Below are 72089 nucleotides of genomic sequence, written 5' to 3'. Positions count from 1 at the left end.
CCTGTGCTCTCAGAGGTTTATATCCTCTGTCAGGTCACCCCTCAGTCTCCTTTGCTCCAGGGAGAACAAGCCCAGACTATCCAATCTCTCCCATAATGAAAGTCTTCCAATCCTGGCCAACCTCCTCCACACTCTCTCCAGCGCAATCACATCCTTCCTGTGCATAGTGACCAGAACTTCACACAGTATTCCGTGCAGTCTCACCAGTGTTTTGTAAAGTTGCAACCTAACCTCCCAACTTTTATATTCTATGCTCTGACCTATGAAGGCAAACATGCCATATACTTATTCAACACCCTATCCATCTGTGTTGCCATTTACAGGGTATTATGGACTTGGACTGCAAGGCCCCTCTGTTCATCAGTGTTGCCTAGTGCTCTACTATTTATCACATTATGTCCTACCCCTTTTGAATTACCAAAATGCATCAGCTCACACTTGTGTGTGTGCTCTGTGTGTGTGTGTGTGCTATGTATGTGTGTGTGTGCTCTGTGTGTGTGTGTGTTTAGGTGTGTGTGTTGTGTGTGTGTGTTTATGTGTGCTGTGTGTGTGCACATGCGCATGAACTGTGTATGTGATAGAGTGTGTGTATTCCTTGTGTGTACTCTGTAAGCACTGTGTGCATGTACTCTGTGTTTGTGTACACCATATGTTTGTGTGTTCTGATGCAGGATCCATGACCTGAAATCTAAGTGTTTCTCTTTCCACAGATGCTGCCTGACCTACTGTTTCCAGCATTTTGTGCTTCATATTTCCAGCATCTGCAGTTATTTTGATTTTCATGTGTTTGTATGCGTGCCCTCTATGTATACACTGTGTGTGTGCGTGCGTGTGTGTGTGCGTGCATGTGCATGTGTACGTACGTGTGTGCATGTGTGTGTGCGCGTGTGTGTGCGTGCATGTATGTACGTGTGTGCATGTGTGTGTATGCGTGTGCGAGCATTGTGTGCACATGTGTGCGTGTGTGTGTGTGCATGTGCATGTGTACGTACGTGTGTGCATGTGTGTGCATGCGTGTGCATGTATGTACGTGTGTGTGTATGTGCATGCATGCGTGTGCGAGCGTTGTGTGCACATGTGTGTGTGTGCGTATGTGTATGTGCAGTGTGTGTGTGTGCATGCGTATGTGCATGCGTGTGTGTGCGTGTGTGTGTGTGTGCGTGTGTGCGTGCGTGTGTGTGTGTGTGTGTGTGTGTATCCTTTGCCTCTTCTCCTTAGACAATACTGTGTGATGAAGGAGAACGTGCTTCCACCCAGCTCTGTGGGTTCTGCGGTGACTGATGAGACCAGGAGAGCAACCACAGACTCTGTCACAGGTGGGGCAGGAGGTGACTCGCCCGGTGGACACATGGATGGTTTATGAGGTGGTGTTCTCCCGCCACCGCTTACACAGGGCTTCTGTATGCTTCTGATTCACAAACTCAAGGCCTTCATACCACCCTGAATGCCCCTTTCCCTCTTTAAGCTGTTATGGGTTGGGGGTTCCCAGAAAATTCTGGACATTGAAGGGAAGATAAGTTTCATGACTGAATTCTGCGTTTGCTGAGAGGTGGCTCCCGAGATATGGGACATGACCCACACTGTGAGAGTGTGAGAACGTAGACCGCCAGCATTCTCTGTCATCGATGGTGTCTTGGTTCCCCCTGCTGGACACATCTGCTCAACAAGGGAATCGTGCTCCGAGAGGAGAGGCACTTCAGCCCAGTCCCCCTGCTCCCGGCCTTGTTCCTGCATCTGGGAGGACCTGGAAACTCTGCTACCAGCCAGTTTGTTCAGTGGTGACTGGGAAGTTCACTGTTATCGGGCTGGATGAGGGTCTGCAGCAGCCCAAAGCACGAGGCAGAGTTCTCTTTAAACACTCATCCCTCTTATACTTTTCATGTTTTTTCCCTAATTAATCACAGCCCCCACATAGAGAAAATTCACAATACAAGGCAGACAATTATTAGGTCTATTTAAGGTACAGGCTTCTCCAGGACTGTACACTGAGCAGGGCAAGGGTTATCCTGTAACCAACAGCAAGGAATAGTGTTTTAATCAGTGAACAGGTAGAGCAGAGACGAACAATCTATTTTGTACATTGCTGAATTCACAGCACTGTCAGATTCCAATCTAATATTTTAACGTTAACGTACTCTACGATTCACAGAGTGAGGCACTGGCTCGCTCCCACAGTCACTTGACACACTGCAGTAAACAGCCCATCTGGTGTTTTGCTGGGACCAGCTCCTCGTGTGAATGGGACTGGATGTTATTTTGCTGGCGAAGGAGTTTTTAAAGATGTGAGGCTCACCGTCATCTGCACCCCCCAGGGGAAGGTTACCCAGCGTGCTTCCTATTAATCACTCACTTGTCCTATCTGACATCTGCGGCTGTGACCAGGGTAGGAACAGAACTGCTGGAAACTCCAGCCTCTCCCTCTGCTGAACATCTCTAACTCAGCGCTGCTGAACATCTCTACCCAAACCTCTGCTGAACATCTCTAACCCAGAACTGTGAACATCTCTAACCCACCACTGTGAACATCTCTAACCCACCACTGTGAACATCTCTAACCCAACACTGTGAACATCTCTAACCCAGCACTACTGAACATCTCTAACCCAGCACTGTGAACATCTCTAACCCATCATTGTGAACATCTCTAACCCAACACTGTGAACATCTCTAACCCAGCACTACTGAACATCTCTAACCCAGCACTGTGAACATCTCTAACCCATCATTGTGAACATCTCTAACCCATCATTGTAAACATCTCTAACCTAACACTGTGAACATCTCTAACCCAGCACTGTGAACATCTCTAACCCATCATTGTAAACATCTCTAACCTAACACTGTGAACATCTCTAACCCAGCACTGTGAACATCTCTAACCCAGCACTGTGAACATCTCTACCCAAACCTCTGCTGAACATCTCTAACCCGTCACTGTGAACATCTCTAACCCGTCACTGTGAACATCTCTAACCCGTCACTGTGAACATCTCTAACCCAGCACTGTGAACATCTCTAACCCACCACTGTGAACATCTCTAACCCACCACTGTGAACATCTCTAACCCAACACTGTGAACATCTCTAACCCGTCACTGTGAACATCTCTAACCCAGCACTGTGAACATCTCTAACCCGTCACTGTGAACATCTCTAACCCAGCACTGTGACAGGTGTTTGACCCCTCTGCTGTTGCGGTGAGTCTGTCCCCCTTCAGCTGTGTCCTGTTGTCTCTCCACACTCCTTCCCGTGTGTGGTTCTCGCAGCCGTGCCACTGGCCCGGAGTCCCAGCCTGTCTGCACATGCCTGCTTCTCAACCCCAGTGCTGAGTGTGGCGGGACGTGAGGATTCTCCACAGGGGACTGAATGTGATTGCACCTTCAGCAGTTCCTTGGCCTCCTCCCAGCAGAACCTCAGGATCACAGAACAGTTACAGCAGAGAGGGAGGCCATTTGGCCTGTCTGGCCTGTACTGGCTCCATACAATAACAATCTGTTCAGTCCCAATCCACCACGTTCTCCACAGAACCCCGTACATTCTTTCCTTCAACTCAACTACCGTTAGACCGCTAGTCTCCACACCTCCCCTGACCGTGCACTGCAGACCCCAACCACTCACTGTGCCACAGCAGTCTCCCCATTGGCATTCCCCCTCATTGGGTTCCTCTGTGGGAGGTGAGTAGATGATGTCCGGTGATCAGACTGTCATCCTTGAGAACCTCACAATGTCGTCCACTGTGAACTCCTGCCATTACCCATGGTCAGCACCTCAGGGATGTCCCGTCTGTGAAGCTGTCCTTTGAGGTCTGAATGACCATCTATACTTTCTAATTCAATCTCCCAAAAAGTTGAAAATTAGTCTCCAGTCACCAGACTCATTTTTTCCCCAGGTGAAACAGATCCAACCCAACCTCAGGATATGAAGAGGGTGAAGCAATCCTTTGGTTCCTTTTCAGAGATCTCCAGACCTCACAGGATCCCTGATCTCCCCATTCACCCCTGGCCAGCAGATCCTTTCACTGGGGAGGCAGTCCCCCTTCGCAGCTTGGGAACACTGACCCGCCTTCATATCAGGTCACCTTGAGAACCTACTACCCTGCCCACAGTCTGAGTACAGGTTCACCCTCATGCACAGCATCCTTCCATCTGGTCTGAATCACTCACTCTCAGTGCTGCATCTCACTTGGCACCTCTGCCCTCTCCTGCATTATTGCTGAGAGACTCCAATGCATCTCACTGTGTTACTTGCCTCAAGCTCATTGTCCTCAGCACTCCACCAGAGAAGCTCGGCTACATATGCTGGCCACCTGGATGTCCGTGCCCAGTCTTAGTGCCGTTTGCCCGCGGCCTCACAAACACTTTCCATAACCTCTTTGATACTCTGCGGAGGGGCTTAACAAGCAGTGATTTTGAGAGCTGTAAGGGGTGGGTTCTAGTAGTAGGGGATTTCAACTTCTCCCATATTGTCTCTGATCGCCTTAGTGTGAAAGGATTGGACAGGGTGGAATTTTTAAAGTGTATCCAGAAGAGTGTTTTGTGCTAGTGTGTAGATAGTCCTGTTGGGGATGGGGCAATGTTAGATCCAATCCTCGGGAGTGAGGTTGGGCAAGTAGATCAAGTGTCAGTGGGAAAGTACTCTGGGAATAGTGACCATAACTCAGTGAGTTTCAAAATAGTTAAGGACAGGGATAAGGGTGTTTCAGAAATTAAGTGTCTGAACTGGCAGAGGGCCAATCTCAGTTTCATTGGACAGGATCTGGAAATGTGGATCGGGAGCAGATACTTGGAAATAAATCAACATTTGGGAAGAGGGAGTCTCTTAAAAGGGAAATCATGAGAGTTCAGGGCCGACGTGTTCCCATGAGGGTGAGGGGTAAGGACGGCAAATCCATGGGATGCTAGTTGTCAAGGGATATCAAAGGTTTAATGAAAAAAAGACAAAGGGAGCCTCAGGAAGGTATTGAGCATTGAAAACGGGGAAGGCTCTGCAGGAGTTCGGAGAGGGTAGGGAGATGCTTAAACAAACCAGAAGGGCAAAGATGGGCCCCCGCATATCACTGGCAGATTGGACTGAGAAAATCCCAAGGCATTTTATACCCATATTAAGAGCAAGAGGGTAATCAGGGAAAGAGTGGGGCCCTTTGGGGACCAAAACAACTATCTGCATGGGACCAGAGGATGTGAGCAAGGTCTTACATGGATACGTTTCATCTGTATTCACCGAGGACAAAAACATTGTCATTGGCGACGGTGAAATTCCAGTGCACGTCAATGAAGTCACAGCGTCATTGATTTGTGCAGCACAGAAACGGGCCCTTCGGCCCACCACATCCATGCTGACCTTTTGGCCCATCCGGACTATTCCCATTTGCCTGCAGCATGGCTTTGTGCAGGGGAATCCTGTGTCAATGATTTAATTGAGTTTTTTGAGGAGGTGGTGAAAGAGTCTGATGAGGGCAGAGTGATAGATGTTGTCTGTATGGACTCCAGTGAGGCTTTTAACAATGTCCCACATGGTAGGCTGCCCCTTCTGTGCATTGCTTATTCAAGTGCCTGTCTAAAATGTCTCTTAAACATCGTGATTGTGTGACCTCAATGCACTGTGTAATGAATTGATCTGTGCGAACAGTATGCAAGACAATTTTTTCACTGTACCTCTGTACAAGTGACAATAATAAACCAATACCAATTGTGATTCTACCTCCTCTGGCAGTGAGTTCTAGGTATCAACCAGCCTCTGTGTAAGAAACTTTCCCCTCAAATCCCCCAATCTTTCCTTTCACCTTAAACCTATGTCCTCTTGAGAAAAAGAGGGCAGGCACGTTAGTGTAGCGGTTAGCGTAACACTTCACAGCGCCAGCAACCCGGGTTCAATTCCAGCCGCTGTCTATAAGGAGTTTGTAAGTTCTCCCCGTCTGTCTGCGTGGGTTTCCTCCAGATGCTCTGATTTCCTCCCACAGGTTAGGAAGTTGTGGGCATGCTATGTTGGCACCTGAAGCGTGGCGACACTTGCGGGCTGTCCCCAGAACACTCTGAGCATAAGATGCATTTCACTGCGTGTTTTGATATACATGTGACTAATAAAGATATCTTATTTTATCTCTTGGCTTTGAATCCCCTACGATGGGAAAGGGATTCTGACTCCCTACCCTACCTATGCCTGTTATAATTTTATATATCTCTGTCAGGTCACCACTCAGCCTCCTTCGCTCTCAGACAAACCCAGCCTATCCAATCTCTCTCTGTGACTAAAGTCCTCCAATCTAGGCAACATCCTGGTGAACCTGAGTATTTTGGTAAGATTTATAGAAACCTCTGTAACTAATTAGTTAATTACATAATTTCCTGTTTGTAATCAGTTAAGTAATGGTATAATTTTGTACAAGGCATGGTTAGGAGGTTTGCAGATGACACTAAAATAGTTGGAGTCATTGACAGTAGAGAGGATTATCAGGATTTACAGGGGGATCTTGATCAGCTGGGTCAATGGGCCAAGGAATGGCAAATGAAGTTTAATTCAGATAAGTGCGATGTGATGCATTTTGGGAAGTCAAACCAGCGTAGGACTTTTACAATGAACAGTAGGGCCCTGGGGAGCTGTAGAACAGAGGGACCTTGGAGTACAAGTACATGGTTCCCTGAAAGTGCCATCACAGGTAGACAGGGTGTTGAAGAAGGTGTTTGGCACGCTGGCCTTCATCAATCAGGGCATTATGTATTGGTATTTGGGACATGATGTTGCAGTTGCACAAGATGATTTTGAGACAGCACCTGGAGTATTGCATACAGTTTTGGTCACCCTGCTATAGGACAGACCTCATTAAGCTGGAAAGACCGCAAAGAAGATTTATGAGGATGTTGTCAGGACTCAAAGGCCTGAGTTATAGGGAGAGGTTGGGCAGGCTAGGACTCTATTCCTGGGAGGTAGGAGACTGAGGGTGACCATATAGAGGTTTATAAAATCATGACGGGCATTGATAGGTGAATGCGCACAGTTCTTTTCCCAAGGAAAAGCAATCAAAACTGGAGAGCATAAGTTAGGATGAGAGGTGAAAGATTTAAAAGGTACTGAAGGGAAACTTTTTCACCCAGAGCGTGGTACGTAAATAGAACAAGCTGCCGAGGAAGTGGCTGAGGCAGGTACATTAACAACACTTAAAGGACATTTGTATGGGTACATGGATAGGAAAGGTTTAGGGGGATGTGGGCCAAACTTAGGCAAACGGGATTGGCTTAGATGGGCATCTTGGTCGGCATGGACCAGTTGGACCGAAGGGCCTGTTTCCGTGCTGTATGACTCTATGGCTCTCTGTGTCTATGACATGTAAATAGTTCTACTGTTTATAAGGCAAATATTGCAATACATCTGAAGAGTAGTGTATCTTTAAGAAATGAGTGCACTGCATGCTGTGACTTTCAATGCATTACCGTACCAGTTACGTCTGCTGTTGGGCTTTTGCTGCTTCCAGAAAAGGACGTTTGGTTGGTTCTCCTACCTGATACTTTCAGCACCAGGATGCCCACAGGCATGAATTCAGACTTCCACAGCATTCTTAGCACAGTGGATGGACCTCAGTGAGTTCACTGTGGGGCACAGGATGTGACAGTATGGAGACTTTACTCTTTATCTAACACATGCAGCGTCTACCCAGGATGGGACAGTGTAGAGGGAGCTTCACTCTGTACTCAACTTAGGAGTTCTGGGACCTAAAGAGGGAGTGAGCTTCATGTTGAAGCCCTCACCATTGCCATGGAGAATAGAAAAGAAATGACTGGCATTTCTGGTGTTTTGTTCAGACTTCACCAGCATTGTGTCATAAAGATGGTGACATGACACTGTCAGGGGTGCATCAGGCAGACAAGAGTTGGGGAGATGTTGGGCACTGTGAGCTGGGGACCACGTGACCGAAGACCAAATGAAGATAAACAGGACCCCCGCAGCCCGAGTTGAAAACCTTTCAGGTTCGAGGCCGGAAATTGCATGTGATCATTGAAGGCACTGATCTCCTAAATGTCTCTGGTCACTCAGTTCTACCGCAGAACCTGCCTCTCTGTCTTCCTAACGATCAGAATGTGGAAGCAACTGAAAGGAGTGGGTCACTGCGCACAGTCAGAGCTCTGACTTTTCTACAAACGGTTCACAACTTACTGTTCACTGACCTTTCCATTCCTCGCTCAGGGAATACAGTGCAGGACTGAGCTGTATTGATTGTTTGGTCAACACAGAGAGACTAAATGTCCTCTTAAAGGCACAAGCAATATTTTATGGCCAGCTTGGATGGTGACTGTTTAAAGTATATCCCATCCCAGCACCATGCTGTGCTCTGCATCATGAGTATCGCACCAGTGAGGTTTCTGTGCACCAGACAGAGCTTCGGAAATGAGTGAACACAAAGATGTTGTGTGGCTAATTCTGGTCAAGAAAGGAGAGCATAGGTCCAGTGACCCAGGTTCGATCTTGACCTCGGTGTTTTGTGTGGAGTTTACATGTTCTTCCTTTGACCATGTGGGTTTTCCCCGAGTGTCCTTCCACATCCCAAAGACGTGTGAATTGGTTGGTTACTCAGCAAATTGCCCCGAGTGCAGGTGGGTGAGAGGACAACTGAGGTGGAGTTGATGGGTGTGTGAGACAGAGCAGCTTACGGAGAAATAAGTGTGGGGGACGAGACTGATGGGAATCAGACTTGATGGGTTGACTGGCCTCTTTCTGTGTTGGAAGGAAATATGTGAGAATAGAAAGCTTCTCAGCCCTGTGTGGAGCAATGGGAGCCACAGCCAGACTGACTGAGTTTCAGGACTCACCTCAATGTGACTCAGCACTACAGCTTTGATGCTGCAATGTATGCCCATCCCACCAAGCTCCGTTACTGTCTCTCCGAGTGTCCCAGAGTGCCCAGTCTGACCGGCACTGCGCTGATCTCAGCCACCATAGTGAAATGGGAGCAACTAACTGACGTCAGTGCTCCAAGGGATGGAGACGGGTAGTAATTAATGACCTGTTACCCCACTTTCAGCGACTTCTGTGGCAACCATGGTTCAATCCCTATGGTTCAATGGCCCACTGCCACTATTCTGCACATCGACATAATCAAAGACCCCACCCACCCAGGACATTCTCTCTTGTCTCCTCTTCCATCAGGTAGAAGATACAGGAGCCTGAGGGCACGTACCACCAGACTTAAGGACAGCTTCTACCCCACTGTGATAAGACTATTGAACGTTTCCCTCATATGATGAGATGGAGTCTGACCTCACGATCTACCTTGTTGTGACCTTGCACCTTATTGCACTGCACTTTCTCTGTAGCTGTGACACTTTACTCTGTACTGTTATTGTTTTTACCTGTACTACCTGAATGCACTCTGTACTAACTTGATGTAACTGCACTGTGTAATGAATTGACCTGTACGATCGGTATGCAAGACAAGTTCTTCACTGTACCTCGGTACAAGTGACAGTAATAAACCAATACTGATACGAACACCAATACCATTCTGAAATGAACCCCTTGAGAAAGACATTGGGGACTAGGTGTAAGTTTGGAATAAGAATAGTGAATGCAGGAAACACTCAGCAGGTTAGGCAGCATCTGTGCAGGGAGAAACAGCGTTAACATTTCTGGTCAGACCTTGCATCAGTTATTGGATTTGTGAACTTTTAGCATTAGTTTAGAATTGGTTATGAAACGCATTTAATCACATCCTTCCACCACTGTGGTATCTGAGAGCCATGGTGATTCGCACCAGGGAAGGGAGACCCTCGGACCTGTCAGCCCTCAGTTCCGACAGTGCCAATGCTGACACACCTCACTTTGTGTTGTATTTCTGTAACCACTGAGCTCAGGACTGAAGGTTACTGGATTACTGGAAAGACAATTTGCAGACTGGAGGTCATTCGGCCCATTGTGCTGTGCCAGCTTTCCAACGTACCCCCTCTCCTTGTTCTCACAGACCTGCAAGAGTTCCCCTTTGAATGCCCATCTCAACTTTCCATTAACACAGGGGCTTCCAGAACTGAACCACTCACGGCCACTCACTGATCTACACCTCCCCAAGTCCTTCGACTTCTCTGTCACCTTCAGTTCGTGTGGTCTAGTTAGTGTCACAGAGTCACAGAGTTGAACAACACAGAAACAGGCCCTTTGGCCCATTATGTCTATGCTGACCTTTTACCTTACTTGACCATATTAGGACTGCATCCTTCTATGCCTTGCCTACTGAAATACCTGGAATTTATCAGATTCCAGCATCTGTCACCTCTTGTGTCTCCACTTAATGCCTCCCAACCTCTGTCTCTACCTCTACCCACCCCTTCCCATACCTGGCTCCGTCTGCCCACCATCCCCCTCCTCACCGGGCTCCACCTATCACCTACCAGCCCCTGCCTCAGCCCTTCCCTTCCCTCCTTACACTGGCTTTCTCCCCTCCACGTTCTCAGTCCAGATGAAGGGTCTTGACCCGAAATGTCGACCATCCTTCTACCTCCACAGATGCTACCTGACCTGCTGAGTTCTTCCAAAAATTTTTTTGGTCCCTTTGCATAGTCAGCTTTCATGGTGGGCAGTTCTAACCATTGGCCATTATATGTGACCTGGGATCTTCAGTGTGAACCGGGTTATGACAGGACTGGCTGCACTTATTGTCGAGAATGGATGGTTGAATTTCCTACAGGAGGTATCTCCACCTGCAGTTGAACATGCCACTGCTGTTTATGTTGATCCCAGCTGACAAGTTCTTTATCTGTAAATCTCGCTGCTTCCCATCAGTTGTTCCTGCAGCAGAGATGTTGGACAAGCCAAGTTCTGCTGAGGCCAAATCAACTCCAACCTCATGCAGGCTCAAGTGAGATCATGCAGGACAAATCCCTTCCCTGTGCAGGGACACATGGCTGGAACAGCCTTGGGGTCTGTACTTACAGACTGTCACCGCCTGGTACTTCTTCAGAAGCACAGAATGCTCTTCCACGTTAAAGGACTGAGGTACAGCCACCGGAATTGTAGCAAGACTGGCACCCAGACAGCACTACCCAGTCCAGGAGTGAGCTCTCACTGCTGCCTTCTGACTCGAAGCTGCATTCTCATTTCTGGTAAAACTCCACCAGGTTCCCTGACGTCCATCAGAGGAGGATATCAGCTGTCCTTTCCCCTCTGGCCTGAATGTAACTCCAGGCTCACAGTAACATTGTGGACCTCGGAATTGGTCTGGCAATCCCTCGCAAGGCATCAGGCCCCAACTAGGTACCTGGTTGGGTACTGAAAACCTGTGCCGACCATCTGACTGGAGTGTTCAAGGACATCTTCAACCTCTCACTGCTGCAGTCCGAGGGTCCCACCTGCTTCAAGAGGGCAGGAATCATTCCAGAGCCCAAGGAGAGTAGGATGAGCTGCCTCAACAATTATCGCCCAGTGGCACTCACATCTACCATAATGAAGTGCTTTGAGAGGTTGGTCATGGCTAGAATTAACTCTTGCCTGAGCAAGGACCTGGCCCCGCCGCAATTTTCCTACTACCACAACAGGTCTACAGCAGATGCAATCTCACTGGCTCTCGCCTCTGCTTTGGATTACAACCGTAAGACATACTTCAGGCTACTGTTTATCAGTTGTAGCTTGGCATTGAACACCATTCCTTCAATGTCAACAAAACTAAAGAGCTGGTCATTGACTTCAGGAAAGGGGGCAGTGTACATACACCTGTCTACATCAATGGTGCTGAGGTCGAGAGGGTTGACAGCTTCAAGTTCCTGGGAGTGAACATCACCAACAACCTGTCCTGGACAAACCACGTGGATGCTACTGCCAAGAAAGCTCACCAGCGCCTCTACTTCCTCAGGAGGCTAAAGAAATTTGGTTTGTCCCCTTTGACTCTCACCAACTTTTACCAATGCACCATAGAAAGCATCCTATCAGGATATATCACAGCTTGGTACGGCAACTGCTCTGCCCAAGACCGGAAGAAGCTGCAAAGAGTTGTGGGCACAGCCCAGCACATCATGGACACCAGCCTCCCCTCCTTGGACTCTGTCTTTACCTCTCGTTGTCTTGGTGTAGCAGCCAGGACATTCTCTCTTCCCTACTCTTCCATCAGGTAGAAGATACAGGAGCCTGAAGGCACGTACCACCAGACTTAAGGACAGCTTCTACCCCACTGTGATAAGACTATTGAACAGTTCCCTTATACAGTGAGATGGACTATGACCTATGACTTCATGATCTCACGATCAACCTTGTTGTGACCTTGCACCTTATTGCACTGCACTTTCTCTGTAGCTGTGACACTTTACTCTGTACTGTTATTGTTTTTACCTGTACTACCTCAATGCACTCTGTACTAACTTGATGTAACTGCACTGTGTAATGAATTGACCTGTAAGATCGGTTTGTAAGACAAGTTTTTCACTGTACCTCAGTACAAGTGACAATAATAAACCAATACCAATACCAATACCATCATTCCCTCAGTACTAATAACCAAGCTTCAAAACGTGGGCCTCTGTACCTCCCTCTGCAACTGGATCCTCGACTTCCTTATTGGGAGACCACAGTCAGTGCGGATCGGTAGTAACATCTCCTCCTCGCTGACAATCAGCACAGGAGCACCTCAAGGTTGTGTGCTTAGCCCACTGCTCTACTCTCTCTACACACGTGTGGCTAGGCACAGCTGAAATGCTATCTATAATTTTGTCAATGACACCACTGTTGTTGGCAGAATCTCAGATGGAGATGAGGAGGCGTACAGGAGTGAGATAGATCGGCTGGCTGAGTGGTGTCACAACAACGTCAGCAAGACCAAGGAACTGATTATGGACTTCAGAAAGGGAAAGTCAGGAGAGGTCAGCAGTGGAAAGGGTGAGCAGCTTCAAGTTCCTGGGAGTCAACACATTGATGCAATCACGAAGAAGGCACGCCAGTAGCTCTACTTCATTAGGAGCTTGAGGAGATTTGTTATGTCACCAAACACTCTTGCAAATTTTTACAGATGTACGGTGGAGAGAATTCTGACTGGTTGCATCACCGCCTGGTATGGAGGCTCCAACACACAGGATCGAAAGAGGTGCCTCACCATCCGGGACATGCCCTCTTCGCGTTACTACCATCAGGCAGGAGGTACAGGAGCCTGAAGACCCACACTCAATGATTGAGGAACAGCTTCTTCCCCTCTGCCATCAGATTTTTGAATGGTCGATCAACCCATGAACACTACCTCATTATTCTTTTTTTCTGCACTACTTATTTATTTTTGTAATTTATAGATTTTTTATCTTTGCACTGTACTGCTGCTGCAAAACAACAAAGTTCACCTCATATGTCAGTGATAGTAAATCTGATTCTGATTCTGATTCTGAATCCCGCTGGCCTGGGGCTGTGCAGGGCGGTGATTAAGCATTGGGGTTGCTGCTGATGTCCACACCCTGAAGCATGAATAATTATGGAAAAGCCCACGACCTTACAGTCCACTGACAGTGACCGAGCGTCCAGTGGCCGGAGAAAGCCACAGGCAGCCGTGACCATCGCTCAGCTCCATCACTCAGCAGACCAGTCGACATCAGCAGCACAACACCCCCACCCACTGGGCATCCTCAGAATACTCAGTCTGCCCTTCTTCAGGGTAAATCGTGATTTTAGAAACTTGCTGTCAACTTGAAGTGTTAGAACCACCTCACAAATATTTTACCATATTTTTCAGCGTTTTAATTAGTTTTGAAATAGTCCTCATAAACGGTTCATTGAAAACTACTGGAGGGATGTCCCAGACTTTGCCATTGCAACTCCCTGGCCTGATTTAACTCTGAGGCAGTTTTCAGCTGGGGGTACAGAGTGAGGCAGAAACCCACCCAAAGAAATTCAGAGAAGTCATCCCCCGGGTTGTAGTTGGACAGCTTTGTCCTTGTTCAAGCTGGAAAGTGATTGTGTGTCTCAAACAAATGGATGGACACAGGTATGTGGTCGGAATGGATGTGGGTCTGAGCATTGTATGGAGGCCACCTGACTGGGAGGGTATGATCATTGGAACCAGAGGTCGAAGAATCATAGAATCATAGAACCCTACAGGACAGAAACGGGTCCTTCCGGCCCACTTTGTCATGATACCTCTCCACACTCATCCCATTTGCCTGCATTAAGCCCGCACTCCTCTACACCTTTCTTATGCAAGCACCTGTCCAAATGCCTTTTAAACATTGCAGTTGTACCTGCTTCTATCACATCGTCTTGCAGCTCGTTCGAGGTAACCACCACCCTCTGTGTGAAAAACTGACCCCTCAGATATCCCTTAAATTTCTCCCCTCTCACCTTAAACCTGTGCCCTCCAGTTCTGGACTCCCCTGTCCTGGGAAAAATACTCTGATGATCTACCCTATCTATACCCCTCATAATTTTATAAACTTCCATCAGGTCACCCATCTGCCTCCGACATTCCAGTGAATCAGAATCAGAATCAGGTTTATGATCACTGACATATGTCGTGAAACGTGTTGTTTGCGGCAGCAGCACAGCGCAGGACATAAAAATGATAATAAGTCACAAAAATAAATAAATAGTGCAAAAGAGGAACAATGAGGTAGTGTTCATGGGTTCATGGACCGTTCAAAAATCTGATGGCGGAGGGGAAGAAGCTGTTCCTGAGGCCGTTTTCAGGCTCCTGTACCTCCTCCCTGAAGGTAGTAACCCAAAGAGGGCATGTCCCGGATGGTGAGGCACCTCTTTCGATCCTGCACATTGAAGCCTCCATACCAAGTGGTGATGCAACCAGTCAGAATGCTCTCCATTGTACATTGGTGACGTACCAAATCTCTTCAAACTCCTAATGAAATAGAGCTGCTGGCGTGCCTTCTTCATGACTGCATTAATGTGTTGGGCCCAAGATAGATCCTCTGAGATGTTGAAGAAAAACATTATGATGCTGGAGGAACTCAGCAGGCCAGGCAGCATCCATGGAGAAAAGCAGGCGGTCAACATTTTGGGTCAGGACCCTTCTTCAGGACTGAAGATAGGAAAAGGGGAAGCCCAATATATAGGAGGGAAAAGCAGAGCAGTGATAGGTGGACAAAAGAGGGGAGGCGGTGTGGGCAGAGGGAGGTTATAGGTAGATACAGGTAAGGGATAGTGATGGCAGGTGCGAGGGTGGAGGGAGAGCAGATCCACCGGGATGGGTCAAAGGTTAGGAGAGAAGGAAGAAAAAAGGGGGGGTAAGAAAAAAGAGAAGGCTGGGGAAAGGGAGAAGAGAAGAAGCGTGGTGGGGGGGTGGCCCGTGGGGAGAGGGGGATGTGGGGGGAGTGGGGTGGGGGTTTAGTTAAAGTGGAGAATACAATGTTCATGCCATTAGGCTGCAAGGTTCCAAGATGGAAAAGAGGATTGCTGTTCCTCCAGCTTACACTTGGAATTCTGCCGCAGTGGCGGAGGCCGAGGGCTGATAGTGTGGGAGGTGGGAGTTGAGTGACTGGCAAACAGGGGAGATGCAGGTCGCCGTTATGGAGAGAGCGCGGGTGTTTGCGAAACAGTCACCTGACCCGAAATGTTGACTGCCTGCTTTTTCTCCACGGATGCTGCATGGTCTGCTGAGTTCGTCCAACATCATTTTGTTTCTCATCCAGATTCCAGCATCTGCAGCCCTTTGTTTCTCCTCTGAGATGTTGACGCCCAGGAACCTGAAGCTGTTCACCCTTTCCACCACTGACTCCTCAGTGAGGACTGGTGTGTGTTCTCCCGACTTCCCCTTCCTGAAGTCCACCATCGGTTCCTTGGTCTTGCTGACGTTGAGTGCGAGGTTGTTGTTGCGACACCACTCAACCAGCCGATCTATCTCACTCCTGTACGCCTCCTCGTCGCCATGTGAGATTCTGCCAACTACAGTGAAAATAAACCCACCCTATCCAATCTCTCATAACTACAGCCCTCCATTTCAGGCAACTTCCTGGTGAAACTTTTCTGCACTCCCTCTCACGCTACCACATCGTTCCTGCCGTGCAGCAACCAGAACCGTACACAACAGTGTGGTCTCATCAATGTTTTGTACAGCTGCAAAATGGCTTCCTAATCCTCGTCATCAATGCCTCAGTTATGAAGGCAAGCATACCAAATGGCTTCTTCACTACTTCATCCACCTGTGTCACCACTTTCAAGAAGCCATGGAGTTACACTCTATGGTCTCTGTACAACGTCACTCCTGAGGTCCCTGCCATTTTCTCGACATCTCTTACCAGAATCTGACTTCCCAATGTGTATTATCTCACACTGTCTGGGTTAAATTCCATCTGCCACTGTTCCACCCCTCTTCACCGGCTGTGTCCTTAGACAACCTTCTTCGCTGTCTACAACTCCACCAATTCTCACCAGTCAGATCACCTACATTCTCATCCAAGTCAAATATCGCAGTCCCAGCACCGATCCCTGCGGTACACCACTTGTTACACACCTCCAGTCAGATAACCTCCCCTCCACCACAACCCTCTGCCTCCTATCACCCAGCCAGTTTGCCAACACACCTCGGATCCCTTGTGCCTAAAAGAGGAACAGATTACTTCAAGCTGTGGCCCCTGGAGGCAGCTTCATCCTGTCCTGGTCCCTCAAGCAGCTGAGGTCTCTTCAGGCTCCCATTTTCCTCTTTCAGACCAATCAGTTAAAATTGGTATTGGGTCCTGATGAAGTTGCTACAAAGGACTCATAGACAGGGTCTGTGCTGCCCGGATTACAAATGGTCAGCTAGTGCCAGTGTCAATGGGGCTGCTGTCACAGATGAGTTTAACTGCCCATTATTGTTCTTCAGTGTGGCCAGAATTAAAGTCACCCTGTGTTGTGGCTGCTTCAACCAATTTGAGTGGAAATAACACCAGGCAAACACTGGTGCAGATCAACAGCCAGTGACACGGGCTCTCAGCAACGTGCTGACAGCTCCAGTGCTCCAGTGTGTTTCTGTGAGCCTGCTCCAAGCTCACACCCTGGTCACTACAACATCACCCTCTGCCTGCTGTATTATTTAACCAGTGCTCCAGGATAGAAGGTGCAGACTTCACCCTCTGTCTAGCCTGCTACAAGCCTGGAGTCTGAACTGGTTTCATGCAGCCGGAAAGGACAATCGACCCCAGACAGGACAGGAAGGGCAGCTTCATACACTCACCGTTACCCAGAGGAAGTGATGACACTGAACAAGCAAAATATGTTGGTGTTGTGGGGTTTTGCAATCCCCATCCTGATCCCAATCCCAAACCCAATCCCAATACTAATCCTGACCTGATCTCAATACCAGACCCAGTCCCAGTCCCAAATTCCCAGCTTTAATCCCAAACCTTCAGCCCAGGCATCTTCCAACACTGACAACACCACAAAGGGATTTCATTGATTGAGAGCTTTGGGAGATTCAGAAAAGGCCATTGGTTCTCCTGAAGATCAACTTGTTTCAAAAGTGAAGATTGAAGGTCGCTCAGCGGAGATGGTGAGGATCTTTTGTGGGAAAGGGGAGATTCTTTGATGGGTTGGAGAAATCTTCTTGGTGGGGAGGGGTTCTCCAGTGGAGAGGGGGAGGGCCTTACAATGGAGACGAGTACGGTCCTTGGAAGGGTGGGGGGGTGATATATTGGGGTTTAGTTCAAAGTCCCTTCATTAAGACCCATCTTTCATCCTTGACCTGAAACACTAATGGATTCTCTCTCCACAGGCGCTGCCTGGCCTACTGAGTATTTCCGGCATTTACTGTGTTTACTTCAGATGTCCAGCCCTTACAGTTATTTTTATTCTGAATTGACTGTCTGTGGACAGGTTGGGTTTGTGAAGAGAGGAGGCAGAGGATTTGTCACTGGGAATTAGATGGGAGATTGATGGGAGACCGCTGCTGTTGTTCACCAACACCTCTTCAGGGTCCCACAGGGCTACAGCACAGGCAGATCCCATGGAGGCTGGTCACTGAGAAGGGACAAATAAGGGGGCAGATCCATAGTGCTGAGTGGCCTGCAAGGTTCCCAAAAGTTATCCCAAAACCTCCTCCAATTCCACAACCTTTTCTGTCAAAGAAAGTCTTTCACAAAGCCCCATGAAGGCACAGTGAGGCTGCAGGAGGTGATCGTCGGCTGGAGATGAGGAAGGTCTGTTTTACCCAGGGGCAGCTAGTGCACTCAGAAGGAAATTAAACAGGAGCCCGAGAGAGAATAACTTGCAGGGACGTGGAGAAGTCATGGGGGATGGGACAGATGGGATTGCTCCGCTTGGAGCTGGGACACACTCAATGGGCCGAAGGAGCTCCTTTCTGTGGCATAACAATTCTCTGATTCAGATATCTTTATCTATATTAGTCACATGTACTTCGAAACACACAGTGAAATGCATCTTTTTTTGCGTAGAGTGTTCTGGGGACAGCCTGCAAGTGTCGCTACGCTTCCGGCGCCAACATAGCATGCCCACAACTTCCTAACCCATACGTCTTTGGAATGTGGGAGGAAACCGGAGCACCCGGAGGAAACCCATGCAGACACGGGGAGAACGTACAAACTCCTTACAGACAGTGGCGGAATTGAACCCGGGTCACTGGTGCTGTAATAGCGTTACGCTAACCGCTATGCTACCTGATTCATGATATCCTCATCAATTCCTTCAACAGCAGTGCACAGTGGCTGCAGTGTGTAGCTACTACAAACAGCAGTTACTAACCCAGGCTACTCCAACAGCAACCTCCCAACACTCCACTACCAAAAAAAGACAAGGACAGGAGGCACGGGGGAACACCACCACCTGCAGGTTCCCCTCCAAGCCGCAACCATCCTGACTTGGAAATGTATAGGCTGGTCAATCCTTGTCACCGGGTCTAAATCCTGGAACTCCCTCCCGAACAGCACCTCAGGAGTATCTTCACCAGTTCTACATCAGCTCAAGAAGGGAGTTCACCACCACCTTCTCATGGGCAATTAGGGGTGGACAATAAGTGCTGGTCCAGCATTGGCCTAGATCCTAAAAGCGAATAAATAAAGCAAATCGTCAGTCTGATGCTAGATGCCCTCATGGTCATTTCACTGGCAAGTTTCAGGAGGTGAGGAAACCTGATTTTACTGAATCCGATCCCAAAGATGTGCTGACATTGTCTCCAGTGAGCACTGACTGTCCTTCCACCTGTCCCGATGAGGTTCCACGTGCAACCTGAGTTGCTCGGGTTAAATGCACAACTTACCGCTTGGCATTGGGTTCCAGGCCCACAGTCGCTTTCACTGGATTTACCCCAACTTCCTCCCAAACCAAGCAGGGATTAAGCTACCCATTCTTAATTCTATGATAACGATTACCAAATCCTTCATTATCTCCAGCGTGAAAAGGAAAATTTCATCAGTTTCCCCTCAGTCTGTTTCCAACCCATGATGAACATTTGGTGACCGTTTTCCCTGTTTGGGACAGAAATGGTTCCATACATACCTCCACCTTTGTGTAATTCATTCATGTCGGTCACAAAGCATGGACAGGAGCTGGTTAGTAACCAGCCAGATTTTGAAGACATTATGAGCGAACGTATTCTGGCTGGCCGTGGGGAAGGAGATACAGCAATGTACAGTCAGGTGTTGCCAGGAGCAGGTTCCCACTGGAATGGTCTTTTCACTCAATTTACATCGTCGTTAAAAAAAGACTCTGAGATTTTACATTAGAATTAGAACTTCATTTATTACAGATTACAATTCTCAAAAATAATCTGTTAACACCATGTTTAATTCAAACTGCTAAGATTTTTAAAAAATAGCATTTGATTAAAAATACTCTAATTTGATTGCATTTTTAGAAGAATCTCTGAAATCTACCAGTCATTTACACCAACCATTCTGAACGTGGATGCCATTGTAAGCTGGTCCCACCAGGGGACCCCACACTGACCCCGACACACAGGGAACCTCCTCGTCAGGGCAATTTCAGCAAGATGTAGAACAGCACAGCAGCACTCTCCCTGGGCCAGAGGAGGGATGGGGCTGGGGCGGGAGGCGAGGACCCAAGACTGGAGATCATTACAGCATGGGCACGAGGGAAGAGGCACACCGGATGGGGGAGCTCCGAGAGAAGCTCAGGCAAGCACCAACCAAAGCAGGGTGTTGATCGGATCCGGGCGGTGGGGGGGAGAAGCATTATGACAAAGTGATCAAGGTGTGAGCCCTTGAGGTGGGGGATGTTCACTGTCTATAAACACCAGTGCAGGGCAAGGCAAAGAAAACGAATTGTGGTGTTTCACATTTTGCAATAAAAGGCTGCAGACTGCCCTTGCATTCTCACACCTGGCGTCTGGCTACCCTCCCTGCACCACTCCTGGCTTCAGACTGTTCCTTTCAATATCACACCTGGGCAAAGACTTCCCCCATGTATCAGGCTTGGCGTGGAACTGCCCCTGCCCTTAGCCCCACCACATCACACCTGGTCTGAGTGCCCATAGATCACGGCTGGCGTAAAACACTGCCCTCCCATTATCACACTGGGCCTGAGACCCCCCCACGCACCCCCACTCCATATCACACCTAGCTGGCATCTGTCCCTTCCACTTATCACACTAGGCCTCAGGCAGATGTTCCCTGCATCACAGCTGGCCTGAGACTTCCTTCCCTCACTGTATCACATCTGGTGAAGATAGCCCCGCCCTGTAGCACAGCTAGCCTGAGACTCCCTGAGGCTTACCCTGAATATACAGGGAACGATCATCGTGCATGCAGTAGATACGACCTTTAAAGTAGAGTGAGACAAGAATTACCAATAGAACATTGAACAAAGTTTGAAATATGTCTTCACATTTTGGTCTCATTTACTTCATTGACTTGGGCCATCAGGTTGTCATAAGCCTTCTTACTATTGATCTTAGCCTCCTTCTCAGTCTGATGGCAGTGTGCACAGTGTGGGGTGTCCACCTGCACTGTTTTACCAAAGTTGGAGAAATCTACTCTATATTTCCCTTCCTTAGATTTGGAGACGATGGGTGCGAAGCGGTAGCCCCAGAACACTTCCTCTGGGATGTACGAGGTGCGTACTTGGCAGGTGGCACTGGTGGCTTCGATTGTGCCATCCAGGAAGACCACCAACTCGAAGTCTTGCTGCTTGATGGTCTCAGCTGACATCTCGTAAAAAGGACTGGTTTTGTCAATGATGTGGTAGATTGTCAGAGGGGATATGAAGAATAGATTCTCATTCCCGGCGTCAACAACAAAATCTATGTTGACCTGGTCCATTATGATGGTTTCCCCCTCTAGTGTCACCGTGGTTTTCAAAAGTTTGCCATAAATATGGCTGCCAATCAGAAGGCTTTTCCTGAGGTTGGCCACACGGATGAGGAGACAGAGTTTGCCCCCACGTTTGCTGATCACCGCGCTCTTGCTGAAGGTAATGGTTTTTGCTCGTTTCTTTGGCCTGGAAATCTTGGCCAGAATGGCTCCGCACATGAAAGAGTTAATGATAACACCAAGGATAGACTGAGTCACCAGGAGGAAGATAGCCTCACCACACTGTTCTGTCACACATCTGAAGCCATAACCAATAGTGACCTGAGTCTCAAGTGAGAAGAGAAAGGCACTAGTCAATCCATTGATGTTCTGCACACAAGGTATGTGGCTATGGGAAGGTGAAAATTCAGGCAGATCCCTATGCATGTAAGCAACAGCGTACCACAGCAAACCAAAGAGAAACCAACTTCCCAGAAATGCTGAGATAAAGATAGCCATCTGGTATCTCCACTTGAGGTCAAGGACAGTTGTCCAAATATCCACAAGGAAGCCAATCTTTGAATGTTCCCGAACATTTCCAAATTCGATATTACACCTCCCATCTTTGGAAACCAGACGAGCTCTCCGTCGGTTGTGTCCTGCTCGGTTTCTGGTGAATCTTCTGCGGAGGTATTTGAACATGATGGAGAAAAATATCTGTTAATCTGCGAAGACAACTGCAAAAAAATACGTTAAACCCATTATTTACACTCCAGTGATCTCAGAGTACACTCCAAGCACACCATAATCATAAAACTGAAAGGGAAACTAGATTTTATCACGTCTCCTGAAATTACAACCCACACCAGTATTTTTATTAAATGTCTTGCATCTAGAAATAGGACTAGTTGAAAGGTCAACACAAAGTGCCTGTTTCTGTTTTAGACAATAACTAGTTACATATTGGGACAAATCAGACAAATGCCAGTTAATGTTCAGCTAAAAGTTAACATGAACCTGACAAATGAGGAAGATAAGAAGGGGAAAATAACCCCTGGACATCTTTCATCCTTCAAGCTGAGCATGAAGGTTACACATCCAGGTGGCAACTTTGAACCACCAAGTCAGGATCTCCCAATCAGACCCACACTCCTCCTGTACTGTTCAGTAACGCTCAGTTTGTTATCTCAGCAAGGACAGGAAGGGAGAAGGACTTGCACTTATACTGAGTTATTGGGACCCCAATTGTCCCAAAGAAAAGGATTTATTTTTGTTGCGTAGGAAATATGGCAGCCAATTTGCACACAACATTTGTCTAATTATTAGCATATAGTCTGGTTTCTGTTTGATGTTGACTGATAGATTAATATTGTTCAAGACACTTCTTCAAAATGCATCTTTTACATCCACCAGAGCCTCCAGTTAATGCTTAATTCAAAAAAATAGCTAAATAAGAAATAAGAACCTTCTAAATATGGCATGATGAGTTATGGTTTAGAATTGGCCAACAGTGGGAACAGGCATTGACATTGATACAAGACCTGGCTGCAGTTCCTCAGCTGCTCTGTCATTGATGGCACCAAGGAAGACTCAGGTCTAGTCCAGGATAAGGGAAAATCACAGGAACTCAGCAGTAACTCAAGTTATTACAGCCTTGGCTTCCCTTTATACCGTGGCCCTCACTCAAACAGCTGCTTTATTTGACATTTGAGCATTTGACAAGGTCCCACATCATTGGTTAATCAAGAAAGTTCGGATGCATAGGGTCAGTGGGAAATTGGCTGTGTGGATCCAGAAATGGCTTGCCCACAGAAGACAGGGTGGTGGTTGAAGGGACTTACTCAGGCTGGAGGCCTGTGAGTAGTGGTGTTCCGCAGGGATCTGTGCTGGGACCTCTGCTGTTTGTGATGTACATCAATGACCTGGATGAGTATGTTGATGGGTGGGTTAGTAAGTTTGCAGACGATACCAAGATTGGTGGAGTTGTGAATAGTGTAGAAGACTGGCAACTGATACAACATGATGTAGATCAGCTGCAGATGTGGGCAGAGAAATGGCAGATGGAGTTTAACCCGGATAAATGTGAGGTGTTGCACATTGGTGGGACTAATGTCAAGAGGCAGTACACTCTAAAGGGCAAGACCCTTAACAACTGTTGAAGAGCAGAGAGACCTAGGGGTGCAAATCCATGGCTCACTGAAAGTGGCTACACAGGTAGATAGGGTGGTAAAGAAGGTTTATGGAATGCTTGCTTTCATTAATTGAGGTATTGAGTACAGGAGTCAAGAAGTTATGATACATCTCTATAGAACTCTGGTTAAGCCACATTTAGAGTATTGCATACAATTCTGGTCACCTCACTGCAGGAAGGATGTCGAGTCTTTAGAGAGGGTGCAGAGGAGGTTTACTAGGATGCTGCCTGGATTAGAGGGCATGTGCTGTCAGGAGAGGCTGGACAAACTTGGGCTCTTTTCTCTGGAGCGGCGGAGGTCGAGGGTGGATCAGTTGGAAGTGTATAAAATTATGAGGGGCAGAGATAGGGTGGACAAGCAATATCTTTTTCCCATTATTAAGTGATCCAATACCAGAGGGCATGAATTTAAGGTGAGAAGGGGTAGGATCAGAACAGATGTGAGGGGTAAGTTTTTCACTGAGAGAGCGGTGGATGTCTGGAATGCGTTGCCTGATAGGGTGGTGGAGGCAAATTCAAGAGGGGCTTGGATGGGCACATGAATGAGAGGAAAATGGAGGGATATGCGCATTCTGTAGGTAGGAGGGAATAGCTATGTCGGCACAACATTGTGGGCCGAAGGGCATCTTCTGTGTTGTACTGTTCTATGTTCTGTGTTCTTTATTGATCTTTCTAAAAAGAACAAGGCTGACACTAAGGAGAAAAAGAAAAGTTAGGGGGAGGCTAGAGACACAGAGAAATAAGCCGAGATGACAGTTAAAGGAAGAAAAGTGGGAAGACAAAGCTGTTTTGGAGAGACTGGCAGGGGGTAGAGGGTAGGGGTAGCGTAGAACAAGCAGCTGGGGCCAAGCAATATTTCAGAGGAGAGCAGGCTGCAGGAACAACATTTGGGATGCAGAAGGTCAGAGAGGGCTCTACAGCTGGGGATAAATGTTTGAAGATCGGTTTGTGAGTCATGAGGATTAGTTCCAGATTCACTCATTGTTTTCAAGATTGAACAATGGGCAGGGTGTGAAAAGTCTGTTCAAACATTGGTAAAGGCAGCAGAGGGTGTAAAACAATCAGGTCCCAGATGTTGTAAAGGCCTTGGCAACAGATGTGGAATAAAAATTCAGTTCTACTTCAGTCTGAGAAGAGAGCTGAGGATAGTGTCAAAACTAGACCCAGGGACATCAGGCTCTTGCTGACTTTTTGTTACGTTGAATTGTAAAAATTCTGACTCATTTTGGCATTGAAATTGGGAAGAAAATACTATCACTGGTCTCAGAAGTAAGCTGTTTTTCCCTTGTGCACTGTTCTCATTTATTACTCACTGTACCTGAACTAAATCCCCCTCTGGAATATTGTAAACTTAATTATATTTCTTCCATTTGGGTTTATGGATGTCACCTTGGCCAAGTGATGGGACCTTCTCCTTTAGTTCGAGGTCTTGAATTCACTTAAGATGTTTGTACGTAATCTAATCTGGTACATCGGCTTTTGTTGTTGTGATGGTATCTTTTGGGTCATCCTTTGAGACCCACTTCAATTGGACTTAAAGATCCCAAGGCACAATTCAAAGAATGCTCTCAATGCCCTTGTCAGCATTTTCCAATACCACCAAAGCCATATTAGTCAGTCAGCCATTTCATTCTTGCCTGTGTGAAGTTGCTGTGTGCAAGTTAGCTGTTACATGAACCTATGTAACAAAGGTTACTTCAAAAAGCTGTAACTTAGAAGGCAGATACATTACGGACCATAGAACCATAGAAAAATACAGCACAATACAGGCCCTTCGGCCCACCATGTTGTGCCACCCTTCAAACCACACCTATGACCATCTAACCCCTTCCTCCCACATATCCCTCTAACTTAAGTTCCTCCATATGCTTATCTAACAACCTCTTGAACTTTTCCAATGTATCAGCCTCCACCACCACCCCAAGCAGCGCATTCCATGCACCAACCATTCTCTGCGTGAAAAACCTCCCTCTGACATCAGCCTTGAACTTCCCACCCATTACCTTAAAGCCATGTCCTCTTGTTTTGAGCATTGGTGCCCTGGGAAAGAGGCACTGGCTGTCCACTCTATCTATTCCTCTCAATATCTTGTATACCTCCATCATGTCTCCCCTCATCCTCCTTCTCTCCAATAAGAACAGCCCTAGCTCCTTTAGTCTCTCCTCATAATCCATACTCTCCAATCCAGGCAGCATCCTGCTAAATCTCCTCTGCACCCTTTCCAACACCTCCACAACCTTCCTATAATGAGGCGACCAGAACTGGACACAGTACTCTAAGTGTGGTCTAACCAGGGTTTTGTAAAGCTGCATCATCACTTCGCGGCTCTTAAACTCGATCGCCCGACTTATGAAAGCTAACATCCCATAAGCTTTCTTAACTACCCTATCCACCTGCGAGGTAACTTTCAGTGATCTGTGGATATGAAATCCTAGATCTCTCTGCTCCTCCACACTGCCCAGAATCCTGCCATTTACCTTGTACTCCACCTTGGAGTTTGTCCTTCCAAAGTGTACCACCTCACACTTCTCTGAATTGAACTCTATCTGCCACTTGTCAGCCGAGCTCTGCATCCCTCTGCAAGCTTCTACAGCCCTCCACACTATCCACAATGACACCGATCTTTGTGTCATCTGCAAACTTGCTAACCCACCCTTCCACCCCCTCATCTAAGTCGTTAATAAATATCACAAAAAGCAGAGGTCCCAGAACTCATCTCTGCGGGACACCAGTAGTCACAGCCCTCCAATCTGAATGCACTCCCTCCACCACAACCCTCTGCTTTCTACAGGCTAGCCAATTTTGAATCCACACAGCCAAGCCTGCCTGGATCCCTTGGCCTCTGACCTTCTGAAGAAGCCTACCATGCGGAACCTTGTCAAACGCCTTACTAAAATCCATGTAGACCACATCCACTGCACTACCCTCATCAATCTTCCTGGTCACCTCCTCAAAGGACCCTATCAGTCTTGTGAGGCAAGATCTTCCCTTCACAAAGCCATGCTGGCTGTCCCTAATCAGTCCATGATTCTCTAAATGATCATAGATCCTATCTCTTAGAATTCTTTCCAACAGCTTACCCACCGCAGATGTAAGGCTCACCGGTCTGTAATTCCCTGGACTATCCCTACTACCTTTTTTGAATAAGGGGACAACATTTGCCACCCTCTAATCCTCCTGTACCATTCCCGTGGACAACAAGGACTCAAAGATCCTAACCAACGGTTCAGCAATCTCCTCCCTCACCTCACGAAGCAGCCTGGGGAATATTCCGTCAGGCCCCAGGGACTTATCTGTCCTAATGTTTTCTAACAGCTCCAACACATCCTCTCTCTTAATATCTACATACTCTAGAACATTATTCTCACCTACACTGTTCTCAGCATCATCAAGACCCCTCTCCTTGGTGAATACTGAAGAGAAGTATTCATTGAGAACCTCACCCACTTCCACAGCTTCCAGGCACATCCTCCCACCTTTGTCTTTAATCGGACCTACCTTTACCCTAGTCATCCTTCTGCTCTTTACGTACGAGAAAAAAGCCTTGGGATTCTCCTTAACCCTGCTTGCCAAAGCCTTTTCATGTCCCCTTCTCGCTCTCCTCAGCCCTTTCTTAAGCTCCTTCCTTGCTACTCTATATTCCTCACTAGCCCTGTCCGATCCTTGCTGCTTACACCTTATGTATGCTACCCTCTTCTTCCTAACTAGTTGTTCCACCTCTCTCGTCACCCACGGTTCCTTCACCCTACCATTCCTTCTCTGCCTCACCGGGACAAATTTATCCCTAACATCCTGCAAAAGATCCCTGAACATCGACCACATCTCCATAGTACATTTCCCTTCAAAAATGTGACCCCAATTTACCCTCCCAAGTTCTCGCCTTACAGCCTCATAATTCGCCTTCCCCCAATTAAATATCTTCCCGTCCTCTTTGCTCCTATCCCTGTCCATGACAATTCTAAAGGTTATGGAGCAATGGTCACTGCCCCCCAAATGCTCACCCATTTAAGAGACTTTTAGATAAACACATGAATTATAGAAAAATGGGGAGCTATGTGGGAGGGAAGGGTTAGATAGATCTTAGAGTGGGATAAAATGTCAGCACAACATTGTGGGCCGAAGGGCCTGTACTGTGCTGTAGTGTTCTATGTTCTATGGCTTTTCTGTTCTATGTTCTATGTTCTGTGTTATATGTTCTACAACAAGGCTGCAGATGCCAGGATCTAGAACAAAAATAGAACTGAGGAAGTAAAGGGTTAAAAACTGTCACCATACCTCTAGCTGATAGAAAAAATACCTTGCAAGCAAGAGCACGCAAGCTACTGACTCAGTGGACAAGGTGTTAATGACTGTGTCCGGAACCTTGGTTTCAGTCCCGTTATGCTGGACAATAGGGGTACTGGGTGCAATAAACAACGAGTGGGAAGCTTGTCCTACACAATGAGGGTGATATCTGTCTCTGATTTCTTTGATTTATAACTCAATTATGCTGGACAATAGGTGCGATGTCTGTCTCGGGATCTTTGTGGCTTGACCGAAACTCGCAGCGCCGCATGCATTAAGTTGCGTGACATCTGTATAAATTTCTGTCTGCTCCTTTGTACGGAGAGACCTCGGGAGGCGACTCTTAACAAGTGCTGAAGAGACCTCTCCTTAGCGGTGCACTGCTAATAAACGCGTTTTATCGAAGCGACCTCGTGGCACTGTGTTACTTTACAGTGGACAGAAGTGAGAACTTAATTCCAAGACGACAATTTGGCGAGCAAGCCAGGAGTCCAAGACAAGGTTTCGGAAGCGGCGTGAGTGATCGACGGGGATAAAGACTACCTGAGACGGAAGGACCCACAAGGTACGATTCACCTTGATCCCTCTCAGGGAGTCGGACACTTAATCGATCCCTTCGCTTGTCGAATATCCTCTGATGGACTCCTCACGAACCTGTCCGAGTGCCACAGGTAAGAGGGGTTCGAGTCCCCAGTTAAGTTAATTTCGTGTTCGGGTTCGAGTCCCCAGTTTCGGGTTTGGGGTTCGAGTCCCCAGGTTTGGGTTTTAAGTTTGTGAATTTCAAGGTTTTGAGCTCTAAGTTTTGAGATCAGTTCTCCAGTACTGCCACCCTACCTTAGACCTGTTCTTAAGAGGGGAAATCCCCCATGGAAAGGTCAGGAACCTGAAGTGGGTGAAGGAGAGAGACCGATCTTATAGATAATCGCAGCGATTTGTACCACACGATCGGGAAGAAGGCAAAATGGGACAAACTCTCAATAAGTCTGGGTCCAATACCCCACTACCTAAGTTATGTAAAGATGATCCGAAAAATGAGAGTAACTTCTGTAAATTATCGGCATGCCTCAATAAAAAATTGGGAAATGAAATATGGCCACTGGGGGGAACTTGGCATGTGGATAAGTGCCTAAAAGCAGAAGGGCGATTTGGGAGCGCAATGCGAGGGGAAATGGAAAATATTAATGTCTACTTGGAGAAAAATGTCCAAAGACCTAACAAATAAATCTAAACAGAATAGTTGGGAACATAATGCATGCAGAAGGGGAATTAGTGTATGTGATGAAAAGGGAAATCCTAAGAGTTGGGAAGTCCTGAAGTCTCAGTGCGGAGACCACGATGCTGAGAGGAACAGAAGGGAGAGAGAAGGGGTAGATCAAGAGAATAAGGAAAAACGTAGGAATAAAAATAAAAGAAATAAGGATAAAGTGGAGGTACCTCCCGACATGTCTGGTGTGTCCCTGTTGTTCCAAAGTAATGATACGGACGAAAATGAGCAGGATTAGATGGTCCGACCCACAGCCCCTACCTACCCCACCGTTTCACTGCCGCCCCCATATAATGCGACTAGTCCGCAAACCATTCCACTCTCACCACCAATGACTGCTAGTCAAGTCCCGCCCCAAGGACAATTCCATGGCCCTATTGCGTCCCGAACCAGGAATCAGCTTAGACGGAGAGAAAGCCCACATACGAACGGCTCTAAGGCCACAGACGAGCGACGGAACTTTTTGGTAGGGGACAGACCTTTAGTAGATTCTCAGACAGACACCGATTATGACTCTGATTCTACCCCTGATTATGATGACCCTAAAGATCCCGGCCCACCACCTATGTTGAATAAGGTAAAGGGAGCCAAGGTTAAAAAACAATTCCCCAACAGGAGTGTTCCCAATCCCGATCCAACCCAAGCGAGCGCTAATCCTTCGATCCAAATCTACACCACTAGGAAGCCTCAGGAGATGTGCCTAATCATGAGTCAGGCGCCCAACCATAAAACCAACCCAGAGGATTTCATAGATCATGTGATCGGAACAATTCAGATGTACCTGGCCACCCCCCAAGACCTTTTCAGTCTTTGTTGCATGGCTCTTACAACTAATGAGGCGGAAAGGTAGAAAGAACACCTGGCAAACTATGTGGACTGGACAGCCTTTCAGGCGGCCATCCGGCCTCAGGACCAGGTAACCACCATTAGAACTGCCCTTTGCAAAACCCTCCAACAGCCTATTGTCATAACTAAGGTTTTAGAATGCCAACCGAAACAGGATGAGGACGGCCCAGATTTTTGGGACTGTTTCTGTTCATTTTACGGTACCTATGCGGGGGATGATGCCTACAACAGAGGCAATGCCTCCCCCCAGTTTAACGCCCTCCTATTACAATGTATTCCTGAGGGAGTGGAGTCAGCTATCCGCACTAATAACATGAATTGTCCTGACCATACACAACAAGCCATGAGGAGGGTCCTAGTCCACTTCTGGAGTAATGGGCGCGATTCAAAAGCCACAAGGGTAAAACAGGAAATGGTCCAGGGACCCCCTCGGCTCCGACCTCCCTACTCCAATAATACAGGATATCAAATGGAACGGCAGTTTGCATTCCAGGAGAGGTTGACCGGCCTGGTAAAGGATACCCACTGTATCCCAACGATGCAAGAGCCCTAGTGTATGGGCCCCCTTGTGAGCCACCACCACCCCCTCGTAATTACCCAGGACCCTGGCGTCAGGTCGACAGGATGCTATCTTTGTGGGGCACCTGACCATCGGCGTCGGGACTGCCCCCACTACCATCATCGGCAGACTAGACCCCCCATAGACGGCAACATTTTTCAACTAACAACCCATTTTCTGCCTGACTAGCTGTGGGGAGTAGCCATTCCATGTACCCTACCCTCACCGATAACCCGGACGATGAACCCATCATCAATTTCTTAGTTGAGGGAAAGCCGATCCCCTTTATGATAGACACGGGGGCAAATACCTTGACCCTCGAAGTTCCTTGTATCACCCGGCATCATTTTAAACTATCCACTGCCTCGGTTCTATTGAGCGAGTTGGAGGGACAGGAAAGATCCTACCCCTTAACTGAACCTTCACAAGTGAAATTTGGTGATCGGGAATGTCTGATCCAATATGCAGTAACCCCAGACCTAGGGGTTAACTTGGCCGGGAGGGACCTGCTCTGCTCCCTCCGACTCAAAATACAATGCCTGGGTGAAAGAATTACCATTACTGGCCCTAAACCCCATAGGATCCTCTGGATTCACCTCAGTGGTGGACGGTGGACTGCACGAACGGAGATTGTGACCCACCCTTGAAAACCCCTGAACCGCATGTGACGCTCTCTTATGACCCCACGGGGGTCTCAAGAGAGCTAGAAGGGTCGTATGCGCCCTTCCTGGGTAGCATGGTGACTGTCACTATTTTAGGGGAAGTAGTGGGTAAAGAGGGGGCAGCACTTTTAGTTCAAGTGCCTAATGAATTGTGGAATCAGTCAGGCTTGCTGTCTCCTCACATTACCCCGTCAGTTAACAAGGGTCATAAACTGAAGGAGCTGGGATTCCTAGCCCACCAGCTTGAGGCACAGGCAGACACAGGGCTTTACCGAGTTCCCCAGATACTGCCAGAAGGGACCCTGACTTATTACCTCACCCCTTTCTCGATGACAGGCTGTTTATACCACCATCAGCCCCACCGACTCCCTTCGGATGAGCCAACCCCTGATTTACGGGCCGCGTCGAAAGCTGAGGTAGGGTTCACCCCAGTGACCCCAGTCCAAATCCATGTAAGGCCGGGAGCACAACTGCCTTCCGTCCCACAGTACCCCCTTTGGAGAGAGGCAGTTGACGGAATAACCCATTTAATAGATTCATTCTGCAAACAGGGCATTCTGATTCCTTGCCAATCACCTTGCAACACCCCCATTTTACCCGTCCCCAAACCCGGATGGACGGAATGGTGCCTTGTACAAGACCTGTGTAAGGTCAATGAGGTAGTGGAGCCACTACATCCCGTGGTCCCGAAACCATCCACCATTCTCAGCAGCATCCCTGCGACACCTGTATTTTTACTATTGTGGACCTCCGGCATGCAGTTTTTGCAATTCCCCTATCTCCCGACTCGCAGTAACTGCTTGCTTTCACCTTCCAAGGTCAGCAATACACCTGGATGCGTCTCCTGCAAAGTTTTATACGCTCTCTGACTATTTTCTCCCAAGTTTTCCATAAACAGCTCCAAGGGTTGCAACTCTCTGACAAATCCAGTATGTCCATGACCTTTTACTGGCAAGCCCCTCGGAGCCAGCCAACAAAGCGGACACCAATAGACTACTTAACGCACTCCACTCTTGGGGATACGGAATACCTCCACAGAAAGTAAAACGAACCCAGCGTCAGGTGAAATTTCTGGGAACCCTCTTAAGTGTTACTGAATGGCGGCTCACTCCTGAACGCATTGCACCCATCATTGCTACCCCACCGCCCACTATCCCGAAGGGTATGCGCGCCTTCTTAAGTTTAGGAAATTTCTGCAGGCAGTGTCTACCTAACGTGGCCCTCCTTACTAAGCACCTCACACTCCTGGCTTCAAGCCAGTCTGTGGGACCTTTTGAACTTACGGAGGAACAAAAAGAGGCCTTTGATAAGCTCAAACAGGCCCTTGCCACCGCCCCGGCCCTGGGACGCCCTCTATATGACTGCCCATTTCAGCTTTTTGTGAATGTCCTGGAGGACTGCGCTACAGCCGTCCTTACTCAAACCCATGGGGAAAGAAAAAGACCAGTGGCATATTACTCTACTCAGCTGGACCCAGTTGCCAGGGGGCTCCCGCCGTGCTCACAGATGCTTCCAGCCATCTACTCCCTAGTAACAGCAGCCTCCAATATCACCCTGCACAGTCAGTAGTTGTTTATTCCTCCCATACCGTAACGGCACTCCTGACCTCTCATCAGACGCAACACCTTACCCAGGCCCACTTAAACCGATATGAGGGAGCGCTCCTGAATAACCCACTCCTCACTTTTGCCTACTGTATGAGCATGAACCCTGCCACCTTTCTAGAGGTCCCACCGGAGGATCTTGCAGACCCACCACATGACTGTTTGATGCGTAACCACTTTTTGACTGCACCCCATCCGGAACTTTCGGATAAGACCTTCCAGTCAGCAGACATAAACCTGTATGTCGATGGTAGTTCCTCCGTTTCTGAACAGGGAACCCGCTAATGCGGCTATGCCATAGTAGACAACTCCCACGTCGTGGAGTCTGCGTCTTTGCAGCCCCCAGTCTCTGCCCAAAAAGCAGAACTCTTTGCCCTGACCAGAGCTTGTATTTTAGCCAAGGACAAAGTGGCTAACATCTTCACTGATTCCCGCTATGCTTTTGGAGTTGCCCATGATTTTGGCCAACTCTGGGCGCACAGGGGATTTTTGATCTCTACAGGTAGCCCCATACAGAATGTGGCTTATGTAAAGAACCTCCTCCAGATTATCCTCCTCCCAAACAAATTGGCCATCATTAAATGCTCCACTCACCTTTCAGACGCCTCCCTAGTAACACAGGGCAATACAGAGGACAGACACAGAGGCTAAATTGGCAGCACGCCAGGGGCCTAAGATCGTTTCGACCACGGAAAAACAGACCATTGCTTGTAAGCCAAAGGTAACAACGCAGGGCACCCCAGACATGGTCACTGTGCATCACTTACAGAGGGACGGCCGGACTCAGAAAAACAAACGTGGAAGGCGTACAGGTGTACACACTCTGCGCTACACGGCATCTGGATTACTCCAGTCGGTCAGGTATGTATACCTGATTCTTTGTTACCAATGCTTATTGACTGCCTGCATTCTGACACCCACCTTGGCAAGGAGGGAGTGAGTAACATTTTACTACAGACCTGGTGACACACCAGATTGGAGGAAGCAGCACAAGGCAAAATACGATCATGTTTGATATGCCAACAAACCAATGCTGGGAAAGGGGTGAGGTGTACCCCAGGCAAAACCCCCTTGCTAGCTGGTCCTTTTGAATGTATACAACTCGACTTTATTGAATTATCGCGTGTACATTGTTACAAGTACTGTCTTGTTATTGTTGATGTATTTAGTAGATGGATTGAAGCTTTTCCAACCACCAACAATAAGGCCTCAACGGTGGTGAAGTTATTGCTTACAGAGGTTATACCAAGGTTTGGGGTACCCCGACAGATAAGTTCAGACAATGGTCCCCACTTCATAGGGAAAATAAATAAGGAATTGTGCGATCGAACAGCAGTTCCATTGCACCTACCACCCTCAGTCAGCAGGTATAGTAGAACGAGCTAACGGCACCCTGAAGAATAAACTAACTAAATTAGTATCAGAGACGGGTCTAAATTGGCTGAAGGTCCTCCCCTTAGGATTACACCACATAAGAATTACCCCCCCCTCGGCTACTGGGGTGTCGGCTGCCAAAATCGTCTATGGATGTCAGAAAAGAACCCCATGGGACGCTGACACCCAGCCCCCCACCCAGGTTGACCTTAATATCATGGGGGACTAACTACAAAGGTATTTCAGGCAATTTACGTCCTCTCCAAAGTTTCTTCATTCACAGGTGGAGAGTGCCTTTAAACCACTAGAAGGACAGAATGCGGAACTGCCTGACATGGAAATCAGAGACTCGGTACTGATACGAGATTGGGAGCGTCCTAAATTTGGACCTCGGTGGAAGGGCCCCTTCCAGATACTACTCTAAACTCCTACAGCCATGTAAGTACAGGGCCAGGAACGCCGGATTCATCTGAGTGACTGTAAACGATGGCCGCCGGAAGAAAGATGATATTTCTTAGACTCGGACTCGTTATCATTACTAGTACTCTTGCGTAGGCATTAGAGGATAATTTGTTTTACAAAGTACATGTGCAGCTACATGGGAATCGCACCGTTTGCTACCGCTTGGCAGAATCAGTGGAAGGCTTTTTTGTAGCCACACCAAGCTGGAGCTCCAGGGCCCTCTTAAAGTACGAACGCTCAAAAACAAAGTGTATTGGGCAGACGGGAACTTACGGGACAGTGCTGCCGGGAAAATGCTTGCAAAGAACAGTAACAGGTCCTAGTAGCACAACCAACCACCAGTCCTTCTCCTGCTGCTTCGCTGGTAAAGGATGGGGTTGTGGGACAGTGATCGTACAGCATATGTTATCTACTTGTACAGAGAGAAAATGTGGATTTAAGGGGGATGGTTTAGGTGTGAGTGCGCTGCCACTAGATGTGTTACGTTACTTGCAGGGAAGCGATGGGTTTGTGGGGAAGGGAACGGGACCCACGTGAAATTGTCTAATGTCTCTTTAGAATGGCTAACCAGGGAGAATTACCTAAGAGAGCATGGGAGAGATGTTGTTGGATTCTCTTGGTATTCTCAGATGCGCAGTCCACAGCAATCAGGTAATGTAACCTGTTACCGGGCTAAGGAAGGGTATGTGTTCCTCTTTAATGGTACTTACACTACCGCCACCCCCACTCTGCCAGCCTGGTTTGCAATGGGAACGATCGGGCCGGTCACGGTCCCCTGTCCCCAGAAGGCTCATGTCCGATGAAGACTTGTGGTGTGGTCAGTTAGTGAGGAGTTCTGTGAGGACTTGGAGGGATCCTATTATGTTGGGATCTCCCTTATCGTCATTAGGCTATGGGTTTCTGAGTATTCTCTCTCTGGGGGATTTGGCAGAAACTATAGCTGCAAAAAACCGGAACTACCTTATTTGTGGACTGGCCGTGCTGGGAAACAGTACTATGAAGGGCCTGGAGGCAGTGAACCGGGAACTGGCGGAACTTCGACTTTATGCCCAGCAGACCCAGTATGCTGTGGGCTACCAGTTGGCTCAGCAAGGAGGAGTATGTGCCATAGTAGGGGACAAATGTGTCACCAATGTGAGAGATGAGTCCTACAACACTTCGCATGCCATTCAGGACATTCAGAAGCAAGTAGATAGCTTTAGGCAGGGACTTACAGGAGGGATGGGTTGGTTGGGGTGGCTACTAGGAGGATTGTGTGCATCATACCTGCTGCATGGAGCAGTGGGGCTAATTGTTATTATTATAGCATGCTGTGTGGTGCTGGCCTAAGTACCTGCTGCAAGGTCCTTATTAATAAACTCTCGGCTCCGTTCTCGGCACCACTCTTGGTTATCATGTAATGATAAAAAGGAGGGAATGAGGAAGTAAAGGGTTAAAAACTGTCACCATACCTATAGCTGACAGAAAAAACACCTCGCAAGCAAGAGCACAGAAGCTGCTGACTCAATGGATAAGGTGTTAATTACTGTGTCCAGAACCTTGGTTTCAGTCCCGTTATGCTGGACAATAGGGGTACTGGGTGCAATAAACAACGAGTGGGAAGCTTGTCCTAAACAATGAGGGGTGATACCTGTCTTTGAATTTCTTGATTATAACTCAATTATGCTGGACAATAGGTGCGATGTTTGTCTGGGGATCTCTGAGGCCTGACCGAAACTCGCGGTGCCGCAGGCATTAAGTGTGCGTGACAATATCTGTATAAATTTCTGTCTGCTCCTTTGCACAGAGAGACCTCGGGAAGCGACTCTTAACAAGTGCTGAAGAGACCTCTCCTTAACGGTGCACTGCTAATAAACGCGTTTTATCGAAGCGACCTCGTGGCACTGTGTTACTTTACAGCAGACGGAAGTGAGAACTTAATTCCAAGATGACAGAACACTGGAAGAACTCAGAGGGTCAAGCAGCGTCTGTGGAGGCAAAGGGTGTAAGTCACGTTTCAGATCAAGTCCTTGCATCAGGACTGAGAGGGAACAGGAAAGATTGCCAGCATATGGTCCAACGAAGGGGGTGGGAGAGGCTGGCAGCTGATGGGTAGATGGAGCTGGGTGAGACACTGGGTGCTGCTTGACCCATTGAGTTCCTCTAGCATTCTGTTTTTGTTCCAAGCTTTAACATCCCGGTGATGTGACAGGTGCCTTTCAAATGCAAGTCTTCCACTCTTTCTACTCTTTTCCGTCAGTACTGTTGGGAAGGTAAAGATTCTACCAGCTGATGGGTCAATTAGAAGTAGTGGATGTGGAGGACGAATGGACGGAACAAAGAGGTCTCGCAGACCAATTGACCAATGTAGACAGTGGATCAGTCACAGACTGGGAGACACAGGTGTGCCAGCGGCAGTTACTCCTGCTTCAGCTCAGAAGCTGGATACATCAGCAGTGGCCCATGCAGCTTTGTGAACCTCCAGCTTTCTGAACTCCTGAGGTCTGATCAACCAGGTCAATGGCGTGGGGCTGGGTGCTCGCACTTCCAAGCCTTCACATCAGCCAGCTGATCCACGTCACAGCTCTGCAGAGAGTTCTCGGCGCACCTGCACTGCTGAAGAGTGAGTGAGGAAGGGACGGGGTCCCTGGCTCACACTGGGTCTCAGGCAACTGATTTACCTCTGGGGGAGATTTAGTGGGATTTGAATCTGCATTCATTACAGTGGAGAGGGGGAAAGATTTGTGAGGCAGGTTTTTTACACAGAGTGGTGGGTGCCTGGAACGGGCTGCCAAGGAAGTTGGTGGAAGCAGATACGATAGCAACATTTAAGAGGCATTTAGACAGATGCCAGAACAGGCAGGGAATGGAAGCCGATAGATCATGTGCAGGGAGATGGAATTAGTTAGGTTGGCATCATGGCTGGCACAGACAATGTGGGCCGAAGGGCCTGTTCCTGCGCTGTACTGTTCTATGTTGTATGTTTGGAGAGACTAAGTGAAGGAAAGCTACAATGAGACCTTTAATTCCTAGCATGCAACCTTCTACTCATCCCTAAACTATAAACAGTACAGGACACTGATAACAATCATTTTATATTTCCAGAGAAACTAATTATAACTCTCACAGGTTGCAAGGCTGAAGTATGTTGTGCTTTGTATTGTGGAAGAATATTCAATCAACCGACAGGCATGGCAAATATCCTTCCGTTGTCCCGGAGAACAGCCAGGTAGACTCATAAATTACTCCAACAAGAAGTACATTTTGATATTACAGACCCAGAGAAATGCCATTCCTGGTTAATGGTACAGTAACAAAAATATTTGACAATAATGTTGGGAAATAACTCCTGAGCATTAATAATGATTAATCGTTAATCTACGCAGTTACAACACATTAGCAGATGCAGGAAAGTTAAAAACCTCGGTGTAATATTGTGTCCTCTCACTTTTGCCAATTTGCTAAGTTCATAGAACGAATGACTGTTTCAATGGTCAGAAATATCAGACTCTACAAAGTATGGTCCTAAGATTGAGGTAGAAAGTAATCAGTAGAGACTCCTCTAATGCGACCCTGTACATGGGAAGATTTGATCAAGGTACAATGAATTATAAATTGTGACATTACTTTCCACCAAAGAAGTGTTACGTTGGGGCAGATCTACCACTGCGATGACGGCCCTAATGCCAGGACTTACCTGTGTATTCCAGCCGAAGTCCCAATGTCCAGTGAAAGAGGTGGTCTAAATCAGTGTTGGCATCTTCCACTTAGCACCTGCTGTGTAAAGAGATCTCACTGTATATACTGTTGCAGTGATCAATAAGTAGCTTTCCTTATTTATATTGGTCCAGAGAGAGTAAAAGTAGCAAACAAAACCTCTATAAAATGCATTTATAGTGTGGTCACTTCACTTTACCTCAGATGAAAGTCAATTTCTCTTTGTAACAAACAGCAACCACACTTATAATTAAAGGGGAATTGAAATCTGTAGGCAGTGATGGTGAACTGGGAGGGGCTTGGAGCTTATCATGTTCTTTGAAAGTTGTTGAAAAGTCTAACAGTTTGTACCAAAGTGCTTTACCTCCATCGACCGCTCTCGAACTGCATGATGGAAATGTTGCAGAAAAGTGGAGGATAGTCAAAGTGGTTTGTCAGGACTACGCTGCAGCAACAAAGCTGGAGCAGGAGATGGAATAAGTTCAGGTAACAACGTTTCCTACTGTGATGGGTTTAGAACCATGAGAAGTTCTGATAAAGGATCTCAACCCGAAATGTCATCTGTTTATTTCCCTTCACAGATGCTGCCTGACCTGCTGATTTCCTCCAGCATTTTGGGTGTGTTGCTGAAGTTCTCTCCACTTGGAGAGACTGGGCTGGAAAGAGGATAAATTCAAGATAGCACCTGAGTGAAAAGCTTCTGTGCACAACCATCGGTGAGAAAACATTTCCTTTGAGGGGTGTAGACTTAACAGGAGGAGCCAAGAGGACAGTGACTTATATGAAGAACATTGTGAAAACCGGCTGAGGTTATGAGTTCCATGCAAATACACTGGAAAAACTATTCAGAAGCAGATTTAGAACATCGAATGTTCGGCACGGGAACAGGCCCTTCGGCCTACTTTGTCTATTCCAACCATGATACTGATTTAAACTGCACATTTGCCTGCACATGGTCTGTATCCCTCCATTCCCTGCTTGTTCACGTGTCCGTCTGAATGCCTCTTAAACATTGCTATCATATCTGGTGTCGCCACTTCCCCGGGCAATCTGTTTTACATGAACAACATTATCTGAGCTTCCCCTGTTAAATCTACACACCTCAAAGCAAATGTTTTCTCACCATTGGCTGTGTTCACCCAGGTAAAAAACTTGTCCCGTGAATCTCCTTTAAACTTTCCCTCTCTCAACTTAAGCCTATGGCCTCTAGTATTTGTAATCTCCATCCTGGGACAAACACGGTGGCATAACGGTTAGCATGACGCTATTACAGCACCAGCTATTGGGATTCAACTCCCATCGCTGATCTAAGAAGTTTGTACGTTCTCCTGTGACTGCGTGGGTTTACTCCGGGTGCTCTGGTTTCCTCCCACATTCCAAAGACATAGGGATTAGTAGGTTAATATGGGTGTAATTGAGCGGCGTGGGCTCATTGGGCCGGAAGGGCCTGTTACCATGCTGTATAAATAAAGTTTAAAAAGTTTGCCCCTCATAATTTTATATATTTCTATCAGGTTGACCCTCAGCCTCTGACACTCCAGAGAAAACAATCCAAGTTTGTCCAACCTCTCCTTATAGCTAATATTCTCCAATCCAGGCAGCATTGGAGTGTATTAGCTATAAGCAGAATTGCATCCTTGAGGTCAAGAGATGAACCCAGCCTCAGAGAAAGCAAATGAGATGTGTCACGCATCGTGAGCGTGGTGGTTCAAATTGAAGTCGTTTGTGAGATAAAAGGACAGAATGAGAGTGCAGGTCACAAATACAAGGAAGACCAGGAGATACAGCAAAAGCTGCATACAAAGGCCAAGGAAATTCCAAAGATGAGGATGTTGACGGGACTTGAGGTACTGAGTTATAGAGAGACGTTGAGCAGGTTGGAGCTTCATCGGAGCGTAGGAGGATGAGGGCTGATCTTATAGAGGTGTATAAAATCATGAGGGGCATAGGTAGGGTGAATGCGCACAGTCTTTTTCCCAGGGTTGGGGAATCAAGAACTAGAGGACATAGGTTTAGGGTGAGAGGGGAGAGAGTTAATAGGAACCTGAGGGCCAATTTTTTCACCCAGGGGTGGTCCGTATATGGAATGAGCTGCCAGAGGAAGTGGTTGAGGGAGGTACATTAACAACATTTAAAAGGTACTTGGACAGGTACGTGGAGAGGAAAGGCTGAGAGGGATATGGTCCAAACATGGGCAAATGGGACTGGTTTAGATGGGAATCTTTATCGGCATGGACGAGTTGGGCTGAAGGGCCCGTTTCTGTGCTGTGTGACTCTCCGATTCTATGACATGAGGGTGATGGATTTGTGGGAGGAAGCAAGTTCCACAAGAGGGAATCATGTTCTGCTTTGGGTAAAATATGTAACAAAAGTAGAAGGAGCAATGATTTTCCAAAGGAATCCCAGGGAAAAGAACCACCTGAACAATTAATGAGGAACCTGGAACATTGCTACTTTTGTTGTCAACGAGGTCAGTGCTTTTGCTTGTGGATGATGAGTGTGTTATATTTAAAGGCAGGCAGGGACTTGAGATCCCAAATCAATATGGGAGCCCAAGGTGAAGTCTGTGCTTCTGTTTCATCTGCACAAGGGCAAGCACCATTCTTGCAAAGGTGGAACTTCTGAGTGTGATTGAAGGTACCTCCTGGTGAAGACCAGGAATGAAGCTGGATCAGTCTGGAGACTATAAATGCACATTGGACTGTAAGATTGTGAATGGCATGAGTGTGAGACCACCGTTGAGCCGCACGACATGTGTGAGCACAGTGAACCGGAGATATGATATACGTGATAAATATCTGAATAAAACTCTCTCTCATCCCTGGTGAAGGGGCTCAGAGGTTTAACAGGTGAAGATGCAGAGTGGGTCTAACAGAGTGGCACTGGAAACTGCTGAAGGAATAGTTATGAGTGCACCAGTTCTTAGATGTTACAGCCCTAAAGAAGAGGTAACCCTACAAAGTGATGCAAATCACTCTAGACTTGAGCAATGTGATGGACAGCCAGCTACCTCTACATAAAGGACACAAGTGGAGAAGGAACTCTTGGCAATGGTGTTTGTCGGTGACCATGTATCCATGTATAGTCCCATCTGCTTGCATTTGGCTCATAATCCTTTAAACCTTGCCTATCCATGTACCTATCCAAGTGTCTTTTTATCTTTACAATTGTATGCACCTCTACACTTCCTCTGGCAGCTTGTTCCACATACCCGCCACCGTCTCTGTGAAAAATCTTGCCCCTCGGGTCCCTTTTAAATCTTTCCCCTCTCTCCTTAAACCTATGTGCTCTAGTTTTAGACTCTCCTACCTTAGGAAAAAGACCAACGATTCACTTTATCTACACCCCTCATGATTTTATAAACTTCTATAAGGACACCCCTCAATCTCCCACACTCCAGGGAAAATGGTTCCAGCCTGTCCAGTCTGTCCTTATAATTCAAGCCCTCCAGTCCCGCTAACATCCTCGGGAATCTTTTCTGCACCTTTTCCAACTTAATCACATCCTTCCAAGAGCTGGGCAACCAGAACTGCACACAATACTCCAAATGTGGTCTCACTAACAACTTGAACATTTGTAATGATGTCCCAACTCCTGTACTCAATGCCCTGACCAATGAAAGCAAGCATACCAAACACCTTCACCACCCTGTCTACCTGTGTCACCACTTTCATAGAACTATGTACCTGTACCTGTACTCCTGGGTCTCTCTGTGCTCCACACTCTCCAGGGCCCTACCGTTTACTGTGTAAGCCCTGCCCTGGTTTAACTTACCAAAGTGCAACACCTTGCACTTATCCAAGTTAAATTCCATCTGTCATTCTTTGGCCCACTTCCCCAGTTGATCTACATCCTGTTGTTACCTTGGACAACCTTCACTGTCCACCACACCACCAATTTTGGTGTCATCTGCAAACTTGCTAACCACGCCACCTGCATACTCTTCCAAATCTGCTTTATTATTCTTCCTTTAAACCACTTTACATTTCTCCACATATTCAGCACATATTTATATAGAAAATTCTATCAAACCAAGTTCAAGATTGTCCCTGTTGTCCTTGGATGACAGGTGAGCTTAATGAATACATTACAACATGTGACAGTTGTGTAACACATCAGAGTCCTTCCACGTAATGTTGTGGATGCACTGCAGGCAAAGGTTGGTACTGATCTTTGTGAATTTTGCTGACACTCTTGTGTGTGTTCATTACAGTAACTCCACTGAAGTAGACAGCCTGCTGCTAGTGTTTTGAAAGAACATTTGTCAGATTAGAACAGGTAACATCCTGGCTACTAACAATACACCACAATCCACATCACAACAACTGCAGTGTTTGCCGAGATGGAGAGTTTCTGACACGTGATATTATTACCTCCATCTCAGGCAGCCCCACAGGATCAAGGATCCCTTGCTTCCTCTCCGGTTGTGTGGGTACTGAGGTGACTGCTGAGGCTAATGTGGGAAGTGCAGACCCTTCCACAGAGGGGGCAGGAGGTGTCTGCTGAGGTGAGCAGCTGGGTAGTTTATGAGGTTATGCTCTCCTGTCATTTACACTGGGGTTCTGTGTGCTCTCAATGCAAGGATTGAAGGCTATCAATAACTTCCCTAATGCCCCTCTCCACTTCGAGGGGTTAAGGGCCAGAGATCCCCAGGAGTCAGTGGGGATGTGGCATCTTTTCATGTAGGCTCTGGGCACATCTTTTCCTCTGCTCCTTTGGTAGTGTCTTTCCATGACAGAGTTTCAGGTGAGGTCGAAGATCAGCCATGATAACAATGAATGGTGGAGCGGGTTTGAGGGCTTAAATTTAAATTTTAAATTTTAATTTTAATTAAATTTTATTTACAGCATAGTAACAGGTCCAACGAGTCCATGCCGCCCATTTTAAACCTCAAATTAACCTACCCGTACATCTTTAGAATGTGGGAGGAAACCGGAGCACCCAGCAGAAACCCACGCAGACACAGGAGAACGGACAAACTCCTTACAGACAGCGACGGGAATCGAACCCCGATTGCTGGCGCTGTAATAGCGTCGCGCTAACCGCTACACTACCGTGCCCTGAGGGGTGAAATGGCCTTGTCCTGCTTCTACATTCTTCAGCCTTCCCATGACATGCTTCCAGGAATTTGCAGTGGCAGCATTGATGTTACCTTTCCAATGCTTTGAGATACCTACAGTAGGTAATCCAGGAGTCAGACACATACAGGAGGGCAAAGGTCACTCCTCTCTGGCAGACCACGAAGCCTGTGTCAGGTCTGAGGCCTTGCTCTTCAAACACCCTTTTCCACAGCTAATTAAAGGCCAAGCTGGTGCATTGATGGTGAATTTCATCACTGATGTCTGCCTTCACCGAGAGTGGCTCCTGAGGTATGGGAAGTTGCTCACCATTTCTGGGGTCTCGACTTGAACTTTATTAGTATGGGGCAATGTTGGACAACAGGATGCTGGTGGAGGACTTCAGTTCTGTGGATATTAAGTGTATATCCACTACCAAATGGTAAAGCAGGGAATGGTGTCAAAACCACTAAGAAAATGCACAGCATCCAGTAATTTTGAAGGGTGTTTGATTGGAGCAGTACAACAGGTGAAGGGATAGGACCCAGTCCAGCACAGAGACCATGGAGTCAAGGATACTGCTTTCTGCCCCAGAGGGAGCACAGTGAAGATTCACCAGACTGGCTCCTGCCGTATTGAGGAGAGATTGAGTGGACTGCACCTGTATTCACTGCAGTTTGGAACAATGAGAGGAGATCCCCCCGAAGCTTACAAAATTCTTACACTGTTCAACAGGTTGGATTCAGGGAGCATGTTCCTCTGATGAGGAGTCCAGGACCAGGGGCACTGTCTCAGAGGAAGGATTCAGCCATTTAGGACTGAGGAGAAATGTCATCGTGGGGAGGTGATGAATCTTTGGAATCCTCAATCCCAGAGGCAGTGGAGGGTCATTCACTCTGTTCTTTCAAAGCAGAGATCGATAGATTTCTGGATATTTAGGGAATCGAGGGATTTGGGGATAGTGCCGGAAAATGGCACTGAGGTCGAAGATTAGCCATGATGGAGCAAGACGGAGGGGTGAAATGGCCTTGTCCTGCTCCTACATCCTTCTGTTACAGAAGGGAATGAACATTTCTCTGGGTCCAGCGTAGCGTTGCTTGGCCTTTCTGGGTTGGTGAGACTAGCATTTAGAAGATTTATTCCACCGGTGTCAGCTGGATACATAAGGAGGAATCTTTCTGCCTCACTTGGAATATCAGATGCTCCCTGCCCCCACCGCCATCCCAACCCAAAATCCTAAAATATAACACAAAGGGAATGGGGACTGAGATTGGTGAGAATCTGACACCTTTGCACCTGACCACAGATGAGAAAGTGAGCGTCACTGACTCATAGATGCATCCTTTACCGAGACACAAGCCACTCACAGCAATCTGGTACACAGTGACTCACAGCTATCCACTGTCCAATTTTCAGAGCCAATTGATGGCATGTGTGTGCGTCCCTCCCTCCCTCTCTCTGAGATGTCTTACTCAGGACTAATAAACAACGGTGAGAGGAAACTACGTGGAAGGATCACAGAGAAAGTGAATCAGTGCAGAAGGTTCATTCCTACCTATTGCCGTTAGTTCCGTCTGTGGGGTTGACCCTGTCCCTGGGCATGCCAGCGCACACGGTGCTTTGCTGGACGGAAACTGTGTGTTTAATCTGTTACGTTCATTCTAATCCTGGGCACATGCCACAGTTTAAGAGGCCAGAGCACAGAGAGCCCTGTTATAAAGGAGAATGTGTCAGCTCCAACATATTGCACAGATTTCCAGAACAACCTTCATTGTTTATCGCCATGGTTGAGATTAAGTGAAGCCCTGCAATGAGTGATTAAAAATGGATTTAAATAATGAAAGGACATTGGGAGCAACGACCCACCTGAAAACGGCGCAGGAACCTGCCGGTCTGATCTGAGGGGGTCTTCACCTCATTCACCATGCTCCAGTGGTGCTGACCCCACACCTGTGGTGCAGAACTCTGCTCCTTCTAACCATCAGTTCCCACGGATTCCCATTTGAGAACAGAATATCCTCTTTACCTGCTCACCCTAAGATAAACTCCCATCGGCTGAATTAGTTTCAGGCTGGATTAGGCACAACCCTAGTCACTACAGTTTAGCAACTCTATGACCACTTTGAACACTTTGCACTGAAGTAGACTTTGCTTTATTTTGTTATAATTGCGTTCTTTCTTGTAAAAATTGTTTAATTTATGTTTAATTTAAGTTTTTTCTTGTGAATGCTGCTTATCTGATGCTATGTGCCTGTGATGCTGCTGCAGTTAAGTTTTTCACTACACCTGTACACACATGGACTTGTGCATGTGACAATAAACTCGACCTTGACTTTGACTTTGACTAGTTTTCCAACATGTCTGGCACAAACTCCAGAGTACTTTTCATAGCAGGGGGTGGAACGGCAAACCTCAGATCTAATTCTACGCTTGTTATTATTCCATTAATCTTAGAATCAGCATGCAGGTAATCTCTCCGAATGTTTTAATGTGGTTGTGAAATCGATGGGCAAGTTGCTGATGGAGGTGAATTGTTCAAATTCCAAAACTCTGACAGAGGTTGTCACGGAGATAGCTGATGACCACACTTTTGGGACATGAATCGCAGCTGGGAGCTGGAAAATGTTCTGCCTTAAACACCAAGAAAAGGGAAAAGAGGCAAAAAATGGAAATCCGTAACCAGCTCATAAATATGTCTGGGTCTTATATTCAGATGATAAAAAAAGAAAACAAATTAGCGTAAAATATTTGTTAGACCACAGTTTAAAGATTACTGACATTTCTGACAACCTCTTTATTCGATGGATGCTTTTGGTAATGACTATGGCCAGTGAAATGAGGCCATGAATGGAAGAACACAGAAGTTAAAAAAGGATGGATCTATTCATTGGACAGGAATTATTTCAAGCAGAAATTTTGAAGATCTTCAAATTTGCGAACAGTTTTCAGAAGGTAAATAATGAAAGATTGTTTTCACTGATTGGTTATCAAGACTTCTGTACTGTCGATTGGTTATCCCTGTTAACAGAGCTCAGTGTCTCTTCTGTTGCTACGTAGACCTAAAGGCAGAGGCTTCATTTGTGAAGTGTTACAAGATAAGGGGTAGATTTCAAGCTGAAAGCAAAAGAAGGAAATCCAGTGAGCTGATCAGCTATAATAATCAATAAAGGGATGTGGAGAAGTAATTAAAGGTGGAAAAAGGAACATAAGAGTAAAATAAAACGTGCACTGGATTGCTAAACCAGCATGAAAAAGATACATGTAAATATATTAAGTAAAAGAGGGGAGCACAAGGGGATATGGATCCGTACATGTCTTGGAGTCAAAAAAATAGGAGCGTATTTAAAATCTGTTTCACTGTGGAGAACTTAAAGACAGAGATAAGGGTAAAAGGGAACCGAAATATTAATCAAAAAATGGAACTTAGTTAATTTATTATCATGAGGAAGACGGTAACATACAGAATGATGGAACCTGAGGAAGGAGGTCAAAGGAAGTAGCAGTGGAAAATTGTAAATGTATTTGTGCTAATTTTCCAAAGCTCTCAAGCATCAGGGATCATGCCTTTGAAACGGAAAATGGCAAATGTCAACCCATTCTTCAAGGGAGCAGGGCAGAAGAAACCAGGAAAAGATGCACAAATCTGTCATCCGGGCCTGAACTGTTGAAGTCTTGGAAAAGGTGTGCTCCGATTAGGGAGAGTCAGCGCGGATTTGTGAAGGGCGGGCCAGACCTGACCAATCTCATTGATAATTTTGAGTAAGCCATGGAAATGGAAACACAACGTTTCTATGAATGATCTTTAAAAGGAATCCGAATTCGGCAAAGCTCCTCAAGTGATTGCAAACAAAAATTACAACAATTGAGTTGAAGAAAATCTTGTGACATGGGTTGACACTGGGAGATAGAGGGAGAACAAAAATCTGGTTGTGCTAAGTCACATTTTCCATATAAAGAACAATCATGAAAAAATAGAGAACCTTATATCCAAAACTACAGATTAACTGAACTGAACTAAAATGGGTGGCTGTGGAGCTGTGAAAACAGGAATGGGTAAAAAATGCCAGTTTTAGTAATGGTAACCATGACACCATCTACATTTTGTCATACAGACTCTTCTGGTTTGCTAATGTCCTCCATGAAGGAAATCCACTGCCCTTACCTGATCTGGCCTGTGTGTGACTCCAGACCCACCAATGTGGTTGACCTTTAACTGCCTCCTCAGTTCAAGGGGTGATTAGGGATCAACTATGAAAGGTGGTGCTGCCAGCAATGTAACTGAATGGTGCTGTTGAAAGAGCTGTACAACCTCTTGTTCCGATGTTCTGAGACTGCTGTGCTCCCTCAGCAACAGTTAATCCGTGTAGGTTGAATTGAGAGGACGGCTGAACTCCTAAGCTGCTAAAAGCCTGTATGGTGGTCGTAAGAAGGGCACGAGGAACTGTGAGTACACAATGTGAGTACACATTGGCATCTGTTGCTAAAGCCGGTTGATTAATTGTTTTAAAATGGCAGTCAACACTGGAGTGCAGAGACACTCCTCACCTGTAGTCCCTGGAAGTATTTTGATCCCCCTCCCTCACCCCGATTGCCAGGTCTTTATTGACACAGTTTGTGTTTCCTCAGTTGATGACAACACTCTCCTCTCTCTCACTCCTCCCTCTCTCCTCTTTTCACTGGCCATGTTCTCCCTACACTCTCAGTCCTGATGCAAGACGTCATCCTGAATCGTCGACCACCCCTTTGCCTCCATGGGTGCTGCTCAACCCACTGAGTTCTTCCACTAGTTTAATTTTGGCTCCAGGTTCCAGCAACTGCAATCTCTAGTGTCTCCACTCTCCTCTCTCCTCCTCCTCTTCATTCACATTCTCACCCTCCCCCTTAGTCCATGAGAAGACTTTATCCCTCCCCTGCTTCTGGTTGCCCAGCACACCTAGGAGAATGCATGGTACAGCAATTCACAGCGGCAAGGAAAAGCAGTGCTGACCAATCACCGGACCGCTGCATGCACCAAGTTTATCCGTGTCACAGTTGAATAGGAGGCTTGCACACTTGACTAAGCTTAAAAACCATCAGTTTATTTATCAAACAAATGGAGATGTTTTTTTAAAGATAACAGAAGGAGAAGCTGGTATCAGGAAAGCACAAAACGATGCCACGTGTGGGCGTAATGTAGCGGTACTCCTGGCAGAGATTGGGCATGATCCATGTAAGTGGAAGAGGTCTTGTTTATAGATGGTGTGCAGAAACTGAAGGTTACTTTAGTCCACAGCTCTTAGAAGTAGGTGAACGTTATAAGTTTGGGACAATTTGTGAGTACCTTGTTCATTAATAAAACTGAATGTGTATTGTAAGACTGGTGCCTTTTTGGATTATGCAGTACTCAATAGGTTTTTGTGTGTTCTGGAAGGTGAATAAACTCAGTCATTCAACCTTCCATGTAAAATTGCCACATTGGTGGAGATGTCACCAAGAATGCTCGAGAATTTCATCCACCATAAACAACTGGGAGAGATGTTGTCCACAGTAAGAGAGCTGCAGCAAAGTCCAAGACTACGAAACGGAGTCTGGGACTCACTGATGAGACCATTTGCAACAGCCAGCACTCTCCACAGACTTGCCACAGTATAGCAGAGTCAAGAACTTCCGTTGCCAAACGAAAAGTCACGACTTGACAGCCTGCAGATCCAAGGTTAAGATAAACAAGGAAAGCAATTTAAATGGCAATTCAAAATGGTAACAGCGTGGGTTTATTGTTTGAAAGTTCATTCAGGAAATGAGGAACTAGGATTATACAGTAAATTACGAGCAGTAATGGCAGCAAACAGACTTTCAGGTAATGATGTTAATTAATAACCCATGTGTTGACCTGCTAACTGATATTGTCAAAGAATGTTCAATAATATGTCAAGACATTTACCTTATCAAGTTTTGCCAGATTCATTGATGGAAAGCACCACTGAGCTAAAATATCCTGTTGTGCAGTTTTACAGATATCAGGGTAAATAGAGAGCACAGTGCAAAACTGACACAGAGACTACAACTATCCACTATTGAAGCAAATCAGGAAAACAAGGCCAATTTTAATTGGGAAGGGCTGTCAGAGCAACTGAAGCCAGACTGGAAGAATGTTTTCAGTAAATTGGCAAACTGGTAAACTAGTAAATTGTTTTATTATTGGCACATGTACCGAGGTACAGTGAAAAACATTGTTTTGCATGCCATCCACACAGATCATTACATCACATCAGTACATCAAGGTAGTACAAGGGAAAAGCAATAACAGAATGCAGAATAAGGTGTTACAGTTACAGAGAATGTGCAGTGCAGACAGACAATAAGATGCAAGGCCATAACAAGGCAGATTGTGAGGTCAAGAGTCCATTTTATCGCATACTAGGGAACCGTTCAATAATCTTATAACAGCGGGATAGAAGCTGTCCTTGGTCCTGGTGGTACGTGCTTTCAGATTTTTGTATTTTCTGCCCAATGGGAGGGGGAAGAAGAGAAAATGTCCGGAGTGGGTGGGGTCTTAGATTATGCTGGCTGCTTTCCAATGAGAAGTGTAGACAGAGTTCATGGAGGGGAGGCTGGTTTCCATGATGTGCTGGGCTGTGTCCACAACACTCTGCAGTTTCTTGAGGTCTCAGGCAGAGCAGTTGCAGTACCAAGCCGTGATGTATCCGGATAGGATGTTTTCGATGGTACACCTGTAAAAATTGGTGAGGGTCAATGGGGACATACCGAATTTCTTTAAGTAGAGGCGGTGGTGAGCTTTCTTGGTCGTGGCATCTACGTGGTTGGACCAAGACAGGTTACTGGTGATCTTCACTCCTAGGAACTTGAAGCTCTCAACCCTCTTGACCTCAGCACCGTTGATGTAAACAGGAGCGTGTGCACCGTCAATGACCAGCTCTTTTGTTTTGCTGACAATGAGGGAAAGGTTGTTATCATGTCACCATGTCACTGGACTCTCTATCTCCTTCCAGTACCCCAATTCATCATTATTTGAGATACGACCTACAACAGTGGGATCATCTGCAAACTTGTAGATGGAGTTAGAGCAGAATCTGGCCACACACTGGTGATTGTACAGGGAGTAAAGTAGGGAACTGAGGACGCAGCCTTGTGGGGCACCAGGGTTGAGGATAATCGTGCTGGAGATGTTGCTGCCTATCCTCACTGATTGCCGTCTGTTGGTCAGTATCCAGTGGCAAAGGGAGGTGTTGATTCGCAGATCTAGGACCTTGGAGCTGAGTTTGCTTGGGATTATGGTATTGAAGGCAAAGCTGTAGTCAATAAGTAGTCGTCTGACATAGGTGTCTTTATTATCCAGATGTTCCAGAGATGAGTGTAGGGCCAGGGAGATTGCATCTGCCATGGACCTGTTTCAGCAGTAGGTGAATTGCATTGGGTTGAGGTTGTCTGGGAGGCTGGAGTTGATGTGTGCCATGACCATCCTCTCGAAGCACTTCATAAAGGTGGATGTCAGAGCCACCAGGTCGTAGTCATTAAGACACATTACTTTTGATAACCAGGATGATAGTGGTCTTTTTAAAGCAAGTTGGAGCCTCAGATTGAAGTAGGGAGAGGTTATAAATGTCTGCAAATAACCCCGCCAGCTAATCTGCACTTGATCTGAGGATATGGCCAGGTACTCCAACCAGGCCAGATGCTTTCCATGGGTTCACTCTCCGGAAGACTGAACTGACGTCTGCAATGGTGACTGTGGGTTCAGGTGCATTGGAGGCTGTGGGGGTGGGTGGTGACAATCCACTCCCCTTCTGTTCAAAATGTGCATAGAATGCGTTAGGCTCATCGGGAAGGGATGTGTTGTTGTTGGCGATGCTGCCCGACCATTTTGTAGCCCATTATAGCATGTAAGCCCTGCCACAATTGACGGCTTGTCTGGGACTCGATTTTGGATCGGTATTGCCTCTTGGCATCCCGGATAGCTTTACAGAGGTCGGATCTCGATTTCTTGGAGAGATCAGGATCACGCTATTTGAGCGCCACAATCCTGGACTTCATTAGGAAGTGGATCTCCCAGTTCATTCACGGTTTCTGGCTTGGGAACATCTGAATTGACCTCTTTCATACACAGTCCTCAACACACTTGCTGATGACGATGCTTCAAACTGGTCCCATCCTCTTCCCCCCCAACTCCCTTCTCCATTTGTTGGAACAATGCAACAGCAGATTGGAAGACATTACACTGGCAGGAAAGGGTACAAGGCACACATTCACATCAGACTTGATGCAAAGCAGGTAAATTGCAAGCTCAGGTCAACTCATATGTTCTTAAAAGTCGGGTTGAGAAGCTACAAAAAGGGGGGCTGTGAAAACTAGAGCCACATTGGGGTAAGAGGAGACACAGGAGACTGCAGATTCTGGAATCTGGAGCAACAAACAATGTGCCGGAGGAACTCAGCTGGTCAAGCAGCATCTGTGGGAGGAAAGGAATCGTCAATGTTTCAGGTTGAAATATTGACCCAAAATGTCAAAATGTCCTGATGCAGGATTTCGACTCGAAACGTCAACAATTCCTTTCCTCCCCACGGATGCTGCTCGACCCGCTGAGTTCTTCTGGGATACAAGGGCTACATTCTCTGAGCACGAGTTCTGTGACGTTTACAGTGGTTAATGGCTTTGGTGGGGGATACTGAGGAAAATGACTTCTGACTTAAGAATTCAGACCTAACTTTAAAATTAAAGCTTTGCCTTTCTGGGCTGGGTCAGCAAGCTCCTCACACAGAGGTCAGCTCATCAATCAGTGAACATCGATTTCACATCATGCTCACAAACTGATGAAGACATATAGAGGCAGGTATAAAAGGGGGAGGGGTGGCATTACTCATCAGGGAAGATGTCACAGCAGTGCAAGGAGAGGACGTACTGGAAGGCTCGTCAACTGAGGCAATATGGGCGGAACTGAGGAATAAGAAAGGGATGTTAATAGGAGTATATAATAGTCCTCCCAACAGTAAGCAGGATTTAGAGGAACAAATCTGTAGACAGATAACAGACAGCTGCAAGAAAAATAAGGTTGTGATAGTGGGTGATTTTAGCTTTCCACATATTGACTGGGACTCCCATACTGTAAAAGGATTGGATGGGATAGAGTTTGTCAACTGTGTTCAGGAAAGTTTCCTCAATCAATATGTAGAGGTCTCAACTAGAGAGAGCATGATACTGGATCTCCACTTAGGGAATGAGACAGGGCAAGTGACAGAAGTGTGTGTAGGGGAACACTTTGGATCTAGTGATCATAATTCCATTAGTTTCAAGACAATAATGGAGAAGGATAGGACTGGTCCAGGGGTTGAGATTCTAAATTGGAGGAAGGCCAATTTTGAGGACATCAGAAGGGATCTGGCAGGCATGGATTGGGATAGGCTGTTTTCTGGCAAAGAGATGCTTGGTAAGTGGGAGGCCTTCAAAAGTGAAATATGGAGAGCACAGAATCTGTATGTTCCTGTTAGAATAAAAGGCAAGGCTAACAGGTTTAGAGACCCTTGGTTATCTAGGGATATTGAGGCTCTGATAAAGAAAAAGGAGGCATATGTCAGGTATAGTCAGTTCGGATCAAATGAGGCACTTGAGGAGTATAAGAAATGCAAGAGAAAACTTGAGAGAAATCAGGAGGGCAAAAGGAGGACATGAGGTTGCTCTGGCAGACAAGGTGAACGAGAATCCCAAGGGTTCCTCTGGCTATATTAAGAGCAAAAGGATAGCAAAGGACGAAATTGGTCCTCATGAAGAGCAACGTGGACATCTATGCGTGGAGCTGAAAGAGATGGGTGAGATCTTAAATGAATTTTTTGTATCCGTATTTACTCTGGAGACAGACAAAGAGACTATAGAACAGAGGCAAAAGAGTAATGAGGTCATGGACCGTATCCGGATTACAGAAGAGGAAGTGCTGGCTGTCTTGAGGCAAATGAAGGTGGATAAATTCCCAGGGCCTGACAAGGTGTCCCTTTGGACCTTGTGAGAATGCAGGGGCCCTGGCAGAGATATTTAAAACATCTTTAGCCACAAATGAGTTGGCAGAGGACTGGAGGATAGCTAATGTTGTTCCATTGTTCAAGAAAGGCTCTAAGAATAACCCAGGAAATTATAGGCCAGTGAGCCTAATGTCAGTCATGGGTAAATTAATGGAAGGTATTCTAAGGGACAGGATAGACAGTATTGGATAGACAGGGCCTGACTAGGGATAGTCAACATGGCTTTGTGCATGGTAGGTCATGTCTAACTAATCTTATAGAGTTCTTCAAGGAGGTTACCAAGAGGTTAATGAGGGAAAGGTGGTGGACGTTGTCTGCATGGACTTTAGCAAGGCCTTTGACAAAGTCCCGCATGGGAGGCTGCTCTAGAAGGTTAAGTCACTTGGCATTCAGGATGAAGTAGTCAATTGGATTCAACGTTGGCTTTGCGGGAGAAGCCAGAGAGTGGTAGTAGATGGCTGTCTCTCTGATTGGAGGCCTGTGTCCAGTAGTGTCCGCAGGGATCGGTGCTGGGTCTGTTGTTCTTTATCATCTATATTAATGATTTAGATGATAATGTGGGAAACTGGATCAGCAAATTTGCAGATGACACCAAGATTGGGGGTGTAGTGGACAATGAGGAAAGCTATCAAAGCTTGCAGCGTGACCTTGACCAGCTAGGAAAACGGGCTGAGAAATGGCAGATGGAATTTAATGCAGACAAGTGTGAGGTGATGCACTTTGGAAGGACAAACCAGGGTAAGACTTACACAGTGAATGGTAGGGCAATGAGGTGTGCAGTAGAACAAAGGGACCTGGGAATACATAGTTCCTTGAAAATGGCATCACAGGTAGATAGAGTTGTAAAGAGAGCTTTTGGCACTTTGGCCTTCATAAATCAGGGCATTAAGTACAGGAGTTGGGATGTTTCGTCGGAGTTGTACAAGACGATAGTGAGGCTGAGTTTGGAGATTTGTGTGCAGTTCTGGTCACCTACCTACAGGAAAGATATCAATAAACTTGAAAGAGTGCAGAGAAAATTTACACGGATGTTGCCTGTACTTGAGGACCTGAGTTATAGGGAAAGGTTGAATAGGTTCGGACTTTATTCCCTGCAGTGCAGGAGAATGAGGGGAGATCTTCTGGAGGTATACAAAATCATGAGGGGTATAGACAGGGTGAATGCATGCAGGCTTTTTCCCCTCAGGTTGGGTGAGACTAGAATGAGAGGTCATAGGTTTAAGGTAAAAGGTGAAGTATATAGAGTAAGGGGAATCTGAGGAGGAATTACTTCACTCAGAGGATGGAGCGAGTGTGGGACCCGCGGAAGTGGTGGATATGAGATCAATTGTATCATTTAAGAGAGGTTTGGATAGGTGCATGGATGGGAGGGGTTTGGAGGGCTATGGTCCAGGTGCAGGTAGATGGGATGAGGCAGATCAGGTCAGCATGGACTAGATGGACCGAAGGGCCTGTTTCTGTGCTCTATGACTCTATGATTTATATGCCTATCGTCAATAATAATAATTCATTACATCACCCATCAGTCAAACCTTCAAAAATGGAGCAGGCAGCTGGGTAGATTACATTTGCATCTTTCAGTGCTTCTTTCTGACAAATGTGACTCAGCTGCCAGCTGCCTGGGTTGGCCTAAATCGAGCAGCTGGGCTCTGCAGGGAACTGTTACTGTTCGACTGCTCCCAGAAGAGGCAGACCCGAGCTCGTACAGACCCACCGTTCGAGGCCAGTCTGCCTGCCCCTCTGGATTCCATGTGAAGACCTCCAGTGAAGTCTCTGTGTGCTGGGAACCCAGCTCTCTCTCCCACCCTACAGCAGCCAGCCCCGACAAGCCAAGGTCTTTCATCTACACCCAGCACAGGAGACCAGCACCTTCACTTCCATGCAGGTGCCCCACCTGGAGAGAAGGATGGAGATGGTGGAGATAAGGTCAGTTATTTAGTTTTATTATTTTGAATTAAAGCTTTAACTTCTACATTAGTTTTAATGTTTTGATCAACACCAGGGCCCCTCCGGATCGGAAGCCCGACCCTACGAAGCACCTGAGACCAAGTCCTGATGCTGAGGGTCCCCTAGATTCCCACACTTACCTGCTGGGGCAGCCCACTCCTCTTCAGGACCTTCAGATCTGTATTGGGAGCAACTTGTCTCACAGGCCAGCTGAATCCACTCCAGGTCTTCCAGGTCTAAGCAGTCATTTACCTTCCAGTCCAGGGTAATCCACTCCAGGTCTTCCAGGTCTGCCCCGAGGAAAGGACTTGGCCTCCAGTCCAGATGTATCTGCTTCAGGTCTTCCAGGTCTGCCCTTAGGAAATCACGTACCTTCCAGCCCAGATGGCTCCACTCCAGGACTTCCAGGACTGACCAGTTGCACCCACTTACCTTGGAAGCATGGTAAGAGGGCTGGGCTGCAGGCGAGGCTGAATCAGCATGGATACAAGACCCCCCTCCCCAGCATACTACCAGCTAACGTCCAGGTCATTGAGAACAAAGTTGATGAACTAAGGGCAAGACTGACCTACCAAAGAGAACTGAAGGACTGCTGTGTGCTGTGTCTCACCGAAACATGGCTTACACCTGCTTCACCCGACTGTGCCATTCAACCTGAGGGCTTCTCAATCCACCGAATGGACCATACAGCATCCTCGGGCAAAGTTAGAGGTGGAGGGGTTTGCTTCTTAATCAATAACTTGTGGTGCTCGGACGTGATGGTCCAGCCTGGAATATCTAACGGTGAAGTGTCGACCATACTATCTGCCAAAGGAGTTCACTTCAGCTATCCTGACAGCAGTCTACATCCCACCACAGACGGACATGAAGTCTGCACTCAATGAGCTATACTCCATGAACAACAATCCTGAGGCCCTCTTAATCAATGCAGGTGACTTCAACCAGACCAACTTCAAGAGTGTGTTACCAAAGTAGGACCAGCACATCTCCTGTCCCACCAGGGGCCCTAACACCCTTGGCCACTGCTATACAACCATCAGAGATGCCTTCCGAGCCACCCCTCGTCCTCACTTTGGGAAATCAGACCACCAGGCTGTGCACCTTCTCCCTGCATACAAACAGAAACTGAAGCGGGAGGATCCGGTACAGAGAGTCTTGCGGTGTTGGTCTGAGGAAACAGATGAGCTTCTAGACAACTGCTTTGAGACAGTGGACTGGTCCATTTTCAAAGACTCAGCTGTCAGCCTTGATGAGTATGCCACCACCATCACAGACTTTATCAGCAAATGTGTTGAGGACTGTGTACCAAAGAGGACAATCCTGGTGTTCCCAAACCGGAAACCATGGATGAACTGGGAGAGCCACTCCTCATTGAAGTCGAGGACTGCTGCATTCCAATCAGGTGACCCTGACCCTTACAAGAAATCGAGATACAACGTCTGTAAAGCTATCAGAGATGCCAAGAAACAATACTGGTCCAAAGTCGAGTCCTAGACCAGCCATCATTTGTGGCAGGGTTTCCACACTATAATGGGCTACAGAACAAAGTCGGGCAGCATCACCGACAACAGCGCATCTCTTCCCAAAGATCTTAACGCATTCTATGCACATTTTGAACAGAAGGGGAGTGGTATGTCACTACCCACCTGACAGCCTCCAATGAACCTGAACCCATGGTCACCATCACAGACATAAGATCAGTCTTCCAGAGAGTGAACCCAAGGAAAGCATCTGGCCCGGATGGAGTCCTTGGCTGTGTCCTCAGATCCTCTGCTGATCAGCTAGCGGGGGTATTTGCAGACATTTTTAACCTCTCCCTGCTTCAATCTGAGGTTCCCACCTGCTTTAAGAAGACCACTATCATCCTGGTACCGAAGTAAAACAAGGTAACATGTCTTAATGACTACTGACCAGTGGCTCTGACATCCACCATCGTGAAGTACTTTGAGAGGCTGGTCATGGCACGCATCAACTCCAGCCTCCCAGAAAACCTCGACCCACTGCAATTCGCCTACCACTGGAACAGATCTATGGCTGACACCATCTCATTGGGCCTACACTCATCTCTGGAGCGTCTGGACTGTAAAGACACCTATATTAGACTATTGTTTATCGACTCCACCTTCAGTACTATAATTCCAAGCAAACTCATCAGCAAACTCCGAGACCTGGGACTCAACACCTCCCTCTGTAACTGGATTCTTGACTTCCTGACCAACAGACCGCAATCAGTGAGGATAGGCAGCAATACCTCCGGCACAATTATTCTCAACACCGGTGTTCCATAAGGCTGCATCCTCAGTCCCCTACTGTACTCCCTATACACCTATGACTGCTGGCTAGATTCTGCTCTAACTCCATCTACAAGTTCACAGATGATACCACGTAGTAGGCCGTATCTCAAATAATGATGAGTTGGAGTACAGGAAGGAGATAGAGAGCTTAGTGACATGGTGTCATGACAACAACCTTTCCCTCAATGTCAACAAAACAAAAGAGCTGGTCATTGACTTCAGGAAAGGGGGCGGTGTACATGCACCTGTTTACATCAACGGTGCTGAGGTCGAGAGGGTTGAGAGCTTCAAGTTCCCAGGAGTGAACATCACCAATAGCCTGTCCTGGTCCAACCACGTAGACGCCGCGGCCAAGAAAGCTCACCAACACCACTACTTTCTCAGGAGGCTAAACAAATTTGGCATGCCCCTTTGACTCTCACCAACTTTTATTGATGCACCATCGAAAGCATCCTATCTGGATGCATCACGACTTGGTATGGCAACTGCTCTGCCCAGGACCGCAAGAAACTGCAGAGTTGTGTACATAGCTCAGCACATCACGGAAACCAGCCTCCCCTCCATGGACTCTGTCCACACTTCCCGCTGCCTCAGTAAAGCAGCCAGCATAATCAAAGACCCCACCCACCCTGGACATTCCCTCTTCTCCCCCCTCTACATCAGGCAGAAGATACAAAAACTTGAAAGCACGTACCACCAGGTTCAAGGACAGCTTCTATCCTGCTGTTATAAGATTATTGAACAGTTCCCTAGTACAATAAAATCTCACAATCTGCCCCCTTGTGACCTTGCACCTTATTGACTGCCTGCACTGCACTTTCTCTGTAGCTGTTACACTTCATTCTACATTCTTTTATTGTTTTACCTTGTACGACCTCAATGTACTGTGTAATGAATTGATCTGTACGAATGGTATGCAAGACAAATTTTTCACTTTATCTCAGTACAAGTGACAATAATAAACCAATTCCAATTCCAACTGCACACTGAGCCCACACTGCTGGAGGGTGATCGGTGTAAAAAAGTGAGAGCTCACATGCACTTTGGACTAATATTATTTAAAGCAATTTTAATAGTTTTAGAACTCCTGAATATCAATAGATGTTAATAAACTGTTGCAAGGCTTCATAGCCTTTGACAGGAGGGTGGCTCAGTGCCCAGCCCATGGAAGGTTATCAGGGGGTTCTGGGGTACTCCCCCACCTGAGAGTGAATCACTGCCACAACCACACCTCCCAGGTGTGGGGAGGCAGTGTGGTCACCCACTGCTTCTGGTCTCGGAAAGCACGGGGAGAAGAAGGGGGCACAGAGCTGAATCCTGACCAACTCAGTCCAATGATTTATTGCGGGTGAGATTTTGGTTCATGCAGAAATACTTGACATTATGATGGGTGTTTATATAAAGCTGTTAGTACTGCATTGCCATTGATAAATTGCCTGCTTCCTCATCCCCAATTCTGTATAACACAAAAACTCAACAAATAGAAAACAAAGTAAATATTCAAAATTAAACATCAATTTTTCTGCTGAAATTATTAAAACCTGAATACTGATCCTGTTGAACTCATGTGTGAGTAGTGGTAATCTGTAGAAATTGAGATTGGGGTTCATCTGATAACTCCCAACCTGATGGGCCTTTGTTACAAATGATGTTGCCCCCAAGACAGGGAACTGGTCAGCAAAACTGAAGAGATGATTGTTGACTTCAGGAAGGGGAAAGAGGGTGAACACGCACCAGTCCACATAGGGGAATCGACAGTGGATAGAGTCAGCAGCTTTAAATTCCTGAGCATTAATGTATCGGATGATGTGTCCTGGGTCCAGCACACAGATGCAATCACAAGGAATGCATGCCAGCGTCTTTACTTTCTTAGAAGGTTAAGGAGGTTCAGCTTGTCACCGGACACTCCAGCAAATTTCTACAGATGTACCGTTGAAAGTGTCCTGATTGGTTGCATCAGGGTCTGGTACGGTGATTCGAATGCACAGGAACGTAAGAAGCTGCAGAGAGTAGTGGACTCAGCCCAATGCATCACGGGCACATCCCTCCCCACCATGTAGTAACTACATGAAGCACTGCCTCAAGAAGGCAGCATCCATCATCAAAGATCCCCACAAGATGGGCCATGCCATCTTCTCACAGCTACCATCAAGCAGGAGGTACAGAAGCCTGAAGTCCCACACCACCAGGTTCATGACAAGGATAGGAGCAAAGAGGACAGGAAGATATTTAATTGGAGAAGGGCAAATTATGAGGCTATAAGGAGAGAACTTGGGAGTGTAAATTGGGATGACATTTTTGAAGAGACATGTACTATGGAGATGTGATCATTGTTCAGGGATCACTTGCAGGATATTAGGGATAAATTTGTCCCAGTGAGGCAGAGAAGGAATGGCAGGGTGAAGGAACCATGGGTGACAAGAGAGGTGGAACAACTAGTTAGGATGAAGAAGGCAGCATACATAAGGTTTAGGAAGCAAGGATCAGATAGGTATCTTGAAGAATATAGGGTAGCAAAGAAAGAATTGGCAGAGGAGAGCAAGAAGGGGACATGAAAAGGCTTTGGCGAGTAGGGTTAAGGAAAATCCCAAGGCATTTTTTACAGAGGATGATAAGAGTAAAGGTAGGACCGATTAGAGACAAAGGTGGGAGGATGTGCCTGGAAGCTGTGGAAGTGGGTGAGGTTCTCAATGAATACTTCTCTTCAGTATTCACCAAGGAGAAGGGTCTTGATGACGCTGAGGACAGTGTTGGTGAGGGTAATGTTCCAGAGAATGTAGATATCAAGAGATAGGATGTGTTGGAGCTGTTAGAAAATATTAGGACAGATAAGTCCCCGGGGCCTGACGGGATATTCCCCAGGCTGCTCCGTGAGGTGAGGGAGGAGATTGCTGAACCGTTGGTTAGGATCTTTGAGTCCTCGTTGTCCACGTGAATGGTACCGGAGGATTGGAGGGTGGTGAATGTTGTCCACTTATTCAAAAAAAGAAGTAGGGATAGTCCAGGGAATTATAGACCAGTGAGCCTTACGTCTGTGGTGGGTAAGTTGTTGGAAAGGATTCTAAGAGATAGGATCTATGATCATTTAGAGAATCATGGACTGATTAGGGACAGCCAGCATGGCTTTGTGAAGGGCAGATCATGTCTCACAAGCCTGATAGGGTTCTTTGAGGAGGTGACCAGGCAGATTGATGAGGATAGTGCAGTAGATGTGGTCTACATGGATTTTAGTAAGGCGTTTGACAAGGTTCCACATGGTAGGCATCTTCAGAAGGTCAGAGGGCATGGGATCCAGGGAGGCTTGGCCATGTGGATTCAGAATTGGCTTGCCTGTAGAAAGCAGAGGGTTGTGGTGGAGGGAGTGCACTCGGATTGGAGGGCTGTGACTAGTGGTGTCCCACAAGGATTGGTTCTGGGACCTCTACGTTTCATGATTTTTATTAATGACTTAGATGCGGGGGTGGAAGGGTGGGTTAGCAAGTTTGCTGATGACACAAAGGTTGGTGGTGTTGTGGATAGTGTGGAGGACTGTCGAAGATTGCAGAGGGATATTGATAGGATGCACAGCTGGGCTGAGAAATGGCAGATGGAGTTCAATCCAGAGAAGTGTGAGTTGGTACACTTTGGAAGGACAAACTCCAAGGCGGAGTACAAAGTTAATGGCAGGATTCTGGGTAGTGTGGAGGAGCAGACGGATCTGGGGGTTCATATCCACAGATCCCTGAAAGTTGCCTCACAGGTGGATAGGGTAGTTAATAAAACTTATGGGATGTTAGCTTTCATAAGTCGGAGGATCGAGTTTAAGAGCCGCGAGGTAATGATGCAGCTCTATAAGACTCTGGTTAGACCACACTTGGAGTACCGTGTCCAGTTCTGGTCGCCTCATTATAAGAAGGATGTGGAAGCATTGGAAAGGGTGCAGAGGAGATTTAGCAGGATGCTGCCTGGTTTAGAGAGTATGCATTTTGAGAAGAGACTTAGGGCTTTACTCGTTGGAGAGAAGGAGGATGAGAGGAAACGTGATAGAGGTGTACAAAATATTCAGAGGAATAGATAGAGTGGACAGCCAGCGCCTCTTTCCCAGGGCACCAAGGCTCAAAACAAGAGGACATGGCTTTAAGGTAATGGGTGGGAAGTTCAAGGGAGATATCAGAGGGAGGTTTTTCACCCAGAGAGTGGTTGGGGCATGGAATGCACTGCCTGGGGCGGTGTTGGAGGTGGGTACATTGGTCAAATTCAAGAGATTGCTAGATAAGCATATGGAGGAATTTAAAATAGAGGGATATGTGGGAGGAAGGGGTTAGATATTCTTAGACAAGGTTTAAAGGTCGGCACAACATTGTGGGCCAAAGGGCCTGTATTGTTCTGTACAGTTCTATGTTCTATGATCTATGATCTAAGAACGGCTACTTCCCTTCAACCATTCGGTTCTTGAACCAACCGGCACAACCCTAATCACTACAGTTTAGCAACACTATGACCACTTTGATCTCTTCGCACAAAAATGGACTTTTGTTTTTTGTTGTAATTCTGTTCTGTCTTGTAAAAATTGTGTATAATTTATGTTTAATTTATGTTTTTATTGTGAATGCTGTGAGCCTGTGATGCTGCTGCAGGTAAGTGCATACATGTACTTGTGCATATGACAATAAACTCGACTTTAACTTTGGAGTTCAGGTATAGGTCAGCCCTGATCTGCACATAAAGGGCACAGTAAACCTGGAGCGGTTGAATTACCTCACCCTACTTTGAGGTTTCAGTGTTCTTCCACATGAAGTAAACATCCCAAAATGTTACCTAGCTCTTTAAAATGGAGATGGATGGATTTGTATTATTCAAGCAGGATTATATGCTAAAATAGTATTGTCCTATTCCAGGGAAAGGGCCTTACATTCTGCTTCACTCATGTCCTGCACTAACAAATAATCATCCCTTTACTTCTGTGTATTTGGGACCCAGCAGAGACGAAGAATTTGAGCTATTTATTTCAATTCTGTATTATGAGAGTTCTTATGTTGTTTATTCCTTTATTTTGTTCATCCCTGAGATCTCAAACCAACAGGTATGTCCCATATCCAACAGGCCCAAAACGACAGCAAAACCAAGTCAGTCCAGTAGACAGAGCATACTGTACATAGGCATGATAAAGCACTTGAGAGGAATACAAGGCTGCACTGCATCTATTTTATTGCAAGAAGTCTGACAAGTAAGGCAGATGAACTGAGGGTGTTGATTAAGACATGTGAATATGATATTGGAGCCATCATATAGATGTGGTTGAAAGATGAGCAGGACTGGCAACTCAGCATTCCAGAGTAAAAAATCTTCAGGGCTGGTGGGGGTGTCTGTAAAAGATGAGGGGGCATTGCAATATTAATCAAGGGGCCCATCACTGCAGTAATGAGGGAGGATATCCTGGAAAGTTCTTCAAATGAGGCCATGTGGATGGAACCTAGAAATGACAAGAGGGTGATCACATTGCTGTGGGTATACTCTTAGTCAGTGGCAAACAGAGCAGATATGTGGGCAAATCACAGAGAGGTGTAAGAATAAAAAGGTTCTCATGGTAAAGGATTTAAACTTCCCCAATATTAACTGGGGATAATTTGAAAGGCTTAGAGAGGGCAACATTTTTTAAATGCATCTGGGAATGCATTTGAGTCACTAGAAAAGAGGCAGTATTGGATGTAATCTCTTGGAAAGCAGTCAGTGAGTGAAGGGAGTGTCAGTGGGAGAGCATTGCAGAGAAGGTGACCATAAGACTGTAAGGTTTAAGGACATTAGGAAGAAGGACATGGATAGACCGAAATGGCATACATCCATTACCACATGATAAGGCAGGAGCTGGCAAATGTGGAGTGGGAACAGGACCTTACAGGGAAATCTACAAGTGACCAATGGGAGTCATTCAAAGATGAAATAGTGGGAGTGCCGGGATAATGTATTCCTGTGAGGGTGAAGTGTCAGGCCAACCAGTCCAAGGATGGCAAAGGTTATTAAGAGTTGGATGAAGGGAAGTAAAGGTAGTTCACAGAAGGTGCAGAGATGAAAGCAGGACAGGTCCTACAGGAGGATGGAATGTCCAGTGGGTACCTTAAGAATATTTCAGAGGGTAAACAGGAGGAACAGAATTGCACGGTGGACAAGATTAATAAATATCCCAAAGCAAGTATAAGCAGGCGACACAAAACTTGGTAGTGTTGCAGACTGTGAAGAATGTCAAAGGATACAGCAAGATGGACATCAGTTACAGATCTGGGCAGAGAAATGGCAGATGGAGTTTAATGCAGGTAAGTGTGGGGTGTTGGCCTTGGGGAGGTCAAACATAAGGGGAAAGTATGCAGTAAAAGGCAGGACCCTTAACAGAATTGATGTGCAGAGTGATCTTGGGGTCCTAGTCCATAGCTCCCTGAAAGTGGTAAAGAGGGCTTATGGCATGCTTGGCTTCATCACCAGGGGCATAGAGTATAAGAGTCAGGAAGTCAAGTTGCAGTTGTATAAAAGTTTGGTTAGGCCGTACTTGGAGTATTGCGGGCAGTTCTGGTCGCCCTATTACAAGAGAAGTGGACGTTTTGGAGACGGTGCAGAAATTTACCAGGACGTTGCCTGGGTTATAGGGTATTAGCTATAAGGAGCAGTTTGTCAAACTTGGATTGTTTCCTCTGTGGTGTCAAAAGCTAAGGGGAGATCGATAGAAGTTTATAAAATTATGAGGCATTGATAGGATAAACAGTCAGAATCTTTCTCCCAGGATAGAAATATCGAATACTAGAGAGCATAGCTTTAATGTGAGAGAGGCAAAGTTTAAAGGGGAAATGCAGGGCAAGTTTTTTTTTACACAGAGTGGTAGGTGCCTGGAACACACTGCCAGGGGTGGTAGTGGAAGCAGATTGGATAGTGGTGTCAAGAGGCTTTTAGATAGAAAGGGAATGGAGGGATACAGATCAGGCAGCAGGAATTAGGTTCATTTGGCATCATGCTCAGGACAGACATGGTGGGGTTTCATGTGCTGTACTGTTCGATAATCTATCTGTTCTATAAGTATATTAAGGGAAGAAAATAATCAGGGAAGAAGCTGGGCCATTCGGGACCAAAGTGGAAATCTGTGCATGGAGCCAGGTGATGTAGGTGAGGTCTTAGATAAATATTTCTCATCTGCATTCATTATGGAGGAGGACGTTGTAGATGGAGAATTCAGGGAGTATGGTAGAATTCTAGAACAGATTACCGTGAAAAGGAAGAGCTATTAGATGCCTGAGCAGACATAAAGCTGGATAAATCCGCAGGGCTGAAGAGATGTACCTCAGTTGCCATGGGAAGCAAGGGAGGAGATTGCTGGGGGTTCTGACAGAGATTTTGAAATCTTCACAGGCCACAGGTGAAGTGCAGAAGACAGGAGGGCGGCAGTGATAAACCAGGTAACTACAGGCCGGTTAGTCTAATGTCAATGGTCGGCAAATTATCAGAAAACAGTCTGAGGGACAGGATGAACTGTACTTGGAGAGGCAGGGACTGATCAGGGATAGTCAGCATGGCTCTGGAAAGGGGAGTTCCTCTCTGAGTAATTTGAAGGTTTCAAGGAGGTGATTAAGTGTGTCAATGAGGGGAGAACTTTGCCTTCATTAGCCAGGCATAAATGAAGGAAGTTATTGTCCAATCATAAAACATTATGCAGGCCACAGCTGGAGCATTATGTACAGTTCTGGTCACCTCACCATAGGAAGAATGTGATTGCATTGGAGAGTGTGCAGAGGAGATTCACCAGAACATTGAGTGGGATGAAATATTTCAAGTATAAGGAGAGACTGGATAGGCTGGGTTTGTTTTCCTTGGAGCAGAGAAGTCTGAGGGGGGACTGACTGAGCTGATGGGTAGATGGGTAGATAGTGAGAAACATTCCCCCTAAGCAGATGTGGCTATAACCAGAGGACATGGGTTTAAGGTAAGGGGTAGGAGGTTTAGAGGGGATTTGAGGTAGTATTTTTTACCCAGGTGGTGGCTTGAATCTGGAACACACTCCTTGAGTGGATGGTGGAGGCAGAGGCTCTCAAAGTTCAAGGCATATTTAGATGAGCAGATGAAATGCTGTGGGACAGAAGGCCACAGGCCGAGCCCTGGAAAATGGAATTTGTGCCAATAAGTTCTTGACAATGGTGTGGATAGAGTGGGCCTGTGGAAACAAGGTTGTCAACTGTACCAGGGGTAATGTAAGAATGTGGAAAAAGCTGGAAAGAGATAGGTTAAAGGAGGAAAGAGAGGGAGACAGGTGGAGAACTTTATGGGAAACATTCCAGGGAAGAGCAATTAAATACAGCGATGAGAAAGGGACTGGACTGATGGAGAACAAAATCTCAGTGGGAGGAGAGTACTGAGACGGAGGAATGAGGCTATGGGGGGGTTGAAAATAAGGATGGTGACTCTAAAATTGATGCATTGCTTAACTGGGAGCCAGTGCAACAAACACAGGCAGAAGGGGAGAGTGGTACTCAGTGTGAGGTAGGACACAAGCCGCAGAGTTTTAGATAACTTCGAGAGCTATGAGGAAGGACAGCTTGGAGCCAACAAGAATAGTTGCGTCCAGAGGCAGCACATTTGTGCAATGGATTCAACGACTGATGAGCTGAGGCAGGTGGTCAGGCAATGTGATGAGGTGCAATCTAGAGTCTTAGTGATGGCATGGAGATTTGGTCGAAGGCTCATCTTCAGGTCAGAGGTGAGGTTGTGAGAAAGAAGTTTGTCAGAAAGGAAGGGAGTAAATGTTTAGGGAGGAGAGTTTGTGATAGAATCCAAAGGCAATGGCTTTCTGTTCATCCAGGACTATGCGCTGAACAATTCGAGAGAGAGGGGAGAGTAAAGAGAGGAGGTGTTGAGGTGGAGCTTGGAACCTTCATGTCGAAACTATTCTTTCAGACGACATTCTGTGTGGTAATGGGTGGGTGTGAAATTGAAGGGAATGCTGTGGGAGGGATACCAGAGGGGATCATACAGGTACACAAAGAGAAAGCATTGCAGGCAATTTTCTGACCACCAGTGGATAGAAGTAAATCAAAGCAGGGTGGTGAGCGGGGGCAAGAGGAGATACCGCAGGACTGTGGAAAAGTCCCAACACAAGACGTCACTTCTCTGGTTTAAATTCCATTTGCCTCTTTTCTGCCCAACTCACCGGGCGATCTTGCTGCAGTCTAAAGATTTCCTCCTCACTGCAACCTCAAGACTAATTTTTGACTCATCTGCTAAGTTCTTTATCGTGCCCCTGAACTTGGGTCTCAATCAACATTATGCACAACAAACAGCAAGGGTCAAAGTACTGAGCTCTGTGCAACTCTGAAACACAGTCGGTTCACTCTCAATCACCAGCAAAGTGATGGCAACTGCCATCCACAGTCCTATCAGGCAGCACTGATGCACCAATAACCTGCCTGCAATGCCAGTTTGGGTTGTACCAGGACCATTCAGTTCAAGACTTCATCATAGCCTTGGTTCAACGTGGATTAAAGAGCAGAGTTCCAGAGGAGAGCTGAGAGTAACCGTCCCTGTTAGTAAAGCAGCGATGGACCCAGTGTGGTATCAAGGTGTCCTGGTAAAACTGAAGCCAATCTGAATCAAAGGGAAAACACTCTAGTGGTTGGAGTCACATTTTACACAAAGGAAGATGCTTGTGGTTTCTCAAGATCGACCATCCCAGCAACAGGACATCACTGCAGGTGTCCCTCAGTGCTGTGTCCTAGGCCCAACCATCTTCAGCTGCTCCATCAGAAGTGAGGCTGCTTGCCGATAGCTTCGCAATGCACAATTCCATTCACAACTCCTCAAAAAATGAAGCAATTCCTTCTGCATACAGCAAGACCAAGACAAGTCAGGCATGATAAGTGGTAAGCTACATTTAGACCACACAAGAGAGAGTCTTCCCTCCTATCTTTGACATTCAATGATGATACCATCACTGAGTGCCCCACCATCAATATTCTGAAGGTCACCATTAATCAAAAACTCAACTGGTGATAGGTGCCACTAAGTAGAAGAATTACCACTCTTCATGCACAAATCCTTTCCACTGTCTACAAGGCACAAATCAGGAGTGTGGTGCAATATCCTCCAATCTAAGCACAGCTGCCACAGCACTCAAGAAGCTCAACTCCATGGACGAAACAATCCATTTGTTTGGCACCCCGTAAACCACCCTTAAACTACACTCCTTCCAGCACCAGTGCCCATCCACAAACCCACAGTAGTCACTCACACTGGGACTCCAAAAGCAGTTCCCAGACCATGACCAGCTCCACTGACAAGGACAGCAGGTGCCTTGGAGCATCACCAACCACAGGTTCCCCGCTGACATCCTCACTGGGAGCTCCCTACCGAGCAGCATTGTGGAAGTGCTTTCACCAGAAGGTCTGCAGCAATTCAAGAAGGTAGCTCACCACCGCCTTCCCAAGGGCAAATGGGGATGGGCAATAAATGCTAACCTTGCTATCCATAACATGAACAATACCCATCGGCTCCAAGGTACTTCAATAGATGTAAAGCTCTCTGAACTACGCTGACGTCATACAAGGTGAAAAGAAACCCAAGGCCTTTCTTCCTTATTCACAGGTCAGCACCAGCCCATGAAAGGGGGCCAGGTCCTCTCCACTGATTTACATTGCATGACTTACAGTGACACTGGCCAGACCAGTAGTTGGTACACACACCTGCCAATATTGGTGCCTTTCTGTGGTGCTGACATCTCAATCAGTGACTGTTCTCCCAGGGACAAGCCCAGAGACTCAGCTAATGTTGACAATGGTGGAAGTGGATGAGCCCAGTGCTGTCCTCACCCACACATAGGGGCTTACCAGCAGGAAAAAGGAATAATAACCGGGAGCAGGGGACCCAGCTACAACTACTGGCTCGTACTCCCTCTGCAAAGAGGCAACTTGAGCCCAACACAGCACCCTTACAAATGCTGATCGCACCTGGAGTCTTCACCTGTCGCCATTCTAATGTTACTTCTCAGGTGTTTCTCTGCCTTTCCCAGCAGGGAGATTCACTTGACACGAATGCAGACTGAAGTTCAGCAGTGTGACCACAGCCGGTTGTGATATTTAACGCGGCCAGATCTCAGGCTGCACAAACCCAGGCTCGGCAGGTTGGGGAGGTGAGTCATGTCTGGAAGCTCAGCAGTCAGGAGCTGGAGTGGAGACTAGAGAATACCCAACAGAGAGGGCAGGCACGGTAGTGTAGCGGTTAGCATAACGCTTTGCAGTGCCAGCGACCCAGGTTCAATTCCAGCCACTGTCTGTAAGGAGTTTGTACGTTCTCCCCATGTCTGTGTGGGTTTCCTCCAGGTGCTCCGGTTTCCTCCCACATTCCAAACACGTACAGGTTAGGAAATTGTAGGCATGTTATGTTGGCGCCAGAAGCGTGGCGACACTTGCGGGCTGCCCCCAGAACACTCGATGCAAAAGATGCATTTCACTGTGTGTTTCGATGTACATGTGACTGATAAAGATATCTTATCTTATCTTATCTTATCTTATCTTATCTTATCTTATCTTATCTTATCTTATCTTATCAGAGTCTCTCTCCCTGAGTGACAATCACGTGACAGTAGGGCACCACCCACAAATTTCCAATTGTGATTGTGGTTTCACCAAGTGCAGCAGAATGAGGTATAGCAGCTATGTCTGAGTTCACTCTGTGTTGCTGTGTCAATGCCTGTGAACGGTACCTATGTCTGGTGTTCTACACTGTCTGTTATGCATAAAGCAGCCAGGAGTACAGGTACTGAGGAGACAGAGAACTGAAGAGCCACCAAACCCAGCTCAGTGTTCGTGCAGTCCGTGCACAGGTGATGTCTCAGGATGAATACTGGCACAACTGATAAATGGGCTTTATGTAGATAGGTAGTACGTGGTCAGCATGCACATAGTGGGCTGAAGGGCCAATTTCCATGCTGTATGACTCACTGACACTGTGAACTGCCCCAATCCTGCCCCAAGGCATCACAATAGCCAGCTCGGACTGGTGGTTGGGATGGGCACGGGGGACACAGGCTCTCCCTGCCCACAGTTTTGGCAGACATTTTTTTTCAGATTAGCAGCTGAGTGAAAGGCCTCCCCTCCTCAGGCTCAACAGAACAGACAAAGGGTTGGCATAGAGGGAGACTGAGGCAATGGGGTGGTGAACATAGGGAGGTCACTGCCCCAGGGTTGGAAGGTAATTGCTTCACTCAGGGGGTGACCCATCTGACGCTGGTTCCCAGCACTGGTCTCCACTGGCTCGGACCTGCCTGGGCAGGCCTCACAAGCGTGGCTGGCTGACACTCTGTCTGTCTAGATCCTCCTTGCGTGAGTGGGCCAGGAGCTGGAACAAAAATCGTGACTTTGAGTAGTTGTAGAAAGTCCCTGAATTTTCCTGAAGTGTTCATTTTCACTGAAATTGAATTGTGGCAGTCATAACATGCCATTGTGCTATCAGATTTCTGGGAAACTCTCCTTTCCTTCTTTGCTGAACCCTACTGTACCCTCCTGTTGTGATAAATAAGTGCATAATTTGCAAGCAAATGTCTTTATCCATGTCAATTTTATTTGCTTTGATCCTCTCTTTCCAAACAAAATTCAATTGAATATTTGAATTTAGTTTAATACTTAACAGAAATCCACCCTCATTGGTAAAAACTTCTTACCTTGGAAATGGAAGCAACGTAGTGTGCCTGTGCCAGATGTGATCGCACTCCTTCAGTACCGACTGTCCAGTCAGATACCTCCAGTGTTGACTTGCTGGAAACAGTTTCAATTAGTTTCAAGTCTTCGCCCTTTATATATAACTGGGCTTCGTCTTGACCGGTTAGTTCCAAATGCAACTTTGCATTGGAAAGTAATTCTATTCAATGAAAAACAAGAATTTGGACATTAGCATATTATTAATCTTTTTAGTTAGCAAGTATCTCCTTATCAAGCCATTGTGCTACATTTTAAGCAGTACCTGTTATGAAAATGAAGTTTATTCCACAGATTTGTTCCTGAATCATGCCTGGAATGGCTGTTAGTTCCCTCAGGGGTGAAGGTTAATGGGACTTAATTTAATTCAATTGCTCTATTTGCAACCAGAACGTGCGGAGCTGTGAGCTGGAAACATCCAAAGCCACACATCAATCTCGCAATGAAGATATTTACATTTTGAAAGGTGCAAATATATTTGCAATAACTTGGTCCTTCTTCTTGGCCCAAGGACATTCCAGTATATTAAACAACTTTCAAACACAAGATCTGGTAATGTGATGTATCAAAGGTCCAATTGAGGTCAATACTGCTTGTGTGTGCTGGTGAGGGGGAAGCACACACAGCTAAAGGGTTAGAATAGCTGCAGAGAAACTTCATCTCAGCCACTGAGCAGGTTCTACGTTTCAGAATGTTATGTTCTTCACAATCTCCATTTACAAATAGTGGGTAATGAATTTTAACAGTGGCTTCAACATGAGAGGTGAATGCCAGGGCAGTGTTTCAACCCCTGACACACCTGAAGCTTGACCAAACCTGAAATGAATGAGGTCCAAGGGAAGCCCACCAGTACCAGAGCCTTAGCTCACTGGTTATCAGTCATCCACTGGGGAGCTTTCTCTTGCATGCTGCCCAATCTAATTCCCCATTCTTTCACACACACACTCCTCACCCAGTAACTCAGGTACTGTGACCCACCTTCATTCACGTAGATATAATTCAGTGTCAAATCCCAGTCTTTTGACACAAAGACAACATGATCCAGCTCCAGAGCCTTCCACAGACACTGTAGCTTCCTCAGTTCTCTTGTCATACGCACTCGCTAAAATCCATCCAGTTCCCTTCCCATTTGCACGCGCTAAATCCCATCCATCTCAACTCACTTGTGATAGCCAGAACATCAGGAGAATCTCTGGCTGAAAAATATATTCAGCAAGTACCCAGGTGAAGCTTTGCTGTAAAAGATGACACCACAGTTCTTACACGTTTGCTGGTTTAAGACCTTAAACCTTGGAGTAACTGACATTGGTTTCTGATTCAAAATTGAGAGAGCTACCATGGAGACAGGGTGGATGGTTCCTGGCATCAGGCTTTGCCCAGCAGGAGCATGTGCCATGGAGTTACAATTCTCCCAGTGCTCTGGAATTATCTCTTTACCCAATCCCCTACCTCCCACCACATCCTTTTGCAAAATCTTCCTCACCCCCTGCCCTCTGACTGTGTCTACTGTGGGCTCACACAACTTGCTTTTCTCTTCATGTTTGGATGTCCCAACTACCTGCAGAACACAGTTACATCATGGCCTGGAATGGATGTATTTAGCAATGTTTCTCTCTAAATATCTTTAAACTATTTAACTGTGGCCAAAATAATTGTTCATTGTTCCTTGGTCTCGTCTTGGAACACACTCTGGTCAATTCAAATAATTCACTGAGTAATTTCTGTGCTTCCAAGTGTTTACATCAGCTGCTGAAGATCGACAGTCAGCAGGAAGCTCACTGGAAGGGCAATTCAATTTCAAGGGCAGAATCAAACCTTTCAGCTCTGTGTGGTTTTGTCAGTCTCCACCCTGGATTAAGGCTTCAGGTCATAACCTGTCTCTCTAATTCCAAAACTTCTGGTGTCTTGTCTAGTGATGCCTAGTAAAGGAATGGGAGCACCGTGATTTCTTGTGGAATAGTGTGGACTTCCACAAAGGAAATGAAGCATGAAGTCTTTCCT

General features: G+C 46.7%; 1 protein-coding gene across 7 annotated transcripts; it reads right to left on the bottom strand.

Annotated features, from left to right (window-relative positions):
- Positions 1 to 19612: 19612 nt before the first annotated feature.
- Positions 19613 to 70206, bottom strand: LOC127583786 (ATP-sensitive inward rectifier potassium channel 1-like). Of its 7 annotated transcripts, none has more exons than XM_052040132.1 (4): positions 70055 to 70206; positions 44695 to 44849; positions 38063 to 38142; positions 19613 to 21877 (listed from the first exon to the last, which is right to left on the bottom strand). In XM_052040132.1, the coding sequence occupies exon 4, from the start codon at positions 21840 to 21842 to the stop codon at positions 20733 to 20735; it is 1110 nt and encodes a 369-aa protein (XP_051896092.1). In that variant the 5' UTR covers positions 21843 to 21877; positions 38063 to 38142; positions 44695 to 44849; positions 70055 to 70206; the 3' UTR covers positions 19613 to 20732. The 7 variants fall into 7 exon arrangements, with proteins under 7 accessions (XP_051896092.1, XP_051896093.1, XP_051896097.1 ...); XM_052040133.1 differs by having other exon boundaries at positions 38063 to 38139; XM_052040137.1 differs by having other exon boundaries at positions 19613 to 21822; positions 38063 to 38139.
- Positions 70207 to 72089: the final 1883 nt, after the last annotated feature.

This window comes from Pristis pectinata, chromosome 27 (genome assembly GCF_009764475.1).
Source record: "Pristis pectinata isolate sPriPec2 chromosome 27, sPriPec2.1.pri, whole genome shotgun sequence".
Taxonomy (NCBI): domain Eukaryota; kingdom Metazoa; phylum Chordata; class Chondrichthyes; order Rhinopristiformes; family Pristidae; genus Pristis; species Pristis pectinata.
This window is presented reverse-complemented; position numbering and strand designations above follow the sequence as displayed.

What these genes read in the sequence shown, in the direction of transcription:
- LOC127583786 (XM_052040132.1), bottom strand. Translation starts at nt 21,842, where the DNA reads ATGTTCAAATACCTCCGCAGAAGATTCACCAGAAACCGAGCAGGACAC.